Source organism: Microcebus murinus, chromosome 32, assembly GCF_040939455.1.
Source record: "Microcebus murinus isolate Inina chromosome 32, M.murinus_Inina_mat1.0, whole genome shotgun sequence".
In the NCBI taxonomy this organism is placed as follows: domain Eukaryota; kingdom Metazoa; phylum Chordata; class Mammalia; order Primates; family Cheirogaleidae; genus Microcebus; species Microcebus murinus.
In genome coordinates, this window is record NC_134135.1 from 783,108 (window position 1) to 855,196 (window position 72,089).

The 72,089-nt window shown below is 41.1% G+C and overlaps 3 protein-coding genes across 7 annotated transcripts in view; 2 read left to right on the forward strand and 1 right to left on the reverse strand.

The window, feature by feature from the left end:
• LOC105868192 (sulfotransferase 2A1-like) overlaps window positions 1–4,274 on the forward strand; it is a 17,926-nt gene extending 13,652 nt beyond the window's left edge. The window contains exons 6-8 of the mRNA XM_075999017.1: window positions 450–544; window positions 2,287–2,467; window positions 3,937–4,274. Coding sequence (XP_075855132.1) covers window positions 450–544; window positions 2,287–2,467; window positions 3,937–4,049 — 389 coding nt within the window. The 3' untranslated portion in view covers window positions 4,050–4,274. The remainder of the gene's footprint in view (window positions 1–449; window positions 545–2,286; window positions 2,468–3,936) is intronic.
• A 23,757-nt stretch (window positions 4,275–28,031) lies between these two features.
• LOC105873827 (sulfotransferase 2A1-like) lies at window positions 28,032–51,673 on the forward strand. 5 transcript variants are annotated; one of them, XM_075998951.1, is made up of 9 exons: window positions 28,032–28,419; window positions 30,059–30,206; window positions 30,324–30,440; window positions 36,024–36,226; window positions 40,671–40,879; window positions 41,349–41,475; window positions 47,853–47,947; window positions 49,681–49,861; window positions 51,336–51,673. In XM_075998951.1, exons 2-9 carry the CDS (start codon window positions 30,160–30,162, stop codon window positions 51,446–51,448), a joined length of 1,092 nt encoding a protein of 363 aa, XP_075855066.1. In that variant the 5' UTR covers window positions 28,032–28,419; window positions 30,059–30,159; the 3' UTR covers window positions 51,449–51,673. The 5 variants fall into 5 exon arrangements, 3 of the variants coding, with proteins under 3 accessions (XP_075855066.1, XP_075855067.1, XP_020139182.2); XM_075998952.1 differs by lacking the exon at window positions 30,059–30,206; XM_020283593.2 differs by lacking the exons at window positions 30,059–30,206; window positions 30,324–30,440.
• LOC142865739 (ATP-dependent RNA helicase DDX50-like) lies at window positions 37,449–39,983 on the reverse strand. The gene is given in 3 exon segments (XM_075998954.1): window positions 37,449–38,833; window positions 38,835–39,720; window positions 39,833–39,983. Coding segments are annotated over 3 exon segments (2,202 nt in total). The 5' UTR covers window positions 39,919–39,983; the 3' UTR covers window positions 37,449–37,603.
• Window positions 51,674–72,089: the final 20,416 nt, after the last annotated feature.

A 72,089-nucleotide genomic window follows, 5' to 3' on the forward strand; every position in this document is an offset into this window, starting at 1 on the left:
TAGTGGCACATGCCTATAGTCCCATCTACTTGGGAGGCTGAGATGAGAGGTTAGCTTGAGTCCAGGAGTTCAAAGCTACAGTTAGCTATGATCACCACTGCACTCCAGCCTGGGTGACAGAGTGAGACCCTGTCTCTTAAAAAAAATATAAGTATCAGAGTCCTGTTGTCACTAAAAAAATAAAAATAAATAAAAATAAATAAAATAAAAAAATATAAGTGGTAACAATGAATATAGTTGTTTCTCAGTACATAGAATAATGCATCTCAGATTTGCTGATTTATTTAATCATTTTACAGTAAACTTCTAGACAAAGAGGTTTGGCCTTATTCCTTTTACATATTCCACAAAATAAACATGAACTTTCACTTAGGAATGGCAATAAATATTCAAGGAATATGAATTTGAGAGGAATAATTAGCTTTTGTCTTTTGTGCCTATTACTGCAGTTGTTTACGGATCTTGGTTCGATCATGTTCTTGGATGGATAAAGAGGAGAGAAATGGGGTCCTTCCTACTGATTTTCTATGAGGAGCTGCAAAAGGTAATTCTCTTTTCCTTTCCCTCCTAGTGTTAGCCATACTGTCCTCTCTTTCCTAGATCCCTTTCTATTCCTCTGGGTAGAGACATTCCTGAGAGGCAGTGCAGTGTGGTGGGCAAGACCTTGACCCTCTGAGCCAGGCTTCCTGCCACTGACTGGGCAACCTCAGCAAGTTCTTACCCACTCCGCGCCTCAGCGTCCCATCCCTAAACCTGGATAACAGCGGTACCTTTCTGAACCGTGAGAATACAATGAACAGTATTGAGAATAGTGTCTGGCATTGTGTGTGTGTGTTAGCTATGACATCATTACAGACCTATGTTCCTTTCAAACATGTCTCTGTTTTCAGGATAAGACACTCTAAAGGCGTTTGGTCAGAATGGCAGCCTGGCATATCTTATGCTCATCTCTTTGGTTTATGCACATTCTCCAAGAAGCACATATATGCTATTACATGGAAATTGTGATTTACATACAAAGATATTCCCACCTGATAACTCCTACATCTCATCAACATGCCCCAAGCACCTATGTTTGTCTCCAACTTGGGAGCCATATGGCAATTGGATGGGCTGTGGGACTAGCAGCCTAGGCACGAGTCATGTCACTTCAACTCTCAGACATTGTTCCGTGTTAAAGCCCTCTAGTCAGAGTTCCCATGAGAGGAGGCCTTGAAGAGGGAAATCGCGAACAGGAATCTAACCACTGTAGACTTTGTGTTACAGGCAACCATTCTGGTGCCAATAACAATAGCCAATTTTCATCAAAGCCTTTCTCTATTCCAAATGTACTTCTGTTAACTCATTTAATCCAGGGACCACTGAAGTTTCTAGTTCCCTTTTATAATGGAGAGTTATTTCTGGAAAGTGGCTACCCATGTAGGAACCCCATTTTTCAGGCCCCTTTGCTTCCAGATGGGGAAAGCGGCTTGGTTTTGCCAACAAAAAGCTGGTGTTGCTTCAGGGTGGAATTGATACAGGAAAGGGCGCCTCTTTTGCCTGCCTGCCTTCCTTCCTTCCTTCCTTCCTTCCTTCCTAGATTCAAGATATTTTATTGATTTTACTCTAATTCTTATTTATTTATTTATTTATTTATTTATTTATTTATTTATTTATTTATTTTATTTCAGCATATTACGGGGATACAAATGTTTAGGTTATATATATTGCCTTTGCCCCACAGTAGACAGAGCTTCAGGTGTGTCCATTCCACACATGGTGCACACTGCACCCAGTAGGTGTGAATATACCCATCCCCTCCTCCCCTTTCCCATCTGCCCGACGCCCGATGAATGTTGCTACTATATGTTCACTTAAGTGTTGGTCAGTTAAGAAGGGGTGCTTCTTTTATGTGATATTTTTCTTCATCCACCAATGGAAGAAAGAGATGTGTGAACATGTGAGGAGGGATAGAGCCAACAAAGAGAGTGGAGGTTAGGACCATGAAGAGTCATATTAAAATGCATGTGACTAGCAGAATCCACCTAGACTTTTTATGAACAAGGAACAAACTTAGTGCCAAATGTTAGAATGTCAAGGAAATTTATTATGTAGTCTTAACCAACTTACATGGTAGGTACCTTTACAATCTCCAATTTATAGATCTGAAAACTGAGGCATATAAGACATCAGAAATTGCATAGGAACCCACAGATATTAAGAGTTTGACTTTGATTAGAATTCAAGCACCTGTTTCATAGCCTGTGCTTATAAACACTATCTGCTGACAATCTTTCCTTCCTATAGGACTTCAGGGGCAGTGTGGAGAAGATTTGTCAATTTCTTGGTAAAAAATTGAAGCCACATGAAATCGATTCAGTCTTGCAAAACAGTTCCTTCTCAGCCATGAAAGAGAACAAGATGTCCAACTATTCCACACCAGACAACCACATAACTCGTGTCATCACTTCACCAATGTTGAGAAAGGGTGAGAGCCAGTGTTTTGGGGGAGCAAAGGTGTATCCCACAGATGAGATGGGCTGTTTCTCAGCAGTCACATGAAGTGCACGACATGGAAACACATGTGTTTGAATCCCAACTACCCCTTTTTGAAGGGACTGGTCATTTTCAGAATAAAGAGTAAAATGGGCCTGGCAGGACTGTAGTAAGAAAGGGTCAGAAGATACATCGCTCATCTTCTCCTCTTGCTTCTATAGAGATAAGAGAAAGCCCAGAGCACCAGGACCCTCAGCAGATGTTTGCTTGTCAGATTCTCCAGGCGGCCTTTACTGATTTAACTGTTCACTTAGAAGTAATCATAGATTCCCAGGAAGCTTCCAAAGTAGTGCCGAGAGTTCCCGTGTGCCTTTCCCCCTCTCTACATCCTCACAAACGTAGGACAGTATCAAATCCAGGATATTGACATCACAGAAATCCACAGGCCTTATTAAGATCTAACCAGATTTACATGCACTTGATTGTGTGTCTGTTTGTATATTTCTACAAAATTTTATCACATACATGAAGTCATACAAGATCACCACCTTAAAAATCCCTGGCAATCACAGATATGTTCTCTGGCTCTATACATGTGTCACTATGAGAGTGTTACGTAAGTAGAGTTATATAGTATGTGATCTCTTGGCATTAAGTTTTTTCACAGCACAATACCTTTGACCTCCATCCAAGCTGTTCCCTGTGTATCCTTTTTATTCCTGAGTGGTCCATATGGCCATGAGTTATGCCACGTGGTGAACACAGTGGATATTAGCTATCATAATTTCCATGAGTTATCTCTTTTCATTAATCCCACAAAACCTTCTAACGTGGGAACTCTTATTACTGTGACCATTTTACCCACAGTTTCTTATAAACTTGGACAAGGTCACACAGACAGGAAAAGGCAGAGCCACGGTGAGAACAAAGACGTCCCTGATTCCTTCTCTGCTGAGCTTAATACTGTTGGCTGTGGCTTCTCCACAACACGGGGACTTGTGTGGGGCCATAGGAAAGGACAGGGTCTTTAAGGCACAAGCCCAGTAGACACCGCCTTCAGTATCCAGGACAAACTATTTCTGCTTTAAAATGTCCTCTGCAGTAGAGTTCACCATCCACAAAGGCAGGAGGTCCACTCTGAAATTAAATAGGTTTTGTTATAAAAAATATTTCTTCTGTTTATGAAAATATCTTGTTCTTACTATATATTCAACCTCCTAGTCTTGATTTTTATATCCAGGCAATTGTTTTATGAGATACAACCCCTTTGCCATTTGTGCCCAGTGGGCTTTGATAGAGCAGAAAAAGCACAAAATCTGTAGGATGCCCTGTTTTACTCTTCCCAGAAAAGATTGACTAGACTGATGTGGCCATTGAGGGACATGGAGTGACAGTCTTGGTTGCATGTCTCGTACTTTTCCTCAATGTCCTAATGCTTTTCCTTTGATCTCTGCTTGGCAGGAATTTCTGGGGACTGGAAAAACCACTTCACTGTGGCCCAGAGTGAAGCCTTTGACAAGTTATTTCAGGAGAAGATGTCAGGCTTGGATGCAGCACTCTTCCCCTGGTCCTGAGACTAAAACGTCTGATGGTTTTCAAGTGTTATCTATGCCTGTTATTTTTTCTCTCTGCATTTCTGCCTGATGGGTCACATCGAAAACAGAGAGCAAAATGTCACCTGCTTTCAGTGGTCTCATCTCACCTAACGTAGAGTCCAAGATAGCTCTGTCTATACCTATTCACTAAACCTAAATGGCAAGCAATGTATATCTGATCAATAAATGAAAATATTACTTGGACTGCCTGTTTCTTTCAAGCAACTACAACAGTAATAATATAATCTATTAGGATTTAAGGCAATCAATACAAGAGAGCCCTGTGCCCACCCATGTTTGAAATATACCAAGTTAGAAAGAGCAGTTAGAAATGTAACAATTAAATTATCGCCATGATGACTTATAAAACTGATATTGGAAAACAATGATGAAGTCTTTTTTGGCATCTGGCACAGTGGTTCATAACTGTAATCCTACCTCTTCAGGAGGCTGAGGCGGAAGGATCACCTGAGGTCAGGAATTCCAGACCAACCTGAGCAAGAGTGAGACACCGTCTTTATGAAAAGTCAGAAAAATTACTCAGGTATGGTGCCACGCCTGTAGTCCCAGCTACTCTGGAGGCTAAGGTGGGAGGATCGCTTGAGCCCAGGAGTTTAAGGTTGCAGTGAGCTATGATGACACCAATGCATTCTATGCTGAGCAACACAGTGAGACCCTGTCTCCAAAGAAAAAAAAGAAAAAGAAAAAATCCCACAAAAGTCTTTTTTGACCTGTCCACAAAACAGTGTTTGATCTGTCCCACAGAACAGCATTATTATATAAATGAGATATAACAGGAATAGATACTTGTCTAGCTGTGTAAAATAGATTCCAATCCCAAGTCATTCTTGACATAAACAAAAGGATGATAAAAATTATTCCTTGGAAAGCTATGTGTATAAAGCTTTTAACAATATTAATTCTTCTAATCCATGAACATAGGATATGTTTTCATTTATTTGTGTCTTCTTCAATTTCTTTCATCATTGTCTTATCTATTCCTAACAATTTTATTCTTTTGTTTGTTTGTTTTTGGATGGAATTTTAAGTTTTATCTTCCACATCACCTTCCTCTGAATGTATTTTGTGATATTCTTTCCTAGAAGATTTTCATTCTTTTTGATTGTAAGTGGGGATGTTTCCTTCATTTCTTTTTCAGAAACTGTGTTAGTATACAGAAATGCAAATTATTTTTGCATGTTTGTTAAAATGTTACACTACCCAAAGTGATCTACAGATTCAATGCATTCTCTATCAAAATTCCAATGTGAACATTTTTTGACAGAAATAGAAAAACAATCATGGAACTCCCGTGAAATCACAGAAGACCCCACATAACCAAAGCAATCTTTTTTTTTTATTATTTCAGCATATTATGGGAGTACAAATTTTAAGGTTTCAAAAAATGCCCTTCCCCCCTCCCCCCACAAGTCTGAGTTTCCAGCATGACCATCCCTCAGATGGTACACATGACACTCATTATGTATGTATATGCCCTCCCCCCTCCACCCTCCCACCTGCCCCACACCCTATTACTATAGTTCCTATGTGTCCACTTAGGTGCTGCTCAGTTAATACCAGTTTCATGGTGAGTCTATGTGGTGCTTGTTTTTCCATTCTTGGGATACTTCACTTAGTAGTATGGGTTCCAGCTCTAACCAGGAAAATATAAGATGTGCTATATCACCATTGATTCTTAGAGCCGAATAGTACTCTGTGGTATACATATACCACATTTTATTAATCCATTCTTGGATTGATGGGCACTTGGGCTATTTCCACAGCCTTGGGATTATGAATTGTGCTGCTATAAACATTCGGGTGCAGGTATCTTTTTTGTAGAGTGTCATTGGATCTTTTGGGTAGATGCCCAGTAATGGGATTGCTGGATCAAATGGTAGATCCACTTGTATCGCTTTAAGGTATCTCCATATTTCTTTCCACAGAGGTTAAACTAGTTTGCAACCCCATCAGCAGAGTAGGAGTGTTCTTCTCTCTCTGCATCCACGCCAGCATTTGTTGTTTGGAGACTTTTTGATAAAGGCCATTCTCACTGGAGTTAAGGGATACCTCATTGTGGTTTTGGTTTGCATTTCCCTGATGATTAGAGATGTTGAGCATTTTTCATGTTTGTTGGCCATTCTTCTGTCTTCTTCAGAAAAGTTTCTGTTCAAGTACTTTGCCCACTTTTTAATAGGGTTAATTGATTTTTTTCTTGCTGATTTTTGTGAGTTCTAAGTATATTTTAGTTATCAGCCCCTTATAAGATGCATAGGATGCAAAAATTTTCTCTCATTCTGTAGGTTGTCTGTTTACTTTCATGACTACTTCTTTGGCTGTGCAGAAGCTTCTTAGTTTGATCATGTCCCATTTATTTATTTTTGTTGCTGCTTTGATTGCCTTTGGGGACTTCTTCATAAACTCTTTGCCTAGGCCGATGTCTAGGAGAGTGTTTCCAATATTTTGGAGCTTATTAGAAATTTCTTTTTTCTGCTTTTCATTAGCTTAGCCAATGGTGTGTCAATTTTGTTTATTTTTTCAAAGAACCAATTTTTGTTTTATTAATCTCCTGAATAGCTTCCCTGTTTTCAATTTCGTTTAGTTCTGATTTGATCTTGTTGATTTCACTTCTTCTGCTGGGTTTGGGGTTGGTCTGTTCTTCTTTTTCCAGCTCTTTGAGTCGTTTCCTTAGATTGTCTATTTCTGATCTTTTTGACTTTTGGTTATAGGCATTTATGGAAATAAAATTTCCTCTCAGGACTGCTTTAGCTGTGTCCCAGAGGATTTGATAACTTGTCCCTCTATTGTCATTTTCTTCATAGAATTTTTTATTTCCATCTTGATCTCTTCATTTATGGAGTAATCATTTAGTAGGAGGTTTTTTAATTTCCACGTTTCTGTGTAGAAGTGTGAGTTTCTCTTAGGGTTGATTTCTATTTTTATTCCACTGTGATCTGAAAAGATACATGGTATGATTTCTATTTTTTTTTTTAATTTCTTGAGGTTTACTTTGTGTCCTAGGATATGGTCAATCTTAGAGAATGTCCCGCAAGCTGATCAGAAGAACGTATATTCAGTGGATTTGGGGTAGAATGTCCTGTAAATGTCAGTCAAATCCAATTGTTCTAGAGTTTTGTTTAAGTCCATTATTTCTTTTTAAATTTTCTGTTTGGAGGATCTGTCATGTGCCGTCAGTGGGGTGTTGAAATCTCCAGTGATTATGCAGTTGCTATTAATCCATTTGCTTAGCTCCAGTAAGGTTTGCTTTATGAATCTGGGTGCACCTAAGTTGGGTGCATATATATTTAAAATTGTTATCTCTTCTTGTTGAACTGTGTCCTTCACCATTATATAATGACTATTTTTGTCTTTCACTACTTTTGTTGGTTTAAAAACTATATAAAACTAAATTCTCTGAGATTAGAACTGCCACACCAGCCTTCTTTTGGCTTCCATTTGCTTGGAATACTGATCTCCACCCTTTTACTTTTAGTCTACATGCATCCTTGCAGGATAGATGTGTTTCCTGAAGACAGCATATACTTGGCCTATATTTTCTTATCCATTCAGCCAGCCTGTGTCTCTTGAGTGGAGAGTTTAAGCCATTCACATTTATTGAGAGAACTGATAGGTAAGGTAGATTACTGTTCATTCTGTTGGGTTGAATGTTGTTGCTTTGATTTCTCTCTTGAGCCATAGTAATATCTGGCCTTTAATCTGTGTGTTTTGATTGTTTTTATATTCATGAGTTTTTATTATGGTGTTCCGTGTGTAACACTGTTTTGAGTACTTCTTGTAGGGCTGGTCTTGTCTTGGTGAATTTTCTGAGACTTTGCTTATCTGAGAATGTCTTAATTTCTCCTTCATATATGAAGCCTAGTTTTGCAGGGTACAAGATTCTAGGCTGGGCGTTGTTTTGTTTTAAAAGAGTGAGAGTGGGCCCCCATTCCCTCCTTGCTTGTATTGTTTCAGTTGAGAAATCTGGAGTTATTCAGATCGGTTTTTCTTTGTATTTAACTTCCTTCCTGCACCTAACAGCCTGTAGGAGGGTCTCTTTTGTTGATATTTTGGTCATCCTGATGGCTGCATGGCATGGTGTTTTCCTGTTTGCATTGTATCTCCCAGGAGTCTTTTTGGCCTCTTATATTTCTAATTCTAGGTTACTGGTTAGACCTGAGAAGTTTTCCTCAATTATTTCTTCAAAAAGCGTATCTAATCTTTGACAAAGCAGACAAAAACATACGCTGGGGAAAAGAATCCCTTTTCAATAAATGGTGTTGGGAAAACTGGATAGCCACTTGTAGAAGGCTAAAGCAGGACCCACACCTTTCACCTCTCACAAAAATCAACTCACGCTGGATAACAGACTTAAACCTAAGGTATGAAACTATTAGAATTCTAGAGGAAAATGTTGGAAACACTCTCCTAGACATCGGCCTAGGCAAAGAGTTTATGAAGAAGTCCCCAAAGGCAATCAAAGCAGAAACAAAAATAAATAAATGGGACATGATCAAACTAAAAAGCTTCCGCACAGCCAAAGAAGTAGTCATGAAAGTAAACAGACAACCTACAGAATGGGAGAAAATTTTTGCATCCTACGTATCCGATAAAGGGCTGATAACTAGAATATACTTAGAACTCACAAAAATCAGTAAGAAAAAATCAAATAACCCTACTAATAAATGGGCAAAGGACTTGAACAGAAAGTTTTCTAAAGAAGACAGAAGAATGGCCAACAAACATATGAAAAAATGCTCATCATCTCTAATTATCAGGGAAATGCAAATCAAAACCACAATGAGATATCCCTTAACTCCAGTGAGAATGGCCTTTATCAAAAAGTCTCCAAACAACAAATGCTGGCGTGGATCCAGAGAGAGAGGAACACTCCTACACTACTGGTGGGACTGCAAACTAGTTCAACCTCTGTGAAAAGCAATATGGAGATACCTTAAAGTGATACAAGTGAATCTACCATTTGATCCAGCAATCCCATTGCTGGGCATCTACCCAAAAGATCCAATGACACTCTACAAAAAAGACACCTGCACTCGAATGTTTATAGCAGCACAATTCATAATTGCAAGGCTGTGGAAACAGCCCGAGTGCCTATCAATCCAAGAATGGATTAATAAAATGTGGTGTATGTATACCATGGAGTACTATTCAGCTCTAAGAGACAATGGTGATATAGCACATCTTATATTTTCCTGGTTAGAGCTGGAACCCATACTACTAAGTGAAGTATCCCAAGAATGGAAAAACAAGCACCACATATACTCACCAGCAAACTGGTATTAACTGAGTAGCACCTAAGTGGACACATAGGTACTACAGTAATAGGGTATTGGGCAGGGGGGAGGGGAGAGGGGGGCGGGTATATACATACATAATGAGTGTCATGTGCACCATCTGAGGGATGGTCATGCTGGAAACTCAGACTTGTGGGGGACGTGGGGAAAGAGCATTTATTGAAACCTTAAAATCTGTACCCCCATAATATGCTGAAATAAAAATAAATAAATAAATAAAATGTAAAAAAATGAAAAAGCGTATCTAAACCTTGGGTTTTTTCTTCCTCCTTATCTGGAATCCAGTGGACCCGCCGGTTATTTTTCTTCGTATAATCCCACAATTCTGGTAAGCTTTGCTCACTCATGTCTCTTATTTTTCTGCTCTAACTCTGTGATTAACTTATATGATTTGAATGAGTTGTCTTCCAGCTCTGAGATTCTTTCTTGTGTTTGGTGTACCCTATTTTTGAGGCTTTCCACTGTGTTTTGAATTTCCCTGAATAAATTCTTCATATTGAGGATGTCTGATTGATTTTTCTTCAAGGTGTCGATCTCCTTAGTGAATCTTTGTTCCCATTCTTGTATCCTCTTTGTAGTTTCTTTGTGTTGGTTATCCATTTTTACTTGCATATCATTGAGCTTTTTTACAATCCAATTTTGGGATTCTTCTTCTGTCATTTTAGTGTTTGGGGTTTGTTCAGACTCTATTTCTTGAGAGCTGGTGTATCTCCTAGGGGGAGTATTTTCGGCTTGATTTTTTTGAATTGCATTGGGCCCTCCCCATCTGGGTCAATTGCTAGAGCTCAGTCGTCTACTTTTTGTAGTTTCTTAATCAACCACGTGGGGGAGGTCTTCCACCACACTTGGAAGATTCCCCTGACAAGGGTAGCTTTTGGAGAAAGTGGGTTTTCTTGTCTTGCCCTGCCTCCAGGGGTGGAGCCTACCACTTTGGGCAAGAGAGATGCAGGCTGAGGGGAAGAGGTATCTCCCCAGTCTGCCCTGCACCCAGGCTGAGGAGAGGCGGTAACTCCCCAGTCTGTTCTGCAAGCCCTGCACCCCAGTGGCTGTAACTCCCCTCGGCTGCTAGACTTCTCAGTAGATCCTTGATGGAGCCAGACCTGACGAGCCCATCGCAGATTGTGTAGGGGTGGGATTTGCCAGGAGAGACTCTAGGCTGGGTGGGGGGCAAGGGACTTGCCCGATGACGGCTGGGCTGTGTACCCCCTCAATGGTGATCGCTAGCCCACTCATAGGGCACTAGTACTGGGGGCGACTGATTAGGGTGCAGCCGGTGCCCGGTTGGGGGCCTGGGTCAATAGGACGCCCCTTAGGTTCCTCCACACCGCCTGCCCAACTGCCTGTTCAGTTGGAGCCCATGCTTTTACTGACCCGCCCTGTGCGGTTTTATTCACTCGGGGAAGTTCCAACTTAGAGCCCCCGCTTAGTCTCCCTGGTTATCAGAGGTGAGACCTCTAACCGCCTCCCCAGTCCGCGCATATCAGTTTCCTCCCGTCTTGGAGCTGTCCTAGCACGGGGCTGGGGGTTGGGGGGGGGGACCACGCTGCCCTTCACCGTCCACCACACCCTCCAGCACCCTCTTCTGCTGCAATTTCGCACCAGTTTCAGACAGGTCTCTGGCTGGGTAGGTGTGGAGGTCAGTGGGGAAGCAAGGAGTTCTCCTGTGGGTCTGACCCCACTTCACTACAAGGCCCGGCCGGCCGGCACCCTCCCACGTGCCCTATTGTTTGCTTTGCAGTCTCCAGAGAACACGATCTTATTTCCCGATCATCTTGTTTATCCTTTAATGAGAGTCCCACGCTGCACCTCTGCGAGTTCTCAACACTGTTCTTGTAGTGGGGAGATCTGCTCTCGTGTAGGAGACCAAGATCTGTGTCTCCTTCTCTGGGAGCAGGAGTCCAGAGAGTTACCTCTACTCCGCCATTTTCTCTCCTCCAAGCAAAGCAATCTTGAGAAAGAAGAACAAATCTGGAGGCATCACAAACATAACATCAAACAATATTACAAAGATATAATAATCAAAACAGTCTGGCAGGCCGACAGGCACATAGATCAATGAAACAGAATAAAGAGCCCAGAAATGAACCCATGCTTATATGGTCAACTCATCTTTGAAAAGGGCATCAGGAATACAAAGTGAGGAAAGGATACTCTCTTCAACACGTGGTGTTGGGAAAGCTCAGTGTGCACCTGTGAAGAATGAAATTGGACCTCTGTCTAACACCATATAAAAAATTAACCTGAAGTGGATTTAAGACTTAAATGTAAGAACTGAAACCATAAAACTGTTTAAAGAAAGCACAGAAAATATTCCTCGATATTTGTCTTAGAAATGTGTTTCGGATAGGACACCAAAAGCACAGGCAGCAATAGCAAATATAAACAAATGGGGTTACATCAAATTAAAGCACTTCTGAACAGCAAAAGAAGCAAGCAACAAAATCAAAAGACCACCTACACAATGGGAGAAAATGTTTGCAAACCATGTATTTTATGAGGAATTAATATTCCTAATATGTAAAGAACCCAAACAAAACCAAATAACTTGATTTAAAATGGGCAATGAACTTGAAGAGATACTTTCCCAAAAAAGATATATGATTGGCCAATGAGTATATAAAAATGCTTAAAATCACTAATCATCCAGAAAAGGTAAAACAAAACCACAATGATATTTCACCTCACACCTGTTAGTATGACTATGATCAAAAAGACAAAAGAAAACAGGTCGTGTTGTCAAGGACTTGGAAAAAAGAGAATCCTTGTACACTGTTGGTGGGAATGCAAACTGGTACAGTCATGAAAAACAGAATCTAGGTTTCTCCAAAAACTTAAAAATACAGCCATCATAACATGAAGCAATCTTACTTCTAGGTATAAATCCAAATGAAATAAAATCATTATCTTAAAGAGATATCTGTACTCCCATATTTCTTGCAGTACTATTCACAGTAGCCAAGTTATGGAATCAACCTAAGTGTCCACGAACAGGTGTGGATAAGGAAAACAACACACACACACACACAACACACACACACCGGTAACTATGAGTGGTGATGGATGTGTATTAATTTGTGATAACCATTATGCAATATATACATATATCAAATATTCATGTTGTACATTGTAGTACATACAATTTTTTATTTCTCAAATATTTTGAAATGAAAAAGAGAAAAACCAAGTATAAGACATCAGGTGCAGCTATATTAATATCAGATCATGATGACTGATAATAAAAGAAAAAGATCCATGCCTGTGTCGTTCTACGGACCTAAACGGGCCACGTGGCAGAGCCGGTACAGATGTGGTTTCCATCAAGCACTGTTATTTGGAGGAGTTGCCATTCCACCAGTGTCTCTCTCCAGCCTTCCTCACCTCCGCTGGACTCTAAATTGCTACCATGGCCCAATGTTCTCCCTCCAGTGTCCACGCCGGAAGGACATCCTTTTAGACAGAGAAAGGAGTCTCTTTGTCTGTTGTCCATTTCCTCACAACACAACTGACATGATCTTGTCATTTTCCTTAGACTGAGGGGGAAAGATAATTGGTAATACGTGGTGGCTGATTAGTTGATTTGGGCAGTGCAGTGTTCTGTGTGGGCTCAGCAAGCAGGTGCAGAGAAAGCGCTGAGAGATCCGGCTTTGATGTCTGTGTCCTGGGCCCCTCAGTCCACCTCTGGACATCACTGCTGAGACGTGGACTTGGGAGCCAGCAAAGAGTCAGATCTTGAAGGCTGCAAATAATTCTACTGATGAGGAAAGGTCAAACTGTTTTCAGAACCTGTATTCTGGACTACACTGGGCCTGTCCTCTGCGTGGACCCAAACTGCATTAGTGGGGAATTTCCAGGATATAGACATTGGAAATCCTTCCTGTTTTCTACATTAGCAATGGATCTCATAACTTCACATTCACCAAAATTTCTGCTTCTGAAGCACTGTGTCCATAACCACGTAATGGTGAGGAACCCTCCTTCAGTATAAATATGCTGATGAATGCACACACTGCTTTGCCTTCAGAAAATCAGAATGGGTAATTCTTTGTCCTCAAAAAATGAACGTATGAGAAAAATAACATGTCCTGTGGTTAATGAGATTTCTCTTGTGTTCACAAATTATAAAATGTTAGAAAAAGGAAAAACATACTCTCCTACAGACCATAAATCAGAATTCTAGTAATCTAAAACTAAAGGACATAAACAGAAACTTTTCAAAAGAAGATAGATTGATGGCCAAGAAACATATGAAAAAAAAATGCTCAATATCTCTACTCATCAGGGAAATGCAAATCAAAACCACAATGAGATATCACTTATCTCCAGTGAGAATGGCCTTTATCAAAAAGTCTCAAAACAATGAACGTCGGTGTTGATGCAGAGAGATAGAAACACTCATGCACTGCTGGTGGGACCTCTGTGGATAGCAATATGGAGATACCTCAAAGAGCTACAAGTGGATCTACCATTTGATCCAGAAATCCCATTACTGGGCATCTACCCAGAGGAACAAAAGACATCTATAAAAATACATCTGCACTCAAATGTTTATAGCAGCACAATTCACAATTGCAAAGATGTGGAAACAACCCAAGTGCCCATCAATACATGAGTGGATTAATAAAATGTGGTGTATGTATACCATGGAGTTCTACTCAGCCACAAAAAAAATATGGTGATCTATCACCTCTTTTTTTAATTTTTTTTTATTTCAGGAAATTATGGGGGTACAAACATTTTGGTTCATTAGGAAATGCAAATCAAAACCACAATTAGATGTCACCTAACTCCAGTAATATTGGCCTTTGTCAAAAAATCCCAAAGCAACAAATCTTGGCGAGGATCTAGCACTTCTTGTATTATCCTAGATAGAGCTGGAGCCCATTCTATTAAGTGAAGTATCCCAAGAATGGAAAAACAAGCACCACATGTACTCACCATCAAATTGGTATTAATTGATCAACACTAAAGTGCACATACAGTAATAACATTCGTTGGGTGTTGGGCAGGTGGGAGGGCAGAAGAGGGGATGGGTGTATTTACACCTAATGAGTGTGTTATGCATCCTCTGGGGGATGGACACGCTTGAAGCTCTGACTTGGGTGGGGCAAAGGCAATATATGTAACATAAACATTTGTACCTCCACAATATGCTGAAATAAAAATATTAAAAAATAGAAAAAAAGAAAAAAATTTAAATATTGGAATGGACATCGTCCTTGAGACATTGATTAATCTTGGTTTCCTAGATCTTCCTGAACCCTTGCCTTTTCTTCCAGTATGTCTTTGTGTCTTTATTTTGATCCTAAAATTTATCTCATACATTCCAGATTTTGTAAATGAAATAAATATTTTATTTGTATCCAACTGATGGGGTGTCTGAATAAGTTTGAGGAGCATAGGGCTCAGGTAAAACATAAAATAAACTTGTAACCATTAAAAATGCATAAACACATGGATAATTTCCAGAAATGCAAAGACAATGTGCTGTGATCACTACAATGAGAGTAATTTCCCTACTGTTTCGCTAGACCTGTGACTCTCTAGGTCAGCACCTTTGCTTTAGGATCTATAGACATCGCAATTTTGCCTACAACAAAACTTGCAATGGTCAGGCCTTTCTTGCTCCTTAATTTTTTCCTCTAGCCTTCCACAGTTCTGTGCTCATCTCATATTCCTACCACACATCAGCTTTTAGCAGCACTACTTTGTGACAGTCACAGATTCTCTTTCCCCAGGACCTTTCCAGTTGGGACAGATACAATGAACTTGATGTAAGCTTTCCTGTAGAGTTTTCATTACAGTTTAAAGCCAGGAGAAACTCTCAGGGCAACAATGGTAAGAATCAGATGTTAACTAAGAAGACTCTTAAGGCTTTTGGCTCCAGCAAAATTGTGAATAAATCCAGAAAGAACCTGGCTGGTTCAGTCACATGAAAGTGTTCAGCCCTAAGACTCCTCGCTGGGTGTTTCAGAATGGCATGTTGGCTACAGGAGAAGGTGTTGCAGGGAGTGAGTGAGTGTCAGAGCTGATGCTGATGCTGGCATGGCCTTGGGTGGCTGGAAGTCAGGACAGAAACGCGCTCCAATGACCAGAGCTCAGGGAACACCACAAGTAGGTCGGGGCGGGAGGTGCAGAATCTGGCACTGGTCAACAGGGAGGTTCCGCCAGGGCACCCACCAAAGGCAGGATACTCTGGTTATTATAATAGTTGTTATTGATACACAATAGCTGTACATATTCTCATGGTACAGTCATAAAATCAAGTCAGGGTAATTGGTATGCCCATCACCTTAAATATTTATGTTTTTCTTTAAGAAAATTCTAATTATTCTCTCATAGCCATTTTGAATGTACAATTGATTAATGTTAAATGTAGTCACCCTACTGAGGTACTGGACACCAGGTCTTATCGCTCTGATATATTAATAAGTGTCTATTTGTGTCCATTACTCAACCTCCCTTATCCCCTCACAACCCTGTCCTTCCTGGCCTCTGGTAACCAGCAATCTGCTCTCTGTCTTCATGAGGTCCACGCTTTTAGCTACCACATATGAGTGAGAACATATTCACCTTTATGTGCCTGGCTTATTTAACTTAGCATAATAACCTCCAGTTCTATTCATGTGGCTATAAATGATATAGTTTCATTTTTATGGCTGAATAATATTCCATTGTGTATATACACCATATTTTCTTTATCCAGTAATCCACTGATGGACACTTAGGTTGATTCCATGTTTTAGCTATCATGCATCATGCTGCAATAAAATTGGGGGTTCAAATATCTTTTTGATATATTGATTTCTTCTCCTTTGGTTATATACCCAGTAGTGGAATTCCAAGATCATACGGTAGCTCCATTTTTAGCTTCTTGAGGAACTTTCATACTGTTTTCCATTGTGGCTGTCCTAATTTACATTCCCACCAACAGTGTATCAGTGTTCCCCTTTCTCCCACATCCTTCCCAGCACCTGCTATTTCCTGTCTTTTGGATACAAGGCAGTCCAACTGGGGTAATATGATATCCCATTGTGGTTTATTTATTTATTTGCTTTAAAATTAATTTTATTTTATGTTTAGGTTTCCAAGATATCCCAAAAGGGAGGTTCTGCTTCCAATTTGTAGTGGCTCTTGAAGGACTCCAAGCTCAGGGGTGGACAGCCTCCCCTGTCCATGGTATCTTTCCCTCTCCCTTCCTGTCTTCAGCCCAGGAAAGCCACTGGGCTCCCACCAGCACCTGCTCTACACTGGCCTCTAGCGTTACATAAATCAATGAATATATAAAAAATGGTCCTCACCTCCATCTGCCGCTCATTGTGGTTTCAATTTGCATTTCCCTGATGATTAGTGGTGCTGAGCAGTTTTTCAAATACGTGTTGTCAATAAGTGTGGCTTCTTTTGAAAAATATTTATTCAGTTCTTTTAACCATTTTAAAATCAGATTATTATTATTAGTAGTAGTAGCAGTATTTTTTGCTGTTGAGCTGGTTGAATTCCTTATATATTCTGGTTATTAATCTCTTGTCAAATTGACAGTTTGCAAATGTTTTCTCCCATTATGTGGGTTGCTTCTTCACTTTGTTTCCGTTGAAATGCAGAAAATTTTTAACTTGATGTAATTGCATTTGTCTGTTTTTCTTTTTGTTATGTTAGCTTTTGAGATCTCACACCAAACATCTTTGCCCAGACCAATGTCCTGGAGTTTCCCAAGAGTATTCTTCCAGTAGTTATGAAACTACTAGAAACAATGAAGTTTTAGGCCTTATATTTAGGTCTTTAACCCATTTTCATTTTATTTTTGCATATGGTAAAAAACAGTGATCTCATTTCATTCTTCTGCATTTATTAATAGTTATTCAGTTTCCCCAGCACTAGCTAATAAGGATCCTGTTCTTTCTCCATTATATGTTCTTGGTGTCTTTGTCCAAAATGATTTGGATTAAATGGGTGGATTTATTTCTGGATTCTCTATTCTGTTCTATTGGTATATGTGTATATTTTTATGCCAGTGGCATGCTATTTTGGTAACTATAGCTTTGTATTATATTTTGAAGTCAAGTAGTTTGATGTCTCCAGCTTTGTTCTTTTCACTTGAGATCACTTTGACTATTCTGGGTCTTTTCTTGTTGTACATAAATTTTAGGATTTTTTTCATTTTTGTGATTAATGTCGTTGATATTTTGATAGGTATTGCATTGAATCTGCAAATTGTTTTGAGTAGCATTTTCCTTTTAATAATAAAAGTAAAAGAGTAATAAAAGTAATACATACTTCTTTCTAGTATTAAGCATGGGATATCATTTTTTATTTTTGACACAGAGTATGAATCCATCATCCCAGGTAGAGTGCGGTGGCCCACCATAGCTCACTGCAACCTCAAACTTCTGGGCTCAGGGATCCTTCTGTGGCAGCATCCAAAGTAACTGGGACTATAGGTGTGCACCACGAGACCCCACTAATTTTTTTCTGTTTTTGGTAGGGACGGGCGTCTTACTCTTGTTCAGGCTGATCTTGAACTCCTGACCTCAAGTGATTTTCCAGCCTTGGCCTCCCAGAGTGCTAGGATTACAGGCTTGAGCAACCATGCTTTTTTTTAATCCTCTTTAATTTGTTTCATCAGTGTTTTATAGTGTTCCTCATACAGATCTTTCACATCTTGGTTAAATTGATTCTTAGGCATTTTATATTCTTTGCAGCTGTTATAAAGGGAATTGATTTCTTGACTTTTTATCTTGTTTGCTGTGGACATATATAAATGCTACTAATTTTTGAATGTTGATTTTGTATCCTGCAACTTTACTGAATCCATTTATTAGTTCTAACACCTTTTTGGTGGAGTCTTATGTTTTTCTAAATATAAGATCATGTTGTCTGCATTCAAGGTTAATTTGGCTTCTTCCTTCCCAGTTTGGATGTCTTTTATTCCTTTCTCTTACCTAATTGCTTGATCATGGACTTCCAGTATCATGCTGAAACACTGGGGACGTTGGCAAGACCCTCTTCTTTTCTACTCCTGTGGAAGGCATGAAGCTTATCGGACCCCCAAGTTTCATTTGGGAAATATTTCAGGAATTGAAAACCAATGTCTGCCTCTTGTGTTGGTTGTGAAACCTCTCTCCTTTTTAACTTCATGGGAAAATTCTTAAGCCATTAAATTGACATGAACTCTAATCGTGGGTAAGGGAGATTTTAGAGATCTTCCTTGAGGCAAAATTGAACCTTTAGGCTTTTTCACATCTGACTGCATTGGGTGGTTCCCCAAACCATGTAACCCTGACATGAGCAGCTCACAGTAAACAAATACTAGGAACCATAAGGAAACACAAACACATTAAGAAATGTAAAACAGAGATCTCTATGAACAAGTATCAATGGAATTAAAGCAAGAAGTAGTATTGTGCATAATAGAATATTCTACAAGGAGACATGTGATGATTTTCTTATAAATTATTATGGTAGTAAGAAAAGAGTATACATATATATGTAAGTATATGAGCATATGCCTTATATATTTATGTATGTAAGTATTTGAAAGACATTATGTGGATACAAATTAAGAAGAAATATGATTCCAGTCCCAGAAACAAAGAATACATTTGGTAAACTCCAATTGACAAAGTGTTTTATGTTTTTGACACTGACACAAATGATACTTAATACTACTTCTAGGTGTTATGTTAAAGCAATACCTTTCACTTTATGCACTTGAAATTTATCTTGAAAAGTGGACAATTTTTGATAATAGTTTTAATAACCTATTATGGCAAGTCATTTGGAAAATTTGCCTATGATGTTCCATTAGTGTGTATGTCTATTTTTATGCCAGTGCCATGCTGTTTTGTCCAGATGCCATCAAAGCCTGGAGAGGGTGTCTGGCACTTTTATCCTCATGACTGAGAAGTGGGCTCTGTGCTGGCTGTGCAGGTGACCCTGACTACCACTCTGAGCTTCTGGCCCTGGGGGACGTCCTGCCTCACGACTGGCTCCTGAAACAACATGCCTTGCCCTCCCTCAGAGCAGTGTTTGTGTTAATATTTTAGCCAAACATATTCCGTAATTTATGGATAAATAAAATGAAGGCTCCCAGACAGCTTGAGGTGCTGGCTGAAGTTCTCAGTTTCCAAGAGGGGTTTTTCCTATGTCAACTGTGGTCAGAGTTCTGACTGTGAAATTGCTGGCTGTATATCCAGAACAGAAATAATCAATTTCCTGCAGATAACAAGAGCAGACATCAACTCCAAAATGTTTCCACAGTGGAAGCCATAAGAATAGGTTAAATCAGGCAGAATGAAAAATCTCAAAGCTTGAATGTAACACCTCACAATCAACCAGGTTATTCACAGAGATACAGCACAGAAATAAATGGAATGTGCAAACCCTACAGAAATATGGGATTGTATAAGGAGCCCTAACATAAGAATCATAAACATCCATGAGGGTGAAGATGAAAATTCACAAGGGTTGGCAAACCTACTTGAGGGAATAATGGAGGAAAATTTCCCTGTTCTTGCTAGAAATCTAGATATCTAGGTATGAGAAGTTCAAAGAACTCCTGGGAGATTCAGTGTAAAGAGGCAAACATCACAACACAATAGTCATCAGACTAGCCAAAATACACATGAAAGAGGCACTCCTCGGAGTTGTAAGGCATAAGTTCCATCCAGGTTAATACAAGAGGTATTTCTTCACCATTTTTTATGGCTGAGTAGTATTCCGTGGCGTACATATACCACATTTTATTAATCCACTCACGTTTTGATGGGCATTTGGGTTGTTTCCACATCTATGCAATTGTGAATTGTGCTGCTATAAACATTTGAGTGCAGGTGCCTTGTTTATAGAATGTCTTTTTTTCCTCTGCCTAAATATCCAGTAGTGGGATTGTTGGATCAAATAGTACTTCTACTTTTACTAGTTCTTTGAGATATCTCCATACTGCTTTCCGTAAAGGTTGTCCTAGTTTGCAGTCCCACCAACAGTGTATAAGTATTATATCTCTCCACATATATGCCAACATTTGTTGCTTTGAGACTTTTTGATAAAAGCCATTCTCACTGGAGTTAAGTGGTATCAGTGTGGTTTTGATTTGCATTTCCCGGATGATTAGAGATCTTGGGCTGTACACTTTGAAGAAGCAAGCAGATGTTGGTCTGGGTGATCATTCTTGAGGAGTCATTCATGTGAAATGTGGGTGCATCCACTGCCTAAAATGCAACCAATTGCTGCAGAAGGACCTACATGGTACGCTCTACTGTGTCCCTTTTGTTCTGTGGTCTCTCAGTACAACATCAGGCACAATTGGCAGCTGGTAGCTGGTCTCCAAGATCAAGGACCTGGGCCCCAGCAAAGAATCAACATAAAATTATGAAGAAATATCATCTATTGATGAAAGTAACTATGAATAAAAAATACTCCAGGACCAAGGTCTGTAATATATTTCCAAACAACCCAATTAAGAGGATGCAAGGTGGTTATGGTGTCTCCATTTTAGTTTTCTTCGTATGTCCCCAAACCCCACAGTAGATTGGGATTAGGAACAAAATAAAAATAAACATATTTTGAATAAATAAAACTGAGCAATTCATGTGTAGAAAGCATGTACTCCAAAAAGATACTGAAAGTACTTTGTCCTAGAAATGAAAACACCATGGGAGAGAGATTTACTGTAAGGAATCCTGAGCTTCAAACCATAGTCATGGCAGTTGTAGGCATAAGCCACACAAAGGCATCCCCAACAGCAGTGATACATGAGGTAAAATAGAGTTCTGCATGTAGAAGACAACAAGGTGACCACCAGCATCAGGACAGTGTAGGGGTGGCAGGGGGCACCGGTGGCACTGGCTGGTGGTGTGAATGTGGTGGAGTCTCAGGCGGTGTCCCTGTAGGAGATGCACCATGGAGCCACTGGTCTAGACCATGAGGCCAATAAACATGGCATCAGGAATTGACTGCAGAAAGACGATGCCTGAATGTTGATCGGAGAACTGGCAGAGCCGGCTGAATTGCGTGTTGGCACCACTGAGTGTGTCCTGTGGAGCCGTGGCTTGCATGGGCACATGGAGGTTCTTTGAGACACCAAACACCCAGCAAGCACAACAAGAAGCAGTGACTGTCTTGGGGGCTTTTCCTCTGAACAGCAACCTCTCCCTTGTCCTGGGGAGAGAGTGAAGAACCCATAGGTGCTCTGGACACAGGTGGAACACAAGGTGGTGCTGTGAGCCACCGGGAGGGTAGGACGGACAAGTTTACAGAGAAGATGGGGCAAGGGTTTCCCTGGGAGAAAAACCACCGCCATGTGAGGGATCCCTGTAGTGAGAAGGGCCAAGGAGTGGGCCACAGCCATGTGGGTGAGAATCACGTGTGTGGGCCTCAGCCGGTGGCCCAGCCTCCGTGGGGAGACATTGTGGAAGAACAGAATGACATTGGCCAGAGTCCCAGCCACAGTCTGGAAGAGAATGATGGCTTTCAGATCATTTCTCCAGTGGTTCTTGGGGCATTGTTCTGAAAAGACACAAAGAGAGCTTCAGGGCCTGGGAGCAACTGTGCCAACGCTGGTACCGAGATTTCTCCCCATTATCCGACCTGGTATAGGACGTCTGGGCCTTATTATCTTCCCAGTGGGAGACACTTCATCTTCCACAAGAGAAGACACAGCTGGAGACACAGCTCCCATACCAACATGCACCTCGCAATTATACTTGTGTATTGTTTCTACTTACTTTTATATTCTGACTTTCCACCAGAATGTAAGATCCATTCCTTCAGGGGCCATCTCTGTCTTCTTACACACGGAGGCAACATAGTAAGTACTAAAGACATTGCTACTTAATAAATGATTATATGAAATGAAACAACAACAAAATGCCCCACATGACCCCTAGAATTCATGAGCTTCCTGATTGTTATAATAATGCATTAAGGAAATAAAATGAAAATCATATAAGAATTATAAAATTAACAACTTAATTTAACAATGGGAATCAGTTGTCAACTTTTGAGACCTCTTAATATTATTTCTCAGAGTGATAAGATACAAGGCACCTGATAAGTCAACAGGCCTCTGAATTTGTAGGTGATCTTAGAATGTCCTCAGTTCTTCTGTTCAGTAGAGAACAGATGCTTATTGTCCACAGTGTGCTAGTACTTAATAGGTCCAAGAAATTAATTATAATACTGAGAAGTCAGATCATGGAAGCTATTCACAGGTTGCCTTCAGTCAACCTTAGGCCACACAAAAATATAATGATAATTAGATCCACTGCACAATGGTTTTTAAATTTATTTTTTTTAATCAGACATGTTGGCTGCTCATTTACTTGGTTTAGGGTCTACAAATAAGGTTCTCAGGCCAGAAACCTGAGATCAAAACCACCCATAGCACATGTGGGTGTCACACTCAAGCAGGATTTCATCTGAGCCCTTGTGAGTGATCTAGAAGATTCTGTGAGCTACAGCACAAAGGTCGACATATTCTCACTAGAGGAGTAAAGTCTTCCAAACACATTAATTTTAATGATTATCGCAGGATCCAGAGACATTGCCAAGTACAGAAGTGAGATGTGAACTCCAGACAAAAGCCCAGCATTACCAGTATTCCTTGCTTCTCAGGAAATTCGGTCCCTTCTGAAACTCCATAGATTTTTCTGCCTCAAAGATTGATTTGCCTGGCCCAGGATAAACTGGAAGATTGACAATATCTGGATTCATCACAGGTAGAGACTCAGGAAGCCTGATCATCACTGATTGAATTTGAAAGAGATAAGATTGCGTCCAGCAGCTTAAAAGCTGAGGTTTTCTCGAATGTGGTGATGTGGGATCCATTCCTAATGTCACATGAGGAATCATTTCCACTGTCCATACCTCAGAAATCCCCACTCTGCGTGAGTGGGGGCTCACCCAGGTGTGGTCACAGGCTCAGTGTAAGATGAGAAGAGCTCTCCATCACTCACACCCACAGCCCAATGCCCAGTTCTGTCCATTAACGGAATCTGTGCAAACTCCCAGATCCCATCCTTTGCTCGGCTCCATGTCTAACTTTTAGCAGTGGTGGACACAGATGAGCTGGAGGGAGCTGAGAACACACATGCACTGATGGATCTCTGAGCTGCTCTTCCCAATCCTGCTTGTAACACCCTCAGTGGGCTCTCCTCACGTCACCACAAATGGTGGGGACATGGTTGGCTGTGCCGACACCTAAGGTCACATCACTGCCCAGCAAAAATCAGCAGCTCAGCACACAGACTATGGGCCCCTCCTCACGCTAACGGGCAGCCCCAAATCTCATTCTCTACAGCTTAATTCTGTTGTTTTACAAATGTAAATTTTTATATGTATTTGTAATTATGTTAAAAGCAGTGGACTTTTTGTAATCTTACAAAGAATTTAAAAATAAATATGTCGAAATTTGTGTTCTAATATTTTGTATAATAAACATCGACAGATAAAAACTGACATAAAGGCAGTTTAAAATTCCTATTAATCTCCTCTTCTCTAAATCAAAATTTTCTGGTGAGAAACATCCATATCCTCCCAGAGTAGGACAAATTTTAAGCATAGCATGTACAAATATAGTGGTAACGAAAACCAAATCTAATTAATGCTAATTGTTTTCTTTTTTTCAGTTATATATTTGATTACAGATTGTTGTTTGTTCTTTTGACTGTAAGATCCATGAAAAGAGACAGTGACTGTTGTTTGCTTTTACTTTTATTACATACATAAAGACAGCAAAATCTATTACACATTTTGAATAAAGTAAAATTATTATATTTACTTCTGGGTAATATTGAAATGGTAGACTTTTTTCTTTTCAATTTTTCCTAATTTTGTCTTGCTTCCAAGCAAAATGAAGAGGTGATGCTTGGAGTCCCGAGATGGGATGGATTTCCTCTGTGGATGTCAAGACAGTGGAAGGACCACTATTCCCAGATAAGCATGGATTCCCTTGGGCACGTGTAGAGATATCTTTGGCTCTCAGCATCAACCTAGACTCAGAACCGACATGGGAACCTGGAGGGGGATGGTATTGTGTGCTGCCGACATCTCCAGCTACCCCGAATATTCAGGATCAGAGAACAGAGCTGCTCGTCCCAGCCGGACTGTGCGGACATGGCGGATGGGAGCCTCTGAAATGAGCCCTCTGAACTCGTCCCTTCACTCACTTCCTCGTGACTGGAGTTGCTGGAAGATGCTGGGACTGTCTGAACGCTGTAGGGTGGTTTTCAAGGACAAAAAAAAAGTGTGGAGCAGGTTTTACCATCTCAAATACCAGTGTGTATGGAGCAAAAATTAAACTAAACAAATGTGATTCAGCTTTTACACAATTGATACTGTGGACTGGAATACCTCCCAGAGCACACGACTCCGATCCGCACCGCATCCAACACGGGCACCGTTGAATATGTGACACGTTGTTGTCATGACAACACATATGTTATATATGTTAGCCCTGCCTGTGCAATAAGGTAGACATCTTTTGGATACTTCTTGAAGGAAAATTATTATGTTTATTCCCCAATGGTATTGAAATAGTGGACTTTGTTGATTCTATGACACATGACAGTAAAAATACAATACATTATTATTGCAATATTACATAACAATACAACATGTAACAACTACATCATTCGATGATGTACTGTATTATTATTTTAGTGTGTCATATACATCAATACACATAACGTAGGGAAAGAATGAGCAAGGATTGGGACATTCCAATGAGCCTGGATTCTGGAAGCTGGCAGGTCCGGCATCACTACTTGAGCATATTATACATGGAGCTCAGCTGCGATAATTCTCCTGAGTGCTATACCTTTTCTGAGCAGAATCAAATGCCTGTGTGTTGAGCTGTGATATGAAATCAAGCACCATTCCACATAATCTGGGTCAGTTCTCAGGTCCAGAGTCGGAAGCTGGACCTGTGCCTTCCACCCTGTGCCTGGGAGCCCCACGCGCTGGGATCAGTTAATTTCCTCTGCTGGTTCCCCCGTGCTCTGGGGAATAGAATCACCTGGGGGGCTTTGAATACTGCAGATTCCTGGGCCCACAGAGAGAGTGGTGGAGATTCTCATAGTGTGGTCCGGGAGCCTGCGGCACCAGCACCACCTGGATCCCGTCAGAGCCAAGATCCTCAGGCCGGCCCAGTGCACTGGAATAAAAGGGCCTCAGGGAATTTAATGCACACACTAGTCTGAGAAGCCCTGGTCTAGTCCTCAGCTGCCCAATGGACACCTAACATGAGACACGTATTAATTTACCAGATTTTGTAATCCCATAACAAAAAGTAATAAGAAAGATTAACAGGCCACTTCGGTAACATATCTTAATGTACCACAAATATTCTCACTTTCAGGTGCCTCTACCCACAGTCCAGCTGGACAATAACCCCTTGTGTCTGCTGTGCTGGAATGCACAACTCCAGGACATGACTTAAATATTTTCTTTCCTTAAAAATCTGCAGTTGGTTCTAATCTGATATCAGGACTGAGAAACTGTTGCTTGAGGTACAGAAATCTGAGGTGCCAGAAGTCCTCTAATGCGGTAATTCCTGGAGAGCCCTCTGCACAGCTGCCTGCTCTGAGGCCATCTGTGACAGGGGCGTCCTGTGCCTGTTCCTCCAGGTGGGGCTCAGCACCCTGGGGTCGTAGGTAGAATAGATTTCATCTGGGGCTCCCGACCCTTGACCTGGGAAACCAGCTTCTGCAGATGCCAACTGTGCCTGATGTCCTTCTTCTGATGGACCCAGACCAGAGGGGACACCGCAAACCCTCCCCGAGGGCCATGGAGGCAGAAGACATAGTCACGTTTTGGATGCCTGGACTTTCCGAGATAAGCCAGACAGATACCACATCTCATGCTTCTTTAGATGTTCAGCCATATTCACTGTTGGGGAAAATGTGGATGATGATGGGGTTACCCGGAGAGAATGCGTGTTGGGCCCGATTCCCTTTCATCTCTACACGCACAGAGATGTGGAGTCCCTGGCACGTCCTCCCTAGTACTACACAGTAAGGACACAACACGTGTACAGACGTGGTGCTCATTGTCCAAGTACTCCTGGTCCTGACCTTCTGATACTGCTTTGCTAGGTAGAATGAAGAACCCATAAAGTGTTTTCTCTCTACTTATTTTCAGTCAATCATGAACAGGAGTTACATTTTCTTGAGTAGCAGGAGATGTCCTCATTTGAGGGAAAGACAAAGTCCAGTGGTTTGATTTTTGCCCCTAGTAGTTACCCTAAAACATCTTTCAGCCTGGAATTACGTTTATTTTCATTTTCGGGGTTAGCTTTTATTCCCTAAAGGAGAGGAAAATAACAAATTAGGTACATTTTGTAGTTTAATCACAGATATTAGTAGGTGGGTTAGTAGAAATAAACAGTGGGTGCAGGGATGTGATCAGATAACTCTTCACCCAGGCAGACGCACGCACCATTTATCTGTGTTTCCTTCCGTAGATGTGGAGTCAGAACTACTTTCTGTTGCGAAGGGCCCAAGGGTGAAGCTCATGCTCCCTGTGAGCTGATCGGAGTCTCCAACAGGATGCACATCCACAGGGACAGCTATCACCTGCCTGCCATACGCACCTCTTCCGGCCCCTGGAATAAAGTCATTCAGGACAGGGGGTGTGCAGAGCTCCCAGTGTACAAAGTCACCTGCCACACCAGCGGTGGGGTAGAAGGTGGGCAGAGAAAGGAGGCATGGAACTGGAGGTGTGCCAACGATATGGATTTTGATTTCTTCTTTGTCTAATTTTTTGAATTATGGAAATACTGATGGCAAAAATCACTTAAGAATCTCCATGCATAACGTGGCCTCCGTTTTAACCATAGCCCCCTTTGGTCTTTTTGAATCTCTTTTGAATGTACTTGATAGATACACATCAAGGAATCAAGCTGCAGGTTAAACACTCTGTGTGATTCTCCAGGCCTGACAAAGGCTGTGCCCGGCCAGCCTCCTCGGGAAGCTGCCCTCCCTGCACCAGGTGTGGCTGTCTCTGAGCAGCTGCAGTCTAGGACCGGGGTCCTCTGGCTACTGGTGTGCTGTCACTACCTTTGTGTTCCTACCCAGGTGCTTTCTTTCCTGGGTCTCCAACCAAGGCCTTGGGTGGAGCCCCTCTTCAGGGGCCTCTGCCCAGGCCTCCTTTCAGGAGGGAGAGACACTTTTCCCAACTGCGATTCAGCACCCAGTCTATTTCCACTCCTAGCTCTTCCTGCTCACACTCCCCCTGCCCCCCGTGTTTACCCAGAGTCTACAAAACTGCCAGAACTGTTCTTTGGGCGTCTCTAAACAGTGAGGAAACACCTGTGTCTGGGCGGATCCTCGTGACCCTCAACAGGTGTGTGTTTGGGGGAAAGTGGGTGGAGGAATTGGTGCCTTCTTGGGTCAGACTCTTGCTTATGCTGCGGTAAGGGTCCCCCCGCCCCTATGAAACAGAAAAGAAAGAAAACAATAAATTCTATGGGAAATCTACACCAGGAACTAAGGTTATAAAACTGCTAACTTGGTTTATGGCTTCTGTAATTTATTTACTTACGAAGCACAGGGCTGCACGGGAAAGGTAATGCAAGGCCGACATGCATGCCTGCCCACTGCCTGCTCAGCACCTGCCCCGCTAGGAGTAGAGACAACAACATTGCAACTGTGCCCCTCACCCTTCCTAAAAATGTATAAAGGACGGTTTCACTCTTTGTTCAGGGCTCAGAATTTGAACCCTGTCCTCTGAGCCTCACTGGTGAATAAAGGCTCGTCTTCTCCCCGCCCGGTCTCTGGGTCAGTCCTTAGGAGAAGGGGACCCTGCGCCTCCTGCCACATCCTGGCCGCCCTTGCCAGGAGGGCGTTTGATTGACGGGACCCAAGGCGCCTTAGGCTGCACCGCGGGGTCCTCAGTTTCCCTGCTGACAAGTGCCATTGAGAGCGCTCCCGAGGCCGCTGTCGCCTGAGTGGGAGTCTCACCTGGACGACAGGAGCCCCCGCCCGGAGCCCAGCCTGGGCGCAGACCAGGGGAGGAGCCAGGCTCTGGCAGACGTCTGAACCGCGGTAGGAGCCCGGGCCTCACCCCGTCCCGCTGACGGAAGCCCTGACAGCCCGCGGACTCCAGTGTCCCCTACAGCAGACACCGGCCGCGCTGGCCGGGCGGGACGTGCGGGTGCGGGGTGTGGACGAAGGGCGACGAGACGGACCGGGCGGTACCCAAGCTCCACAGGCCGGGGCGGGAGTTGACTCTGACCCGCGGGTCCAGGGCCACCGCACAGGGCTCAGGGCCCAGGACGTGACAGCCGGGTCGCGGCCTGCAGGTGCTGACAGGGCCTGGGACATCCCTTAGGGAGGACAGGACCAGGCACAGGGTGTCCGTCTCTCCGCGTGGAGAGGCCTCGGTGGACCCGGACCTCAGGAACCGAGGGCGGACGTCAGGGAACTCCCACAGCCTTGGAGATCGCGGTTAAGAACGTTAGGAAAGCGTTTATGGAGACTATGGGGTCAAGAGGAGGGCCCCAAGCTGAGGGCACCGCGTGAATCCCATGGCCTGCTGGTGGGCGCAGTGGCCACTAGAGGGCGCGCTAGACAAGGCTCTCACTCGGGCAGTGAGGACGGTACAGACAGGGGCCCAGGTCACCCGACCTTCCCCTCTATGGATACTTGGCTGCAACTAGAACTGAACCCCACCCCCTTGGCTTAGGGGTCCCGTTTCCCGTGTAATAGTAGCAAAGAAGCGAGAAAGAGGCAAGATGACTAGGGACTCTCGAGGGCCAATGAAAGGGGCCTCAGGTGCACCCGTGCTGGCAGGAGACCCGGAGCGCCTCGGCCCGGATTCGCCTCCAGCGTTTGCTCCGGGCACCAACGTCAGCCCCCCAAGCAGCCGACGTCTCCCGCCTCTCCTCGGGTCACCTCACTGGAGACACGTTTGGACCCCGAACCTCACACTCAAGATCCCTGAGGGGTCTGGGGGACAGTCTTGTTTAAGTCCAGAGCTCTGCCCTTCTGTCTGGGCAATGCCGGAGACCACTGATGCTGACCCTCCTCCAGGGGGAACCCCTCGTCCACCAGTACTCTCGGCCTACACCAGGATTATATCCACGAGATCAATAGCAATTGAGGGAGGTCCGAGGTCCTGGACAGGTGGGAGATGACAGTCAGATTCAACTGGGCCACCCCACCTTGTTCTGTCAACCCTTCACAACTGCTGACCTGTTGAATCGGAAACATCACGCCCGTCCCATGCTGAGAGCCCCCAGGGGATGATAGATTTGGTGCAGTCAACCTTCCAGACCCCTAACGGGAGGAGGGCAGTCAGCTCCTTTATAACACAGGGAACCGCAGCGTGTCTTACAGGCTGCCGCTGAGCGGGTAGAAGAAAATGCCCTGCGGAGACCGTAAACCCTGAGCCTTGTGCTCAGAGAGACTCCCAGCATATTCTGAAGTTTATTCTGAGCCACTCCCAAAAAGCTTTGAGCAAGTGGACTCAGTGTGGCTGGGTTAGTTTAGTTTTATACATTTCAGGGAGATAGGGGTTACAGGTAAAGTCATCAGTCAATCCGTGGAAGGCATAATTGGCTTTCCTGGAAAAGGTGGGTCATCTCGAAGCCGGGTTGGGAGGGTGGGCGAGCTTACATGTTATAGGTAGGTTTAAAGTTTCCTTGCCTTGTAATTGATTAAAGACATGAAGCTTTGTCTAAAGGTCTGGAATGTTTCAACATAAGGAGCTGTTCTCAGAGATAAGCCACCAGACATAGAGTTTTGTGTAAATTGAGCACCTGCAGGTTTGTCTCAGGCCTGTTAATGGGTTACAAAGGATGTCTCCAAGAAGGGAGGGAGGCCATGATGAGGTATGTATGACTTCCTTCCTCCTGACAGAAAATTTAGTTTTGGGGTATTCCTTTGGCCACAAGGGGGTCCATTCAGTCATCCCGTGCGGGGCGCTGAGCTTTAAAATTTTACTTTAGTTCACAGCCAACACGACACCAAACAGGCCCAGTGGTGTCTCCCGGAATTCAGACAGTAGGCGCTGCGCCCTTAGAGGACCTTCAGAAAGACTTCTCTGAGCTGCCTCAGTGCAACAGGTATCGATACTCGCTGGTACTGGTGTGCACCTCCTCAGGGTGGGGTGAGGTTTCCCTTGCAGGACTGAGAAGGCTCGAGAGCTAGTGAAGGTCCTATTAAGAAAAATAACCCCTCCATCTGGACTCCACTTACAGACTGGCTCAGACAACGGGCCAGGATCACAGCAGCCATAGTCGGAATGACCTCCAAGGGGTTAGGGACCTCTTGGAAGCTACGTGCCACTTACAGGCCCCAGAGTTTGGAGAGGTAGAGAAAATAAACAGAACCATATGGCAGGAATAGAAAATCTATGCCAAGAAGCAAACCTTGCTGGGTCAAGTTCTCCCTATGGTCCTGTTTAGAATCAGGTGCACCCCACTAAGAGAACAGGACACTCGCCCTATGAAGGGCTGTGTGCTAGGCCTCCTCCCATGCTTAGGTCCCTGCCCAGACGACTGACAGTACAGGGAGAACTAGAAATTCATACGGTAATGGAGGGACTAGGAAAGATATCTAATGTCTTAAATAAATAATTTCAAGTAGAGTCTCCATTAGCTTGTCAACTCCCAAGCACCCCTTCTCGCCAGGGGATCAGGTATGGGTAAAGGATTGAAATTCTACCTCACTAAAGGCAAAGTAAAAGGGGCCGTTCACTGTTATACTCCCCACCCCAGCAGCCCTCCAAGCACTAACCACTCTTGCCAACAAATGAGCTAAAAATTCTGGTGCAGAGGATCCCATGGGAGATGGGATGAAAAGATGGTTTGGAAAATACAAAGGACTTATAACCTCTATATTAACTTCACTTATTATAGTTATAAAAGTACTTATCTTAGTAAGATGCTGTATTATGCTTTGCACCTGAAGATTAACTCAAAGACTAATACAAACGGCCCTTACTAAACACAGTTTGTTTGGGCCTCCTCCCCCCTAACTGGACAAATGCTACTAGCTGACATAGAAAAAAAAATGAGAAATTTAAAGTGAGAATCTTTAAAATAAGAGTCTCAAAGAGGGGAATGTGTTAGGGGTCCCTGCCCCTGTGAAACAGAAAAGAAAAAAAAAACGGAAGAAATTATGTGGGAACTCTATGCCAGAAACTAAGATTGTAAAACTGCTAACTTGCTTTATGACTTATGTAACTTTCTTTCTTACGAAGAACAGGCCTGCACCAGAAAGACAATTCAAGGCCGACGTGCATGCCTGGCCCCTGCCTGCCTGCTCAGCACCTGCCCCCCTAGGAATAGAGATAACTACATTGTAACTGTGCCCCTCACCCTTCCTAAAAATGTATAGAGAACTGTTACACTCTTTGTTACTGGCTCCGAATTTGGACCCTGTCCTCTGAGCCTGACTGGTGAATAAACGCTCGTTTTGTCCCTCACTGGGACTCTGGGCCAGTCCTTTGGAGAAGGGGGACCCTCCTACAACAATACCATCAGCACAATTCACAATTGCAAAGAGGTGGAAACAACCCAAGTGCCCAGCAATGCATGAGTGGATTAATAAAATGTGGTATATGTGTACCATGGTGTTTTACTCAGCGAAAAAGAACAAAGGTGATCTAGCACCTCTTGTGTTATCCTGGATAGAGCTGGAACCCATTCTGCTAAGGGAAGTAGCCCAAGAATGGAAAAACAAGCACCACATGTACTGACAATCAAATTGGTATTAATTGATCAACACCTATGTGCACATATAGTAGTAACAGTCCTCAGGTGTCAGGCAGGCGGGAGGCGGGAGAAGAGGATGGGTATGTACACACCTAATGGGTGTGGTGCGCACCATCTGGGGGATGGACACGCTCAAAGCTCTGACTCAGGTGGGGCAAGGGCAATATACGTAACCTAAACATTTGTACCCCTATACTGTGCTGAAATAAAAAAATAAATAATAAAACAAAAAACAATACCATCACCGTACGTGACTACAGGCTTAACACCTTCATTTTTGGCTGACTGTTGTTGTACTTGGCTGCTCGTGCCACCCGGCAGCTCCGCCTGCTCTCTCCCTGCTCAGCAAAGCTCCTGACACACATTGATGACGCTATTTAAAAATACAACTTTGAATTGAATTGATTTTTACCCAACATATGATAGCAAGTCAAAAAAACTGCATTTCTGAAATTTCTTTTTTGAACGTCTGCATAGTTCCAGAGCATTGCTTGTGGTCCATGTTTACTCATGCTGGTGATCTGTGAGAAGAAATTTATTTTCTATAAAAGCTAAATCTAGACATTCTGCATCATTAATATTAACTTATGCATACATTTGTGAAGCATTCTGATTAACTTAAATCAACTCAATGGGCACGTAAGAAATTTCCATTTTTATGTAACTGTGATTGATTCATTAGTATTTAAATTTTACAGTATTATTAATATTCATTCTTTATTAATTCATGATATAAAATCTTATTTGCTTTGTTTACAGTATTTAGAATATATTGCTCTCCAGGGAGGAATAAACAATATATTTGCTAAGTAATCATGTGCCATGGTCTGAAGTATGGGCAGATAGAATTTGACCTTATTATCCCATCTTTGAGACAGATTCTAACCCCTGGTTCTATCAATCAAGGAATCTAAAGAAAAACAATCTCTTATGATTATCTTGTTGTAGTGGGCTCCATAAGCAAGAAAATGTTTTCTTAATAGTGTTTTTAGTTCCCTTATGTTTCGAATGAGTTTTCAGTGTTCACACTGTGGCGAGAGCTGGCTGCTCTAAGTGGCCTTGATCTGGCAGCGCTACCGTAAGAGTGAGTTTTATCTCAGCACTGGCAGCTTAGCAACTGCACTTTCAAAGGATGCAGAAAATAGATAGAGAGACCTCAGTAAGATTTGATGACCAAAACTTTGTAACCTTGTTACATTAGTGCATTCTTTGGTTTCTTTGCCCAAAATGGGGAAACCTCCTTGCAGCCAGGCCATAATAACAGTCTTACAACACTTGTTAGTCCAAAGAAGATAAGTGATACCCAACAATAGATTGTGCCCAAGGACCAACTGAGCCTGCACACAACGCTGAAAATATGACCAATATTAATCCCTAGTGCATTATAATACTAAAATAGTAACTGGTCCTATAAGCAAGAAAATGTTTTCTCAGTAATGTTAACTTATCTGTATCTTTAATGTGAATTATTGCAGACAGCACACAGTTTAATCCTGCATTTTAAACCATGTGGCAATCCCTGTCTTTTAATTATTCTGTTTAGACCTCTCACATTTAAATTAATAACAGATATAGTTGAATCACAATATATCTTTCTGTTTTTCATTTGCTACTTTTTTCTCTCTTTTTTTGACCTGATTTAAATGGATGTTCCATTTTTTTCTTTATTTCTCTTTTTTTGTCCTCTTTTATAATAAATGAGCATTTTATCTAACTGTATTATATCTCATCTAGAAATTTATTATTTATACCTCTTTAAAATATTTAGTGGTCACTTTTAATTCATTAATGACTACACTTCCAAATAATATTATGCTGTTTTTCATGTACATGAGTCATTTCAATAACATATCCCCGATCCTTTTTTCTGTCTCATTCTTTTTGCTATTATTCTCATAATCTTGACTTTTATATATGCTATAAACTTACAATATTTTGCTTATTTTGCTTTAGGCAGTTAATGATCTTTTAGAATGATCAAAAATAAGTAAAAGCAATGAATATATTCCATTTCCAATGTTCTTTGTTCCTTTGTAAAATCCAGGTTTCATCCTATCATATTCTTCCTGCTTGAAAAACTTGCTATAGAATATCTTATGGTATATCTGATAGCCATAAATTTTTTAAGTTTTTGTTTAATCAATGAATGTTAACCAATGACTGAGTCCAGTAGTGTTGCCCTTCCTCACACAGATCACAGTGTTTTATCTTCTGTGGAATTAGAGGAGAATTTGATTCTTCTGTGGCAAAACAGAGTTTCTGATTTGAGTAGCAAATCCAAAGAAAAATGAAAGAAAATAAATGTCCCGCCAGTCCAGACCTATGTTTCTCTCCTGAGCACAGGTACAGTTGCTAGTTCCTGCACAGGTGCAAAGCTGGGACAACTGTCCCTGGGAAGATAACGTTCCCTTAAAAGATGCTGCGAGCAGCCACTGTCCCCTGGTCCAACCCCTTTAGCTTGGCCAAGCCCATTGTGGAGAAACCTGAGGCTGATGCGGTACACTCTGAATGAGGAGCAGTGCTGAGTCCTCCACCTGTGACTGTACACCTAGATCTTCCAAGATTAGATCCCCATCCAACCATGTCTGCACACCTGAGTCTTCCAAGAGTAGCTCCCCACCCAACTTTTCCTGAATATCTGGATCTCCCAGATCAGATCTCCATCCAAATGGGTCTATACACCTGAGCCTTCCAAGAGTACACCTTGATCAAGCTATTCATGTTCCCTTGGTTGCACCATAAGGAACACTTTTTAGGACTCTTTTAAACATTTTATGTGAGTGTCTGGTGGGATTCTTGAAGGAGGAGCCTGAAATAGGGTGAAGATTTCACTAATTTCTGCAGTCCCCAGATTTTTCACTGTCCTAGCAGCCTGTGATATGTCTTCACTGGTTTGGAAGCTATTCTAGATGAAGTCTTCTAAGAGTTATCTTATTGTGTTGACCCAGGTGAGTGGATATTCACATTCCCTTTCCTTGCAGACAGTGTCTGTACTTGGCTTTTAGGTTGTTTTCACTGCAACTCCAGTTCTCTGACAGTTCCAAAAAAGATCAGAATTCCAAGTTATGCCACCCTTTTTCTTGTAAATAAAGCAGCAAAGCTCATTCTAGTTCTGTACATTCCCAGAGAGAAGGCAGAAGTCCCAGGACACTTTTTAGGTGAGACAAGCATTAGCCACTTCAAAGTGACTCTACTCCTATTGTACCAGAGTGTCCTCCCATGGGGGATTTGCTAAAACAAGACTGTAAGGATACTGAAGCCTGAGAGACAGGAAATCAGTGAGGCTCTGCCAGAGCCACTGGCCTGAAGAAGGACCCTAGGGAGCCCCTCTGCCCGTGAACACTCATTTTCTTGCAATGGAAAACACTCAGTGACTTCTTTCCACAAGCTGCTATTTCCTGTCTTTGGTCTCATTCTCTACCCTCCTGCTTACTAGTCTGGATGTCACATTCTCCCGATTTTTCAAGGGTTATTCAGGTCTAATTCCAAGTTTTCTTTTTAATTTCAGAATATCATGGGGGTACCCATGTTCTGGTTACATGGACTGCTTTTCTACTGCTTGAGTTAAAGTTATAAGCATGCCCATCACCCAGATAGTGGACATTGTACCCATCAGGTGTGATTTTACCCATTCTTTCTCCCCGTCCTACCTGCAAGATTTCTTTTGTGTTTTACTTCCATCTGTGCATGTGAGTGCTGATCGGTTAGTTCCAATGTGACAGGGAAGAAACGTGGTGTTCAATTTTCTGATCTTTTGATGTTTCACTTATCTAATAAGTCCGAATTTTGACTCTCTGTCAAGGTACACTGTCTTCAATCCAGACTATTGAATAAGACCTGCTGTCCTAGACCTTCAGAGAACTGTGGTTTGTTCTGCATTAGTAACTACATTAGTGAGGGAGTTTGGCTTTTATCTCTGCCTGATTTAAGGGGCTGTTGCGTCCAGTATCAGACTGTGGATTTGTCAGCCCTGGATGCTTCACTGCAAAACTGTTTCAAGATGACCAGTAAATTCCTGTTTGAGGGGATATGGATGGATTCACATCTTACACCTCTAGAGAATGTGTGCTTTGCCCGGGATGAATTTCTGGTGAAAGACGATGATGTCATCATAGTGGGTTACCCTAGATCAGGTAAGAAGAATGTGTGTGTGTGTGAAGGGTGTGTGCCTGTATGTGCATGCCTTTGTGTGTCTGTGTGTGTGTGTGTGTGTGTGTGTGTGTTCGAAATATATAATTTGTTTTTGATTTTACAGGCTCACATCTGTAAGGAACTTGCTTTGAGTCTCAGATGAGACGTTGGAATTTGAACTTTTGAGGTTTCTGGAGGGAGTTAGGACTTCTGGGAACTATTGGGAAGGGGTAGTTGTATTTTTCATGAGAAGGAAATGAGATTTGGGGACCAGGAGTGGAATGCTATGGTTGGTTTGGATGTCTGTCCCCTCCAAGTCTCATGTTGAAATTTGAACCCAGATATTGGACATAGGACCTGGTGGGAGGTGTTTGGATCATGGGGGCAGATCCCTGGTGAATGCTTTGATGCCACCCTCAGGGTAACAAGTGTATTCTTGCTCTTTTATTGCCGTGAGATCTGATTGTTTAAAAGAGACCAACACAGGAATGGTGGGCACCCTGCACCATTCTTGTCACATAAGAAAACGCAGTCATGCCTTCCCAATAGTCCCCTTTCTTTATGAAAAGGATTTGTTCTGCAACATTTGGATTCAGTCAAAAGGCCATACTCCAGGATCCCAGGCCCCAAGGACAGGGTCCCCACCCAAAAGACCTCACTCCACCATTGGGTGGAGAATGGACCCCGGCTGTGGGAATGTCTTCTGGAAGTGCCTGGGGCTGATGCCTCTCCTCGGTGCTGATCTGCAGTCGAAGGCGGACTGATAGAGAAGACCCAGCCTCTCCCCTCAAGTTGGAGCAGCTCTGTAGTGCCACGAATCCCCCAGAGGACCCAGGGCACCAGACAGAGATGACTTTCTTCCAATGCCCTTTCCTGATTTCCTCACTCGTCATATTAATAGGTTCCTGCTATGAGCATTCTCTCAATTAATCACTTCTACAAGATTTCCTGTCTCACACTCTGCTTTTAGGAAACCTGATTAAAGCAGCCCCCCTTTGCCTATCTCCTAATTCCTCATGCCATGTCTCATCCAGAATTTCACAAGAAATGGCCTGTGTGTGGCAAATTGGCTAACATTGGGGCCCGAGGCATTTGTCTTGTAGCCGTGTGTACATAGCCAGAAACCTGATTTTACATACAATTTAAGTTTTTTTTTTTTAAAGAGACAATAAAAGGAGGTTTTTTTTATTCAAAGGTATAACTGGATAAGTAGATTTGTTTACAACCATTCTTCTGAAATACTTTTTAAAAAAATACGACCAACTTCTTTGCAAATAGCATACACATACCTCAACTATGATGACCTAATTTTTGGTGGATAATGTACATGATTAGGCAGAAATAGGTAAGCCCACGCTGGTAGATTAACTATCCAATACTCAATCAAAATTCCGTTTGTGGCCTCCGCTTCTTGATCGATTTCTATTCCCACTTCGTCTTCTACCATCTTGTCGACTTCCTGAGCGACTCCCCTGTCGACTCTGTCTACCTGACCGGCCACCAGATAAACCACCTGACCAGCCCGACCGGCCCGACCGTCCACTTGACCAACCACTCCTCTGTCTGGAATTAGATGTGTTTCCATCATAATATTCAGGCAGTTTGGACGGCACTGAGAGCATCCAGTCTGAATCATGCCACTCTGCCTGTAACCTTTCTGACTCAGCTGTGGGAACATCAAAGCAAACACCCATATTTCCTTTTAGGAGGCACATTCTGGTAATCTGGGACACAGCATTACTACTCAGCTTTCTGTTAAGTTCTTTCCAAGCACAGCTGACATCCTGTATTTCCTCTAGGCTTTCCAGAGTCATGGTCACAAACCCCTTATCAGAGGTGATTAAAGATCGTGGTTCAAAGTTCGATGCACCAGAAATGTGGGCTAATGCTGCAGCCAACGCATCCACTGCCCCTTTCTCTTCTATCAGTCTCTGAGCTGATGGTCGGAAAAAATCAACAGCAGCATAAGAAACAGAAGCCAGAGACCTGATGGCATCCATGCTTTTAGATTTAACTAAATCCATTGTAGAAGGAACACCTACACGTTTAAAAGTAATTCCTGCTTTTTGTTCCACATATCTTAGTTGACCTCTTTCTCTTGGTTGATAAAAACATATACAAATCCCTGTCCGGCCAGCTCTACCTGTGCGTCCAGAGCGGTGGATATAGGACTCAACATCCTGAGGAGGAGAACTTTGGATCACCAGGTCAACCTCAGGAATGTCCAAACCACGGGCAGCCACATTGGTTGCCACCAAAACTTTAAAACTACCTTCTCTGAAGCCTTTCAGTGTAATTTCTCTTTGTGATTGTGCAATGTCTCCATGTAAACACTGGGCATTCTGTTTTATGTGTGGATTCATAGCCATTTCAGTTACATTCTCCTTGGTCTCGCAGAAAATAATAGCCCTCCCTTCAGACCCACTGTAGACTTGAAGGACATCTCCAATAACTGCTGGCCTCTGAGACCAATGACACTGGATTGCCAAAAGTTCCACAGTAGTTGCAGCCTTTTGAGTCATTTTTCCAACAAGGTCAACCTGTTCATATCTGGATTTCATGTATTTTTTTGCAACTTTGTATACCCACTGTGGGCAAGTTGCAGAAAAAAAGTAAAGTCTGAGGATTGTCTTCAGAATCAGTTTTGTAGGATTCGTGAATAATATCTTCAACTTGTTCGGCAAAACCTCAATCTAACATCTGATCCACTTCATCAAGCACAACGTGGCGCAGTTTAGAAAGATCCAATCGGCCACTCTGCAGATGGTCTTTGATACGACCAGGGGTCCCAACCAAGATGTCAATACCATTTCGAATATGATTAATTTGGCTTTGATATGATGTTCCACCATAAAAACAAGCCACGCTGAGTTTCCTAGTAATATCTTTGAAGTCTTTGGCTACTTGGTTTGCCAATTCCCTTGTTGGGGACAAAACAAGTACCTTTGGTGAACGGCTTTTTTTACTTGTTTCTTGATTTCTTTGGAGTCTTTCAATCAAGGGGATGGCAAAAGAGAATGTCTTTCCTGTTCCTGTCCGTGCTTGAGCTATTAAATCTTTTCCTTCATATACAGGACCAAAGGTCTTAACTTGAATGGGAAAGAGATATGTTACCCCTCGACCTTTCAGAAGCTTTATAGTTTCTTCAGAAATAGGAAAATTGGAGAAGGCTCCCTCTTTCTGTTCACGTGTTAAAGTCTCCTCCAGTTTATTATCACCTGATTTATGGCTAGAACTATCTAAGGATGATACTCGCTTTGACTTTTTTTCATATTCATCAATATCTCCATTTGGTAGATCTTTTCTTCTTGACTTATGAGATTTAGAGAATTCATCTGAAAGTCTATTAAATCCTTCCTCAGTGTCTCCATTTAGCTTCTCTTTCATTTTAGCTTTTTTGGGCTTGGGAGCATCCAGGTTATCCATAACACCATTTTCTCTTGCTTCTGATTTCTCATCTGAGTCATAATGGTGCCTTGACTTCCTTCTATCACTCCAGTATTGTGTAATGTGTTTTCAGCTTATCTTGTTTAAATCTTCATAACAACCCTATAAGGGAAGTACAGGTCCATAATCCCTTATCCGAAATTCCGATATCCATAAAGCTCTTTTGCCTCTCCTTCCTCTGGCTCTCGGACTCCTCCAAGGGTGCTTCCAGCTCCATAATGTCCCCCCAGAGGAGTTTCCCAGGCATTACTGGCCGCCGTCGCCTCCCTCCAGGCACAGTGGCCACAACCACCTACGCGCAGCGACAGCCTGAAAGGAAGCGGGGGCAGGGCGGCCACCCGGTCAGGGCCGTGTGTCCCATCCGGGACACGCACCGCACGGCCACAATTTAAGTTTATTTATGGTAAAATTGGGAGAGACGGTTGTTGAGCCTAGAGCCAAATCAAGAAAGCAATCACATTTACAATGACTACACAAAACTCTATAGGAATATATTTTACCAAGCTGGTGAAGGATCTCTACAAGATGAACTATTAATACAAAAATACTGATGAAAGACATTGTAGATGATAAGAACAGATGGACAGACATCATGGATTGGAAGAATATTATTAAAATGACTATACTGCCCAAAGCGCTCTACAGATTCAATGTGATGGCTATCAAATTGCCAACATCATGTTCTTGGGACTCCCAGTGAAAACATTCTGAGAGGCTAAGGAGTCAGGTGGGCTCATAAAACCGAAGCACACTGGGCATCCGGCCTGGGGATATAAATTGGTGATTATTCTGCTTTCAGGCATCATTTTCATGGGAATATCTCCTGGGGAAGAGGGTACAAAGTGACAAGGGAATGGGAACAGAGACTGTAGAATTGATAGTCAAGATTATAGGGCCCACAAGTGATTGAAGAACTCTGGGCCCTCAATGTGTAAAACATCTTCATAATGTTAATGCATCATATTAATATTGTGATTCTCTCTTTTACTTTACTACTAGGAACACACTGGATGATTGAAATTCTCTGTCTGATCTACTACAATGGGGACCCTAGCTTGGTCCAAAGTGTCCCAAATTATGTCAGGTCCCCATGGATAGAGGATAATCATTTTCAGGAAAACATAAAGAAACAAGATGGATCACGCCTCATGACGTCACATCTCCCCGTACAATTATTCCCCAAGTCCTACTTTACCTCCAATGCCAAGGTGCGTGGATGTGGGTCCTTTTGAAGGGATCTCAGGGGAATGTTCTCTCCTTTGATGAGATGGTGCATCTAAGGAAGTAATCCAAGTCCATGGCTCATACGCCAGTGTCCCTTGCCCCCACATCCATGGCAGTCATAATTAACTGATCATAGCATTCGCTCTGTGAACTCAGAGGACAATTCTAGATTTTTCTTAATGTAGTGGGACAGGACAGCTATTACCAACTAATTATTAAACTTGGACAAGGTTAAGATAAATTTAGCATTCTTTAACGGGAGAGTGGAAAGGGAAGGCAGCTTGTATTAAAAGAGTAATGGTTTGAGAGTGAATATTTCTGTTGAATAATACCAGCTGTGTTTGAACAGATAAGCAGTTTGGGTTTGGGATGTGAGGAAATGTGGATCACTCAGAAGAGCAGACAGAGATAAATATTCATACTGCACTTTCATAAACTTCTTGTATCTTTTAGATCATTTATATCATAAGGAATCCAAGAGATGTTGTTACCTCTTGGTATCATTTATTAAAAGGAGAATTGAGACAGAAGCAGCCAAAACATTTTGATGAATTCTTGGATGACTTTGTGCAAGGCGAACGTAAGTAAACTCTAGACCTCTCATTATAAATTTTGGGGGATCATAGTAATCTGGGTAGTTTCAGAGATATGATCTATTTTGCATTCATTGTTTCAAAGAGTAAATCTGTGGTCCATAAATGTTTAAAATTTACCCGATGTCATGACAAATACTTAGTGGGAGACCAAAGATAGTATGATTTTATTTAATTCCTTTTTGATTCAGAAAATCAGTCCAAATATGGAAACACTTCATATAGGTGCCTGAATGAATATATGTACTTTATTTCTATATTTTTGATCCATTCTGCTATCTCATCATCTTATATTCCTCATGTGAATTCTTTCTTATTGATGATGTATAGATGCTCCTTGACTTATGATGGGGCTATGTCCTAAGAAACTCATTGTAACCAATATCATAAGTCAACGATGCGTGTAGTACACCTAACCTTCCTACCAAACACCGTAGCTTAGCCTACCCTGCCTTAGAGATGTTCGGAACACTAACATGGATATCGTTAGCCTGGGAAATTATCAAAATTGAAAATTCAAAGTATGGTTTTTACTAAGTGTGTATTGATTTTATACCATTGTAAAGGTGAAACATTGTAAGTTGAACCATTTCCAGTTGGGGATCATCTGTAACAGATTCATTACATAGTTTTTAAATTCTGAATTAACTGAATTCCCCCCTAATTCTTGGCAACATATTTTTCTGTTGAGAAGTTGTTAGAGGACATTTAGTATATTGCAGCGCTCTGATTTTCGTTTTATTTTAGATAATTGTATAGTTTCTGTGATGATCTGTTTTTTTACTATTTTGGCTGAGGAGAGGCTTTTCACATTGAGCTGTCATCAGATTTCCATAAGTGACTGGAAGATGTGTTTTGCAGGATGTATTCTCGTGGCCTGGGATTCTGTGAAAGTTGCCACCCTTTCATTATCAATAGCCAAAAGAAATGAGTAGTTCAAAATTCAACATGACTCTTTTCTTCCCCACACTACTCCATACACAGAGTGCTTATTACAAATGTGGTTAGTTTGTATGTTCATTTGTACAACTATGATTCTTATTTTTTTAATAAAACACATTTTATAGGGGCTTTCACCACCATGAAATATGTTTTTTATATTCCTGGAAAGGTGTTTGGCTTTGTTTTTCAGGGTGTGGATTTTACCTTGGATAAATGTCATTGGCAAGTGTTTAAAAAATTTATCTTTTACTTTTTGAAATATTTTCAGATCTATAAAATATGTAAATGTACAAAGAGCTCCCATGTTAAATGCTAACATATTTCATAAGAGTGGTACAATGATAAGTGTCAGGAAATCACCATTTAAATATTGATACCTAATGTAAAGGCTATTCACAATTCACCAATCACCATTAATGTTAAATTTCCAAATTTCCAATCCTGGATCCAATCTTAGATCATATGTTGCATTTTTTAATTTTTAAAAATTTGTATAAATTTATGAGGTACAAGCATAACTGTGTTACACAGACAGATTGTTGCATAGTGGTGCACTCAGGGCTTTTAGTGCATCCACCACTGGAATAATGACATTGCACCCTTTAAGTAATTTCTCATCATCCATCCTTTCTCTGCACTCCACCCTCTGAGTTTCTATTGTTTATCATTCAACACTCTATGTTCATGTTTACACATTATTTCACTCCCAGTTATAAGTGAGGACATGAAGTATTTGTCTTTCTGTTTCTGGGTTGTTTCACTGATGATAACTATCCATGTTGCTGCAAAATACATGATTTATTCTTTTTTATGGCTGAATAGTATTCTATTGTGTTTATATACCACATTTTCTTTATCCAATCATGCTTTGATAGTCAGTTACATTGATTCTATATGTTTGCAGTTGTGAATAGTGCTGTAATAAACGTATGAGTGTAGATATCTTTTTGATATGATTGCCTTTCCTTTGGGTAAATATCCAGTGGTGGGATTACTGTATTAAATGGTAGCTCTATTATTAGTTCTTTGAGAAATCTCCATAGTGTTTTCCATAAAGATGGTGCTAATTTACATTCCCACCAACAGTGTATAAGCATTATTCACTCTCCTCATCCTCCTGACCTGTTATTATTTTTTTTTTGTCTTTTTGATAATAGCCATTCTGACTGGTATAAGATGCTATCTCATTTTGGTTTAATTTGCATTTTTCTGATGATTAGTGATGTTGAGCATTTTTTCATATGCTTGTTGGCTATTTGTATGTCTTCTTTTGAAAAATGTCTGTTTATGTTCTTTGCCCACTTTTTAACACGATTGTCTTTGTTGTTGTCGAGTTGTTTGAGTTCCTTGTAAATTGTGTGTATTGGTCCCCCATTGGATATATACTTTGCAAATATTTCTCCCATGCTGCAGGTTGCCTGTTCACTCTATTGATTAGTTCTTTGGCTGTGCAGAAGCTATTTTGTTTACTTAAGTCCCATTTGTCTATTTTTATATTTGTTGCTTTTGCTTTTCAACTCTTTGTCATACATTCTTTGCCTAGACCAATGCCAGGAAGAGTTCCACTAGGTTTTCTTCTAGGATCTTTATAATTATGGATGTTACATTTAAGTTAATAATCCATCTTGAAGTATTAATAATTTTTGTATATGGTGAGAGATAGGGGTCCAATTTCATTCTTCTTCACATAGCAATCAATTTTCCCAGCATCATTTATTGAAAAGTTATCCTTTCCTCATTGTAAGTTCTTGTTGATTTTGTCAAATATCAGTTTGCTATAGATATGTCACTGTATTTCTGGGTTTTCTATTCTATTTTATTTATCTATTTGTCTATTTTTATACCATTATTCTTTTGTGGTTACTGTAGCCTTGTATGTAATTTGAATTCAGGTAATATGATGCCTCCACTATTTTCTTTTTGCTTAGGATTGCTTTGGGTATTTGGTCTCTTTTCTGGTTGCATATGAATTTTAGGATTGCCTTCTCTAATTCCGTGAAAAATGATGTTGGCATTTTGACAGATTGCATTGAATCTGTAGATTCATTGCTTTGGACAGTATGGTCATTTTAACAATATTAATTCTTTTGATCCACGAGTATGGGATGTTTACCCATTTGTGCCATCGATAATCTCTTTCAACAGTGTTTTGTAGTTTTTCTTAGAGAGATCCTTCAACTTCTTAGTTAAATATATCTCTAGGTATTTTTTGTAAATATTGTAAATGTGATTGTCCTCTTGATTTGGTTTTCAGTTTGATTAGTTTGGGGTATATAAAAATGCTACTAATTTTTGTATATTGATTTTATATTTTGAAACTTTACTGAATTTATTCATCAGAGATGTGAGGATGGTTCGACACATACAAATTAATGGATGTGATACATCACATAAGCATAACTAAGGACAAAAACCCTATGATCATCCCAACAGATGCAGAAAAAGCATTTGATAAAATTCCAAATCCCTTCACGATAAAAGCCCTCAATAAACCAGATATAGAACGAACACACCTCAAAATAATAAAAGCCATATAAGACAAACCCACAGCAAACATCATAGTGAAAGGGAAAAGTTGAAAATATTCCTTCTAAGAACTGAAAGAAGACAAAGATGGCCACTGCCAGCACTCCTGCTCAACACAATAGTGGAGGCCCTAGCCAGGGAAATCAGGCAAGAGAAAGAAATAAAAGACATCCACATTGGAGCAGAGGAATCTCTGTTATCTGATTGTATAAACTTATAACTAGAAAACCCTAAAAGCTTCATTTTAAAACCTCCTAAATTTCAGACATTGCATTTAGTTATCTAGTTTTCTCTAATCTGAAACACTTTCTTTTTATCACCTTGACACTTTTGAAAACTGTCCAGTAAGTCTGTACAATGTTCTTCAATTTGGCTTTCCCTGATATTCATTCCACCCCATAATGAATTGCAAGATATATTCCTTTGGCAAGTGTACTTCAGATATGATGCTGTGTGTTTGAGGAATCAATTCAGGAGGCACATGGTATCTACTTTACTCATTAGAAGTCATCTTACCTCTGTTCATTTGGTTAATGTGGTGTCTGTGAGGTTTCTCCCATGTCAATATTAATATTTTCCTTTTATAATTAATATATGTCTTATGGGGCAGTATTTTAAGAATATTCCACTTTTATAATTCATTCATGACTCATTTCTCTGCCAATTATGACCATGGTGTTCGCCTAATGCTTCTACTTCCATCATTTCTACCACATTTCTTAATCGGAATTCTATTGTAAGAATACTTATAATTCTATAGATTATAATATGATCTAGATAGATTATATAGATTATATATGTAAGATTTTGCATTTTTTCTTATCTATTCATATCAGCATGTATTCATAGATTCCTATTTTACGTTATGGATTTATAGTCCATTCTTACCATTATTTATTTTGTTTATAAATTAGTCTCAGATTTGTTGATTCCACCAGCAATGTGTGAGAGTTTCTATCTTGTCTACCATACTGCTAACAGAATGTGTGGTTTTAGTTATTAATTTTTGTCAATCAAATAGGCCAATAATGGTATCTCAGGTTAGTTTTTATTGGCATTTCTTTAATTATGAGTAAGGCTGAACACCTTTTCATTTCTTTAAGAGCCATTTTATATATTTCTTTTGTGATGTCTGTTTTTGTAATTTCCCCATTTTTCTATTTAGATTTAATCTTTTTCCCATTAATGTTTAAGAGCTTAAAAAATTAGCACTATTAGTCCATTGTAATATCTATTCCAAATATTTCTTACAGCTTGTGAGTTGTCTTTTCAACACCTTTTTTTTTTGGTCATGCAATGTTTTAAAATATATATTAATGTTCTAATCTCTCATCATATCAGGAATTTTTTTAAAGAGATAGAGTCTCACCATCACCAGACTGGAGTGCAGTGGTACGACCCCAGCTTACTGCAGCATCATACTCCTAGGTGTAAGAGACCTTCTCACCTCTGCCTCTAAAATATCTAGGACTATAAGCATTCACCACCATACTCAGCTAATTAAAAAAAATTATAGAGACAGGAACTTGCTATGTTGCCCATGATGGTCTCAATCTCCTGGCCTCAATTGATCTTCCCTCATTGGCCTCCCAAAGTGTTGGCATTACAGGTGTGAGCCACTGTGATTAGTCACATCAGGATTTTGAATCATAGTTAAGAACCTTTTGTTCTACAGGGAAACTAAATATGAATTTATTAATATTATCTTTTCATACGTGTTACATTTTTTACATTTAAATTGCTGATTCATTATTCTTGTGATTGATGTGAGGAATAGATCTAGTTTAATCTTTTTCCCCAAAGTGATACTGAGATGTCCTATTACCATTTATTAATAAGTGCATCATTGTTTGTTAAAAAGCTCCATAATGCACCAGTTGTTGGCACAGAAACCAATATCATCTGGAAAGATGGATGTCAAAGTCCCTCTTTAGAAATTCCTTCAAAACTGATTGAATGTGTAGAATTTAAGAACACCTAAACACATATAGTTCACTTCTATTACACTTAAAAAATCTGGGCTAGGCCGGGCGCTGTGGCTCACGCCTGTAATCCTAGCTCTTGGGAGGCCGAGGCGGGCGGATTGCTCAAGGTCAGGAGTTCAAAACCAGCCTGAGCAAGAGCGAGACCCCGTCTCTACTATAAATAGAAAGAAATTAATTGGCCAACTGATATATATAGAAAAAATTAGCCGGGCATGGTGGCGCATGCCTGTAATCCCAGCTACTCGGGAGGCTGAGGCAGAAGGATCACTCGAGCCCAGGAGTTTGAGGTTGCTGTGAGCTAGGCTGACGCCACGGCACTCACTCTAGCCTGGACAACAAAGCGAGACTCTGTCTCAAAAAAAAAAAAAAAAAAAAAAAAATCTGGGCTAGATACAGTGGATCACGCCATAATCCTAGCACTTTGGGAGGCCAAGGCAAAAGTATCTCTTGAGGCTAGGAGTTCAAGACAAGCCGGGGTGACATAGCAAGGCCTTGTCTCTACAAAATAAAATTTTAAATTAGCTGGGTGTAGTGGCACATGCCTATAGTCCCATCTACTTGGGAGGCTGAGATGAGAGGTTAGCTTGAGTCCAGGAGTTCAAAGCTACAGTTAGCTATGGTCACCACTGCACTCCAGCCTGGGTGACAGAGTGAGACCCTGTGTCTTAAAAAAAATCTAAGTGGTAACAATGAATATAGTTGTTTCTCAGTACATAGAATAATGCATCTCAGATTTGCTGATTTATTTAATCATTTTACGGTAAACTTCTAGAGAAAGAGGTTTGGCCTTATTCGCTTTACATATTCCACAAAATAAACATGAACTTTCACTTAGGAATGGCAATAAATATTCAAGGAATATGAATTTGAGAGGAATAATTAGCTTTTGTCTTTTGTGCCTATTACTGCAGTTGTTTACGGATCTTGGTTCGATCATGTTCTTGGATGGATAAAGAGGAGAGAAATGGGGTCCTTCCTACTGATTTTCTATGAGGAGCTGCAAAAGGTAATTCTCCTTTCCTTTCCTCCTAGAGTTAGCCATACTGTCCTCTCTTTCCTAGATCCCTTTCTATTCCTCTGGGTAGAGACATTCCTGAGAGGCAGTACAGTGTGGTGGGGAAGACCTTGACCCTCTGAGCCAGGCTTCCTGCCACTGACTGGGCAACCTCAGCAAGTTCTTACCCACTCCGCGCCTCAGCATCCCCAGCCCTAAACCTGGATAACAGCAGTACCTTTCTGAACCGTGAGAATACAATGGACAGTATCTAGAATAGTGTCTGCCATCGTGTGTGTGTGTGTGTGTGTGTGTGTGTGTGTGTGTGTGTTAGCTATGTCATCATTACAGACCTATGTTCCTTTCAAACATGTCTCTGTTTTTAGGATAAGACACTCTTAAGGCATTTGGTCAGAATGGCAGCCTGGCACATCTTATGCTCATCTCTTTGGTTTATGCACATTCTCCAAGAAGCACAGATATGCTATTACATGGAAATTATGATTTATATACAAAGATTCCCACCTGATAACTCCTACATCTCATCAACATGCCCCATGAAAGCACCTATGTTTGTCTCCGACTTGGGAGCCATATGGCAATTGGATGGGCTATGGGACTAGCAACCTAGGCACGAGTCATGTCACTTCAACTCTCAGACATTGTTCCGTGTTAAAGCCCTCTAGTCAGAGTTCCCATGAGAGGAGGCCTAGAAGAGGGAAATCGCGAACAGGAATCTAACCACTGTAGACTTTGTGTTATAGGCAACCATTCTGGTGCCAATAACAATAGCCAATTTTCATCAAAGCCTTTCTCTATTCCAAATGTACTTCTGTTAACTCATTTAATCCAGGGACCACTGAAGTTTCTAGTTCCCTTTTATAATGGAGAGTTATTTCTGGAAAGTGGCTACCCATGTAGGAACCCCGTTTTTCAGGCCCCTTTGCTTCCAGATGGGGAAAGCGGCTTGGTTTTGCCAACAAAAAGCTGGTGTTGCTTCAGGGTGGAATTGACACAGGAAAGGGTGCCTCTTTTGCCTGCCTGCCTGCCTGCCTTCCTTCCTTCCTTCCTAGATTCAAGATATTTTATTGATTTTACTCTAATTCTTATTTATTTATTTTATTTCAGCATATTACGGGGATACAAATGTTTAGGTTATATATATTGCCTTTGCCCCACTGTAGACAGAGCTTCAGGTGTGTCCATTCCACACATGGTGCACACTGCACCCAGTAGGTGTGAATATACCCATCCCCTCCTCCCCTTTCCCATCTGCCCGATGCCCGATGAATGTTGCTACTATATGTTCACTTAAGTGTTGGTCAGTTAAGAAGGGGTGCTTCTTTTATGTGATATTTTTCTTCATCCACCAATGGAAGAAAGAGATGCGTGAACATGTGAGGAGGGATAGAAGCCAACAAAGAGAGTGGAGGTTAGGACCATGAAGAGTCATATTAAAATTCATGTGAGTAGCAGAATCCACCTAGACTTTTTATGAACAAGGAACAAACTTAGTGCCAAATGTTAGAATGTCAAGGAAATTTATTATGTAGTCTTAACCAACTTACATGGTAGGTACCTTTACAATCTCCAATTTATAGATCTGAAAACTGAGGCATATAAGACATCAGAAATTGCATAGGAGCCCACAGATATTAAGAGTTTGACTTTGATTAGAATTCAAGCACCTGTTTCATAGCCTGTGCTTATAAACACTATCTGCTGACAATCTTTCCTTCCTATAGGACTTCAGGGGCAGTGTGGAGAAGATTTGTCAATTTCTTGGTAAAAAATTGAAGCCACATGAAATCGATTTAGTCTTGCAAAACAGTTCCTTCTCAGCCATGAAAGAGAACAAGATGTCCAACTATTCCACACCAGACAACCACATAACTCGTTTCTTCACTGCGCCGATGTTGAGAAAGGGTGAGAGCCAGTGTTTTGGGGGAGCAAAGGTGTATCCCACAGATGAGATGGGCTGTTTCTCAGCAGTCACATGAAGTGCACGACATGGAAACACATGTGTTTGAATCCCAACTACCCCATATTCCCTTTTTGAAGGGACTGGTCATTTTCAGAATAAAGAGTAAAATGGGCCTGGCAGGACTGTAGTAAGAAAGGGTCAGAAGATACATCGCTCATCTTCTCCTCCTGCTTCTATAGAGATAAGAGAAAGCCCAGAGCACCAGGACCCTCAGCAGATGTTTGCTTATCAGATTCTCCAGGTGGCCTTTACTGGTTTAACTGTTCACTTAGAAGTAATCAGTTTCCACGAAGCTTCCAAAGTAGTGTCGAGAGTTCCCATGTGCCTTTCCCCCTCTCTGCATCCTCACAAACGTAGCACAGTATCAAATCCAGGATATTGGCATCACAGAAATCCACAGGCCTTATTAAGATCTAACCAGATTTACATACATTTGATTGTATGTCTGTTTGTAGATTTCTACAAAATTTTATCACATACATGAAGTCATACATGATCACCACCTTAAAAATCCCTGGCAATCACAGATCTGTTCTCTGGCTCTATACATGTGTCACTATGACAGTGTTACTTAAGTGGAGTTATATAGTATGTGATCTCTTGGCATTGAGTTTTTTCACAGCACAATACCCTTGAGCTCCATTCGATCTGTTCCCTGTGTATCCTTTTTATTCCTGAGTCATCCATATGGCCATGAGTTCTGCCACGTGGTGAACACAGTGGATATTAGCTATCATAATTTCCACGAGTTATCTCTTTTCATTAATCCCACAAAACCTTCTGAGGTGAGAACTCTTATTACTGTGACCATTTTACCCACAGTTTCTTATAAACTTGGACAAGGTCACACAGACAGGAAAAGGCAGAGCCACGGTGAGAACAAAGACGTCCCTGATTCCTTCTCTGCTGAGCTTAATGCTGTTGGCTGTGGCTTCTCCACAACACGGGGACTTGTGTGGGGCCATAGGAAAGGACAGGGTCTTTAAGGCACAAGCCCAGTAGACACCACCTTCAGTATCCAGGACAAACTATTTCTGCTTTAAAATGTCCTCTGCAGTAGAGTTCACCATCCACAAAGGCAGGAGGTCCACTCTGAAATTAAATAGGTTTTGTTATAAAAAATATTTCTTCTGTTTATGAAAATATCTTGTTCTTACTATATATTCAACCTCCTAGTCTTGATTTTTATATCCAGGCAATTGTTTTATGAGATACAACCCCTTTGCCATTTGTGCTCAGTGGGCTTTGATAGAGCAGAAAAAGCACAAAATCTGTAGGATGCCCTGTTTTACTCTTCCCAGAAAAGATTGACTAGACTGATGTGGCCATTGAGGGACATGGAGTGACAGTCTTGGTTGCATGTCTCGTACTTTTCCTCAATGTCCTAATGCTTTTCCTTTGATCTCTGCTTGGCAGGAATTTCTGGGGACTGGAAAAACCACTTCACTGTGGCCCAGAGTGAAGCCTTTGACAAGTTATTTCAGGAGAAGATGTCAGGCTTGGATGCAGCACTCTTCCCCTGGTCCTGAGACTAAAACGTCTGATGGTTTCCAAGTGTTATCTATGTCTGTTACTTTTTCTCTCTGCACTTCTGCCTGATGGGTCACATCGAAAACAGAGAGCAAAATGTCACCTGCTTTCAGTGGTCTCATCTCACCTAACGTAGAGTCCAAGATAGCCCTGTCTGTACCTATTCACTAAACCTAAATGGCAAGCAATGTATATCTGATCAATAAATGAAAATATTACTTGGACTGCCTGTTTCTTTCAAGCAACTACAACAGTAATAATATAATCTATTAGGATTTAAGGCAATCAATACAAGAGAGCCCTGTGCCCACCCATGTTTAAAATATACCAAGTTAGAAAGAGAAGTTAGAAATGTAACAATTAAATTATCACCATGATGACTTATAAAGCTGATATTGGAAAACAATGATGAAGTCTCTTTTGGCATCTGGCACAGTGGTTCATAACTGTAATCCTACCTCTTCAGGAGGCTGAGGCGGAAGGATCACCTGAGGTCAGGAATTCCAGACCAACCTGAGCAAGAGTGAGACACCGTCTTTATGAAAAGTCAGAAAAATTACTCAGGTATGGTGCCACGCCTGTAGTCCCAGCTACTCTGGAGGCTAAGGTGGGAGGATCGCTTGAGCCCAGGAGTTTAAGGTTGCAGTGAGCTATGATGACACCAATGCATTCTATGCTGAGCAACACAGTGAGACCCTGTCTCCAAAGAAAAAAGAAAGAAAAAATCCCACAAAAGTCTTTTTTGACCTGTCCACAAAACAGTGTTTGATCTGTCCCACAGAACAGCATTATTATATAAATGAGATATAACAGGAATAGATATTTGTCTAGCTGTGTGAAATAGATTCCAATCCCAAGTCATTCTTGACATAAACAAAAGGATGATAAAAATTATTCCTTGGAAAGCTATGTGTATAAAGCTTTTAACAATATTAATTCTTCTAATCCATGAACATAGGATATGTTTTCATTTATTTGTGTCTTCTTCAATTTCTTTCATCATTGTCTTATCTATTCCTAAGAATTTTATTCTTTTGTTTGTTTGTTTTTGGATGGAATTTTAAGTTTTATCTTCCACATCACCTTCCTCTGAATGTATTTTGTGATATTCTTCCCTAGAAGATTTTCATTCTTTTTGATTGTAAGTGGGGATGTTTCCTTCATTTCTTTTTCAGAAACTGTGTTAGTATACAGAAATGCAAATTATTTTTGCATGTTTGTTAAAATGTTACACTACCCAAAGTGATCTACAGATTCAATGCACTCTCTATCAAAATTCCAATGTGAACATTTTTTCACAGAAATAGAAAAACAATCATGGAACTCCCGTGAAATCACAGAAGACCCCACATAACCAAAGCAATCTTTTTTTTTATCATTTCAGCATTTTATGGGGGTACAAATTTTAAGGTTTCAAAAAATGCCCTTCCCCCCTCCCCCCACAAGTCTGAGTTTCCAGCATAACCATCCCCCAGATGGTGCACATCTCAATTATTATGTATGTATATGCCCTCCCCCCTCCACCCTCCCACCTGCCCCACACCCTATTACTATAGTTCCTATGTGTCCACTTAGGTGCTGCTCAGTTAATACCAGTTTGCTGGTGAGTATATGTGGTGCTTGTTTTTCCATTCTTGGGATACTTCACTTAGTAGTATGGGTTCCAGCTCTAACCAGGAAAATATAAGATGTGCTATATCACCATTGATTCTTAGAGCCGAATAGTACTCTGTGGTATACATATACCACATTTTATTAATCCATTCTTGGATTGATGGGCACTTGGGCTATTTCCACAGCCTTGGGATTATGAATTGTGCTGCTATAAACATTCGGGTGCAGGTATCTTTTTTGTAGAGTGTCATTGGATCTTTTGGGTAGATGCCCAGCAATGGGATTGCTGGATCAAATGGTAGATCCACTTGTATCACTTTAAGGTATCTCCATATTGCTTTTCACAGAGGTTGAACTAGTTTGCAGTCCCACCAGCAGTGTAGGAGTGTTCCTCTCTCTCTGCATCCACGCCAGCATTTGTTATTTGGAGACTTTTTGATAAAGGCCATTCTCACTGGAGTTAAGTGATATCTCATTGTAGTTTTGATTTGCAATTCCCTGATAATTAGAGATGATGAGCATTTTTTCATATGTTTGTTGGCCATTCTTCTGTCTTCTTTAGAAAACTTTCTGTTCAAGTCCTTTGCCCATTTTTTAATAGGGTTAATTGATTTTTTTCTTGCTGATTTTTGTGAGTTCTAAGTATATTTTAGTTATCAGCCCCTTATCAGATGCATAGGATGCAAAAATTTTCTCTCATTCTGTAGGTTGTCTGTTTACTTTCATGACTATTTCTTTGGCTGTGCAGAAACTTCTTAGTTTGATCATGTCCCATTTATTTATATTTGTTGCTGCTTTGATTGCCTTTGGGGACTTCTTCATAAACTCTTTGCCTAGGCCAATGTCTAGGAGAGTGTTTCCAATATTTTGGAGCTTATTAGAAATTTCTTTTTTCTGCTTTTCGTTAGCTTAGCCAATGGTGTGTCAATTTTGTTTATTTTTTCAAAGAACCAACTTTTTGTTTTATTAATCTCCTGAATAGCTTCCCTGTTTTCAATTTCGTTTAGTTCTGATTTGATCTTGTTGATTTCACTTCTTCTGCTGGGTTTGGGGTTGGTCTGTTCTTCTTTTTCCAGCTCTTTGAGTCATTTCCTTAGATTGTCTATTTCTGATCTTTTTGACTTTTGGTTATAGGCATTTATGGAAATAAAATTTCCTCTCAGGACTGCTTTAGCTGTGTCCCAGAGGATTTGATAACTTGTCCCTCTATTGTCATTTTCTTCATAGAATTTTTTATTTCCATCTTGATCTCTTCATTTATGGAGTAATCATTTAGTAGGAGGTTGTTTAATTTCCACGTTTTGTGTAGAAGTGTGAGGTTCTCTTAGGGTTGATTTCTATTTTTATTCCACTGTGATCTGAAAAGATACATGGTATGATTTCTATTTTTTTTTTAATTTCTTGAGGTTTACTTTGTGTCCTATGATATGGTCAATCTTAGAGAATGTCCCAAAAGCTGATCAGAAGAACGTATATTCAGTGGATTTTGGGTAGAATGTCCTGTAAATGTCAGTCAGATCCAATTGTTCTAGAGTTTTGTTTAAGTCCATTATTTCTTTTTTAATTTTCTGTTTGGAGGATCTGTCATGTGCCGTCAGTGGGGTGTTGAAATCTCCGGTGATTATGGAGTTGCTATTAATCCATTTGCTTAGCTCCAGTAAGGTTTGCTTTATGAATCTGGGTGCACCTAAGTTGGGTGCATATATATTTAAAATTGTTATCTCTTCTTGTTGAACTGTGCCCTTCACCATTATATAATGACCCTCTTTGTCTTTCACTACTTTTGTTGGTTTAAAAACTAAATAAAACTAAATTCTCTGAGATTAGAACTGCCACGCCAGCCTTCTTTTGGCTTCCATTTGCTTGGAATACTGATCTCCACCCTTTTACTTTTAGTCTACATGCATCCTTGCAGGTTAGATGTGTTTCCTGAAGACAGAATATACTTGGCCTATATTTTCTTATCCATTCAGCCAGCCTGTGTCTCTTGAGTGGAGAATTTAAGCCATTCACATTTATTGAGAGAACTGATAGGTAAGGTAGATTACTGTTCATTCTGTTGGGTTGAATGTTGTTGCTTTGATTTCTCTCTTGAGCCATAGTAATATCTGGCCTTTAATCTGTGTGTTTTGGTTGTTTTTATATTCATGAGTTTTTATTATGGTGTTCCGTGTGTAACACTGTTTTGAGTACTTCTTGTAGGGCTGGTCTTGTCTTGGTGAATTTTCTGAGACTTTGCTTATTAATTTCTCCTTCATATATGAAGCCTAGTTTTGCAGGGTACAAGATTCTAGGCTGGGCGTTGTTTTGTTTTAAAAGAGTGAGAGTGGGCCCCCATTCCCTCCTTGCTTGTATTGTTTCAGTTGAGAAATCTGGAGTTATTCAGATCGGTTTTTCTTTGTATTTAACTTCCTTCCTGCACCTAACAGCCTGTAGGAGGGTCTCTTTTGTTGATATTTTGGTCATCCTGATGGCTGCATGGCATGGTGTTTTCCTGTTTGCATTGTATCTCCCAGGAGTCTTTTTGGCCTCTTATATTTCTAATTCTAGGTTACTGGTTACACCTGAGAAGTTTTCCTCAATTATTTCTTAAAAAAGCGTATCTAATCTTTGACAAAGCAGACAAAAACATACGCTGGGGAAAAGAATCCCTTTTCAATAAATGGTGTTGGGAAAACTGGATAGCCACTTGTAGAAGGCTAAAGCAGGACCCACACCTTTCACCTCTCACAAAAATCAACTCACGCTGGAATTACAGACTTAAACCTAAGGTATGAAACTATTAGAATTCTAGAGGAAAATGCTGGAAACACTCTCCTAGACATCGGCCTAGGCAAAGAGTTTATGAAGAAGTCCCCAAAGGCAATCACAGCAGCAACAAAAATAAATAAATGGGACATGATCAAACTAAAAAGCTTCTGCACAGCCAAAGAAACAGTCATGAAAGTAAACAGACAACCTACAGAATGGGAGAAAATTTTTGCATCCTACGTATCCGATAAAGGGCTGATAACTAGAATATACTTAGAACTCATAAAAATCAGTAAGAAAAAATCAAATAACCCTATTAAAAAATGGGCAAAGGACTTGAACAGAAAGTTTTCTAAAGAAGACAGAAGAATGGCCAACAAACATATGAAAAAATGCTCATCATCTCTAATTATCAGGGATTTGCAAATCAAAACTACAATGAGATATCACTTAACTCCAGTGAGAATGGCCTTTATCAAAAAGTCTCCAAATAACAAATGCTGGCGTGGATGCAGAGAGAGAGGAACACTCCTACACTGCTGGTGGGACTGCAAACTAGTTCAACCTCTGTGGAAAGCAATATGGAGATACCTTAAAGTGATACAAGTGAATGTACCATTTGATCCAGCAATCCCATTGCTGGGCATCTACACAAAAGATCCAATGACACTCTACAAAATAGACACCTGCACTCGACTGTTTATAGCAGCACAATTCATAATTGCAAGGCTGTGGAAACAGCCCAAGTGCCCATCAATCCAAGAATGGATTAATAAAATGTGGTATATGTATACCATGGAGTATTGTTCAGCTCTAAGAAACAATGGTGATATAGCACATCTTATATTTTCCTGGTTAGAGCTGGAACCCATACTACTAAGTGAAGTATTCCAAGAATGGAAAAACAAGCACCACATATACTCACCAGCAAACTGGTATTAACTGAGTAGCACCTAAGTGGACACATAGGTACTACAGTAATAGGGTATTGGGCAGGGGGGAGGGGAGAGGGGGGCGGGTATATACATACATAATAAGTGTCATGTGCACCATCTGAGGGATGGTCATGCTGGAAACTCAGACTTGTGGGGGAGGTGGGGAAAGAGCATTTATTGAAACCTTAAAATCTGTACCCCCATAATATGCTGAAATAAAAATAAATAAATAAATAAATGAATAAATAAATAAATAAATAAAATGTAAAAAAAAAAATGCAAAAAGCGTATCTAACCCTTGGGTTTTTTCTTCCTCCTTATCTGGAATCCAGTGGACCCGCAGGTTATTTTTCTTCGTATAATCCCACAATTCTGGTAAGCTTTGCTCATGTCTCTTATTTTTCTGCTCTAACTCTGTGATTAACTTATATGATTTGAATGAGTTGTCTTCCAGCTCTGAGATTCTTTCTTGTGTTTGGTGTACCCTATTTTTGAGGCTTTCCACTGTGTTTTGAATTTTCCTGAATAAATTCTTCATATTGAGGATGTCTGATTGATTTTTCTTCAAGGTGTCGATCTCCTTAGTGAATCTTTGTTCCCATTCTTGTATCCTCTTTGTAGTTTCTTTGTGTTGGTTATCCATTTTTTCTTGCATATCATTGAGCTTTTTTACAATCCAATTTTGGGATTCTTCTTCTGTCATTTTAGTGTTTGGGGTTTGTTCAGACTCTATTTCTTGAGAGCTGGTGTATCTCCTAGGGGGAGTATTTTCGGCTTGATTTTTTTGAATTGCGTTGGGCCCTCCCCATCTGGGTCAATTGCTAGAGCTCAGTCGTCTACTTTTTGTAGTTTCTTAATCAACCACGTGGGAGAGGTCTTCCACCACACTTGGAAGATTCCCCTGACAAGGGTAGCTTTCGGAGAAAGTGGGTTTTCTTGTCTTGCCCTGCCTCCAGGGGTGGAGCCTACCACTTTGGGCAAGAGAGATGTGGGCTGAGGGGAAGAGGTATCTCCCCAGTCTGCCCTGCACCCAGGCTGAGGAGAGGCGGTAACTCCCCAGTCTGTTCTGCAAGCCCTGCACCCCAGTGGCTGTAACTCCCCTCGGCTGCTAGACTTCTCAGTAGATCCTTGATGGAGCCAGACCTGACGAGCCCATCGCAGATTGTGTAGGGGTGGGATTTGCCAGGAGAGACTCTAGGCTGGGTGGGGGGCAAGGGACTTGCCCGATGACGGCTGGGCTGTGTACCCCCTCAATGGTGATCGCTAGCCCACTCATAGGGCACTAGTACTGGGGGCGACTGATTAGGGTGCAGCCGGTGCCCGGTTGGGGGCCTGGGTCAATAGGACGCCCCTTAGGTTCCTCCACACCGCCTGCCCAACTGCCTGTTCAGTTGGAGCCCATGCTTTTACTGACCCGCCCTGTGCGGTTTTATTCACTCGGGGAAGTTCCAACTTAGAGCCCCCACTTAGTCTCCCTGGTTATCAGAGGTGAGACCTCTAACCGCCTCCCCAGTCCGCACATATCAGTTTCCTCCCGTCTTGGAGCTGTCCTAGCACGGGGCTGGGGGGGGACCACACCACCCTTCACCGTCCACCACACCCTCCAGCACCCTCTTCTGCTGCAATTTCGCACCAGTTTCAGACAGGTCTCTGGCTGGGTAGGTGTGGAGGTCAATGGGGAAGCAAGGAGTTCTCCTGTGGGTCTGACCCCACTTCACTACAAGGCCCGGCCGGCCGGCACCCTCCCACGTGCCCTATTGTTTGCTTTGCAGTCTCCAGAGAACACGATCTTATTTCCCGATCATCTTGTTTATCCTTTAATGAGAGTCCCACGCTGCACCTCTGCGCGTTCTCAACGCTGTTCTTGTAGTGGGGAGATCTGCTCTCGTGTAGGAGACCAAGATCTGTGTCTCCTTCTCTGGGAGCAGGAGTCCAGAGAGTTACCTCTATTCCGCCATTTTTTCTCCTCCAAGCAAAGCAATCTTGAGAAAGAAGAACAAATCTGGAGGCATCACAAACATAACATCAAACAATATTACAAAGATATAATAATCAAAACAGTCTGGCAGGCCGACAGGCACATAGACCAATGAAACAGAATAAAGAGCCCAGAAATGAACCCATGCTTATATGGTCAACTCATCTTTGAAAAGGGCATCAGGAATACAAAGTGAGGAAAGGATACTCTCTTCAACACGTGGTGTTGGGAAAGCTCAGTGTGCACCTGTGAAGAATGAAATTGGACCTCTGTCTAACACCATATAAAAAATTAACCTGAAGTGGATTTAAGACTTAAATGTAAGAACTGAAACCATAAAACTGTTTAAAGAAAGCACAGAAAATATTCCTCGATATTTGTCTTAGAAATGTGTTTCGGATAAGACACCAAAAGCACAGGCAGCAATAGCAAATATAAACAAATGGGGTTACATCAAATTAAAGCACTTCTGAACAGCAAAAGAAGCAAGCAACAAAATCAAAAGACCACCTACACAATGGGAGAAAATGTTTGCAAACCATGTATTTTATGAGGAATTAATATTCCTAATATGTAAAGAACCCAAACAAAACCAAATAACTTGATTTAAAATGGGCAATGAACTTGAAGAGACACTTTCCCAAAAAAGATATATGATTGGCCAATGAGTATATAAAAATGCTTAAAATCACTAATCATCCAGAAAAGGTAAAACAAAACCACAATGATATTTCACCTCACACCTGTTAGTATGACTATGATCAAAAAGACAAGAGAAAAAAGGTCGTGTTGTCAAGGACTTGGAAAAAAGAGAATCCTTGTACACTGTTGGTGGGAATGCAAACTGGTACAGTCATGAAAAACAGAATCTAGGTTTCTCCAAAAAATTAAAAATACAGCCATCATAACATGAAGCAATCTTACTTCTAGGTATAAATCCAAATAAAATAAAATCATTATCTTAAAGAGATATCTGTACTCCCATATTTCTTGCAGTACTATTCACAGTAGCCAAGTTATGGACTCAACCTAAGTGTCCACAAACAGGTGTGGATAAGGAAAACAACACACACACACACACAACACACACATACCGGTAACTATGAGTGGTGATGGATGTGTATTAATTTGTGATAACCATTATGCAATATATACATATATCAAATATTCATGTTGTACATTGTAGTATATACAATTTTTTATTTCTCAATTAAATATTTTGAAATGAAAAAGAGAAAAGCCAAGTATAAGACATCAGGTGCAGCTATATTAATATCAGATCATGATGACTGATAATAAAAGAGAAAGACCCATGCCTGTGTCGTTCTCCGGACCTAAACGGGCCACCTGGCAGAGCCGGTACAGATGTGGTTTCCATCAAGCACTGTTATTTGGAGGAGTTGCCATTCCACCAGTGTCTCTCTCCAGCCTTCCTCACCTCCGCTGGACTCTAAATTGCTACCATGGCCCAATGTTCTCCCTCCAGTGTCCACGCCGGAAGGACATCCTTCTAGACAGAGAAAGGAGTCTCTTTGTCTGTTGTCCATTTTCTCACAACACAACTGACATGATCTTGTCATTTTCCTTAGACTGGGGGGGAAAGATAATTGGTAATACGTGGTGGCTGATTAGTTGATTTGGGCAGTGCAGTGTTCTGTGTGGGCTCAGCAAGCAGGTGCAGAGAAAGCGCTGAGAGATCCGGCTTTGATGTCTGTGTCCGGGGCCCCTCAGTCCACCTCTGGACATCACTGCTGAGACGTGGACTTGGGAACCAGCAAACAGTCACATCTTGAAGGCTGCAAATAATTCTACTGATGAGAAAAGGTCAAACTGTTTTCAGAACCTGTATTCTGGGCTATGACTGGGCCTGTCCTCTGCGTGGACCCAAACTGCACTTAGTGGGGAATTTCCAGGATATAGACATTGGAAATCCTTCCTGTTTTCTACATTAGCAATGGATCTCATAACTTCACAATTCACCAAAATTTCTGCTTCTGAAGCACTGTGTCCATAACCACGTAATGGTGAGGAACCCTCCTTCAGTATAAATATGCTGATGAATGCACACACTGCTTTGCATTCAGAAAATCAGAATGGGTAATTCTTTGTCCTCAAAAAATGAACGTATGAGAAAAATAACATGTCCTGTGGTTAATGAGATTTCTCTTGTGTTCACAAATTATAAAATGTTAGAAAAAGGAAAAACATACTCTCCTACAGACCATAAATCAGAATTCTAGTAATCTAAAACTAAAGGACATAAACAGAAACTTTTCAAAAGAAGATAGATTGATGGCCAAGAAACATATGAAAAAAAATGCTCAATATCTCTACTCATCAGGGAAATGCAAATCAAAACCACAATGAGATATCACTTATCTCCAGTGAGAATGGCCTTTATCAAAAAGTCTCAAAACAATGAACGTCGGTGTTGATGCAGAGAGACGGAAACACTCATGCACTGCTGGTGGGACCTCTGTGGATAGCAATATGGAGATACCTCAAAGAACTACAAGTGGATCTACCATTTGATCCAGAAATCTCATTACTGGGCATCTACCCAGAGGAACAAAAGACATCTATAAAAATACATCTGCACTCAAATGTTTATAGCAGCACAATTCACAATTGCAAAGATGTGGAAACAACCCAAGTGCCCATCAATACATGAATGGATTAATAAAATGTGGTGTATGTATACCATGGAGTTCTACTCAGCCACAAAAAAATATGGTGATCTATCACCTCTTTTTTAAATTTTTTTTATTTCAGGAAATTATGGGGGTACAAACATTTTGGTTCATTAGGAAATGCAAATCAAAACCACAATTAGATGTCACCTAACTCCAGTAATATTGGCCTTTGTCAAAAAATCCCAAAGCAACAAATCTTGGCGAGGATCTAGCACTTCTTGTATTATCCTAGATAGAGCTGGAGCCCATTCTATTAAGTGAAGTATCCCAAGAATGGAAAAACAAGCACCACATGTACTCACCATCAAATTGGTATTAATTGATCAACACTAAAGTGCACATACAGTAATAACATTCGTTGGGTGTTGGGCAGGTGGGAGGGCAGAGGAGGGGATGGGTGTATTTACACCTAATGAGTGTGTTATGCATCCTCTGGGGGATGGACACGCTTGAAGCTCTGACTTGGGTGGGGCAAAGGCAATATATGTAACATAAACATTTGTACCTCCACAATATGCTCAAATAAAAATATTAAAAAATAGAAAAAAAAAATTTAAATATTGGAATGGACATCGTCCTTGAGACATTGATTAATCTTGGTTTCCTAGATCTTCCTGAACCCTTGCCTTTTCTTCCAGTATGTCTTTGTGTCTTTATTTTGATCCTAAAATTTATCTCATACATTCCAGATTTTGTAAATGAAATAAATATTTTTATTTGTATCCAACTGATGGGGTGTCTGAATAAGTTTGAGGAGCATAGGGCTCAGGTAAAACATAAAATAAACTTGTAACCATTAAAAATGCATAAACACATGGATAATTCCCAGAAATGCAAAGCCAATGTGCTGTGATCACTACAATGAGAGTAATTTCCCTACTGTTTCGCTGGACCTGTGACTATCTAGGTCAGCACCTTTGCTTTAGGATCTATAGACATCGCAATTTTGCCTACAACAAAACTTGACATGGTCAGGCCTTTCTTGCTCCTTAATTTTTTCCTCTAGCCTTCCACAGTTCTGTGCCCATCTCATATTCCTACCACACATCAGCTTTTAGCAGCACTACTTTGTGACAGTCACAGATTCTCTTTCCCCAGGACCTTTCCAGTTGGGACAGATACAATGAAGTTAATGTAAGCTTTCCTGTAGAGTTTTCATTACAGTTTAAAGCCAGGAGAAACTCTCAGGGCAACAATGGTAAGAATCAGATGTTAACTAAGAAGACTCTTAAGGCTTTTGGCTCCAGCAAAATTGTGGATAAATCCAGAAAGAACCTGGCTGGTTCAGTCACATGAAAGTGTTCAGCCCTAAGACTCCTCGCTGGGTGTTTCAGAATGGCATGTTGGCTACAGGAGAAGGCGTCTGAGCACACAGGGAGCGAGTGAGCGTCAGAGCTGATGCTGGCATGGCCCTGGGTGGCTGGAAGTCAGGACAGAAACGCGCTCCAATGACCAGAGCTCAGGGAACACCACAAGTAGGTCGGGGCGGGAGGTGCAGAATCTGGCACTGGTCAACAGGGAGGTTCCGCCAGGGCACCCACCAAAGGCAGGATACTCTGGTTATTATAATAGTTGTTATTGATACACAATAGCTGTACATATTCTCATGGTACAGTCATAAAATCAAGTCAGGGTAATTGGTATGCCCATCACCTTAAATATTTATGTTTTTCTTTAAGAAAATTCTAATTATTCTCTCATAGCCATTTTGAATATACAATTGATTAATGTTAAATGTAGTCACCCTACTGAGGTACTGGACACCAGGTCTTATCGCTCTGATATATTAGTAAGTGTCTATTTGTGTCCATTACTCAACCTCCCTTATCCCCTCTCAACCCTGTCCTTCCTGGCCTCTGGTAACCAGCAATCTGCTCTCTGTCTTCATGAGGTCCACGCTTTTAGCTACCACATATGAGTGAGAACATATTCACCTTTATGTGCCTGGCTTATTTCACTTAGCATAATAACCTCCAGTTCTATTCATGTGGCTATAAATGATATAGTTTCATTTTTATGGCTGAATAATATTCCATTGTGTATATACACCATATTTTCTTTATCCAGTAATCCACTGATGGACACTTAGGTTGATTCCATGTTTTAGCTATCATGCATCATGCTGCAATAAACTTGGGGGTGCAGATATCTCCTTGATATGTTGATTTCTTCTCCTTTGGTTATATACCCAGTAGTGGAATTCCTAGATCATACGGTAGCTCCATTTTTAGCTTCTCTAGTAACTTCCATACTGTTTTCCATTGTGGCTGTCCTAATTTACATTCCCACCAACAGTGTATCAGTGTTCCCCTTTCTCCCACATCCTTCCCAGCACCTGCTATTTCCTGTCTTTTGGATATAAGGCAGTCCAACTGGGGTAATATGATATCCCATTGTGGTTTATTTACTTATTTGCTTTAAAATCAATTTTATTTTATGTTTAACTTTCCAAGATATCCCAAAAGGGAGGTTCTGCTTCCACTTTGTGTGGCTCTTGGAGGACTCCAAGCGCAGGGGTGGACAGCCTCCCCTGTCCATGGTATCTTTCCCTCTCCCTTCCTGTCTTCAGCCCAGGAAAGCCACTGGGCTCCCACCAGCACCTGCTCTACACTGGCCTCTAGCGTTACATAAATCAATGAATATATAAAAAATGGTCCTCACCTCCATCTGCCGCTCATTGTGGTTTTGATTTGCATTTCCCTGATGATTAGTGGTGCTGAGCATTGTTTCAAATACCTCTTGGCCATAGGAGTGGCATCTTTTGAAAAATGTCCATTCACTTCTTTTCACCATTTTAAAATCAGATTATCATTATTATTATTATTATTATTATTATTATTATTATTATTATTTTCTCGCTGTTGAGTTGGTTGAATTCCTTATATGTTCTGGTTATTAATCTCTTGTCAGATGGATAGTTTGCAAATATTTTCTCCCATTCTGTGGGTTCCTTCTTCACTTTGTTTCCTTTGGAGTGCAGAAAATTTTTAGCTTGATGTAATCTCATTTGTCTGTTTTTCCTTTTTTTATTTATTTATTTATTTTTTATTTCGGCATATTATGGGGGTACAGATTTTAAGGTTTCAATAAATGCCCATTCCCTCCCCCACAAGTCTGAGTCTCCATCATGACCATGTTTTTCCTTTTGTTCCCTGAGTTTTTGAGGTCTTACACAAAACATCTTTGCCTAGGCCAATGTCCTGGAGTTTCCCAAGAGTATTATTCTGGTTGTCATGAACCTACTAGAAACTATGAAGTTTTAGGCCTTAGATTTAAGTCTTTAAGCCAGTTTAATTTGATTTTTGCATATGGTAAGAGATAGGGGTCTAATTTCATTCTTCTGCATTTATTAATAGTTATTCAGTTTCCCCAGCACCATTTAATAAGGATCCTGTCCTTTCTCCATTATATGTTCTTGGTGTCTTTGTCAAAAATGATTTGGATTAGATGGGTGGATTTATTTCTGGATTCTCTATTCTGTTCTATTGGTTTATGTGTATGTTTTCAAGCCAGTGGCATGCTGTTTTGGTAACTAAAGCTTTATATGATATTTTGAAGTCAAATAGTGTGATGTCTCCAGCTTTGTTCTTTTCACTTCAGATTGCTTTGGCTATTCTGGGTTTTTTGTGGTTCTACATAAATGTTAGGATATTTTCATTTTTGTGATTAATGTCATTGATATTTTGATAGGTATTGTATTGAATCTGCAAATTGTTTTGAGTAGCATTGTCCTTTTAATAATAAAAGTAAAAGTAAAAAAGTAATAAAAGAAATAAATGCTTCTTTCTAGTATTAAGCATGGGATATCTTTTTTTATTTTTGAGAGAGTATCAATCTGTCATCCCAGGTAGAGTGCGGTGGCAGCACCACAGCTCACTGGAACCTCAAACTTCTAGGCTCAGGGATCCTTCTGTCTCAGCCTCCCAAGTAACTGGGACGACAGGTATGCACCACCAGACCCCGCTAATTTTTTTCTGTTTTTGGTAGGGACAAGGTCTCACTCTTGTTCAGGCTGGTCTTGAACTCCTGACCTCAAGTGATTTTCCAGCCTTGGCCTCCCAGAGTGCTACGATTACAAGCATGAGATAACATGGTTTCTTTTTATCCTCTTCAATTTGTTTCATCAGTGTTTTATAGTGTTCCTCATATATATCTTTTACATCTTTGGTTAAATTGATTCTTAGGCATTTTATATTCTTTGCAGCTGTTATAAATGGAATTGATTTCTTGATTTTTTTTATCTTGTTTGCTGTTGACATATATAAATGCTACTGATTTTTGTATGTTGATTTTGTATCCTGATACTTTACTGAATTCATTTATTAGTTCTAACAGCTTTTTGGTGGAGTCCTTACGTTTTTCTAAATATAAGATCATGTTGTCTGCATTCAAGGTTAATTTGGCTTCTTCCTTCCCAGTTAGGATTCCTTTATTCCTTTTTCTTACCTAATTGCCTGGTCAAGGACTTCCAGTATTATGCTGAAACACTGGGGACCCTGGCAAGACCCGCTTCATTTCTAGTCCACTGGAAGGCGTGAAGCTTATGGGACCCCCAAGTTCCATTTCAGAAATATTTCAGAAATTGAAAACCAGTGTCTGCCTCCTGTGTTGGCTGTGAAACCTCTCTCCTTTTTAACTTCATGGGGGAATTCTTAAGCCTTGAAACTGACATGAACTCTAATCGTAGGTAAGGGAGATTTTAGAGATCTTCCTTGAGACAAAATTGAACCTTTAGACTTTTTCACATCTCACTGCATTGGGTGGTTCCCCAAACCATGTAACCCTGACATGAGCAGCTCACAGTAAACAAATACTAGGAAACATAAGGAAACACCAACACATTAACAAACATAAACCAGAGTTCTCTATGAACAATTACAAATGGAATTAAAACAAGAAGTAGTATTATGCATAATAGAATATTCTACAAAGAGACATGTGATGATTTTCTTTAAAATTGTTATAGTAATAGGCAAAGAGTATACATATATATGTAAGTATATGAGCATATGCCTTATATATTTACGTATGTAAGTATTTGAAAGACATTATGGGATACAAATCAAGAACAAATATGATTCCAGTCCCAGAAACAAAGAATACAGTTGGTAAACTCCAACTGACAAAGTGTTTTATGTTTTTGACACTGACACAAATGAAATTTAATACTACTTCTAGGTGTTATGTTAAAGCAATACCTTTCACTTTATGCACTAGAAATTTATCATGAAAAGTGGATAACCTGTGGTAATAGTTTTAATAACCTGTTATGGCAAGTCACTTGGAAAATTTGCCTATGATTGCCTATGATGTTCCATTGGTATGTATATCTATTTTTATGCCAGTGTCATGCTGTTTTGTCCAGGTGCCATCAAAGCCTGGAGAGGGTGTCTGGCACTGTTATCCCCATGACTGAGAAGTGGGCTCTGTGCTGGCTGCGCAGGTGACCCTGGCTGACCACTCTGAGCTTCTGGCCCTGGGGGACACCCTGCCTCACGACTGGCTCCTGCAACAACATGCCTTGCCCTCCCTCAGAGGCAGTGTTTGTGTTAATTTTTAGCCAAACATATTTCTCAATTTATGAAAAAAGAAAATGAAGGCTCCCAGCCAGCTTGAGGTGCTGGCTGAAGTTCTCAGTTTCCAAGAGGTGTTTTTCCTATGTCAACTGTGGTCAGAGTTCTGACTGTGAAATTGCTGGCTGTATTTCTGGAACAGAAATAATCATTTTTCTACAGATAACAAGAGCAGATATCAACTCCCAAATGTTTATTTCTTAGGAATGACTTCTGATGCAACACTGTTCTACTGGTGCCAAATCCTTCACGTCCGGTGCCTGCGTCACAGCGAGGCTACCCAGGGAAGTGACGACTTGCAGAATTAATCCTTTGGCACCTGGTTCACTCCTCATATCTGTGCTCTGGGTTTTCCCTGTCTCTAGGGAAGGTGTACCTTGAATTATTTCCTATTTCACATTTGTGTTTATGTGACTGTCAGGCCGGATCTTTCTTAACTCAAATACAATGGTGAACTAGACTCTTCGAACTCGTTTTCAATGATGCTCAGATGTTTTGTATATAAATATGCTCAAAGTTTTAAATGGCAAAGAAGCTCTTAAAAAGCCAGCAGGTGGACCACTCTGTCTGTGGCATGAGGAAACAACCTGTGATAAGAGCATCACTAGCTGACACGTAGCATTTGGTGACCACATCTGTTTCAGGAGGAGGTAAGCCCAGCACCAGGGATTCCAGAAGTGGGAAGTTACAGAATAAGGGGCGACCAACATGTCACATGTTATGAGGAAGATGCAACAGTCAGATTTCTGCAGTATGAAGGGTGGTTGTCCTATATGAGTGTAGGTCCAACCAAATATCAGATCATCTATGGAGTGATGGTGAAAAGTTGTCTTTTCAATTCTGGGCAACACACTGGCATTGATTCAGTTTTCTGAGTTCAGAAACACATATTGTTTACTGTGAATAAGAGATATCAATTCTCTATCATATAGAACATCACACAATCCATCTGATCAATCCTAATGTTTATGGGATTTATAAGCCACATCACAGAAAAAAAAGACATTTTTGAAACTGTTATGGAGTTTTATATGCATAGGAACAGAAATATAAACATAAAACACAAGTAGTTTGGTAGTCACAGTATTTAATATTCAAAATGCACATTACATTTTAATTAATCTAAATCTAATTCTAATTAATCTAATGTTTTTGTACATGATGCATAAAATGTTCCCTGCTTCTCGATTACTTGGTACAATGTGCATACCAAGTATAAAGCCATAGGTACGAGCACAAAGGAACTTCCAGCAGCTGTTGGTCTTTGGCTTCCTGGCCTAGGGGTCTTCACCTACACTGGCATTGGGACAGCAGGGCAGATGCTCAGGACGCCCTGGTCACCAGAGCTTGTGCTTGGGGAGAAGAACGGACGCAGCGGCTCAGAAGCAGAGATTCTGGTGAATGTGAAGATATGGGATCCATCTCTAATGTCCCAAAAAGTGATGTTTCCCAAATCCACATCCAGGAAAATCCCCACCCGGCGTAACCTGGGGCTCACCCAGAGGGCGGTCCGAGGCACAGTGTTGGCTGAGAAGTATGTTCTTGCCCTCAGGCTCAGTGTCCAGAATCCATGTGCTGAAGACATTAAGATCTTCCCACTGCGGGGCACAGATTCTCTGCAAACACCCACGTCCCACTCGTCGCTCGCCCCCACCTCCACCTCCCAGTAGTGGCGGCCAGAGGTGAACCGGGGGGAGCCCAGGACACAAAGAGCGTGGCTGAAACTCTCCGCACACTCCCTCCGGTCCTGTTTGATAGGCCCGTAACGGACACTCCTCAGGTCTTCGGAAATAAGGAGGTGGTTGTTGGCTGTGTCAACATCCAAGGTGACATCCACTGTGGAGAGAAAAATGCACAGGTCAGCACATCAGCAGCCTGCAGAACCGCGCTCTACCTTGAATGCAAAGACCCAAATATCTTACTCACATTTGTTTCTTAAAGCTGTTGTCCCTTACATCAAAAATTTCAAATTATCCTATATGTTTTACAGCAACAGAGGACTTTTAGTGGGAACTGCATTTATAGTAATGCCATTGTTTAATTCAAGATTTTTTCTTCTCTTAAAATTGTAAGATCCACATAGCAGGCTGGGCGTGGTGGCTCATGCCTGTAATCCTAGCACTCTAGGAGACCCAGGAGGGAGGATAGCTCAATGTCAGGAGTTCAAGACCAGCCTGAACAAGGGCAAGACTCCATCTCTACTAAAAATAGAAAGAAATTATCTGGACAATTAAAAACATATAGAAAAAAATAGCTGGGCATGGTGGCGTATGCCTGTAGTCCCAGCTACTCAGAAGGCTGAGTTAGGAGGATTGCTTGAGCTCAGGAGTTTGAGGTTGCTGTGAGCTGGGCTGATGCCACGGCACTCTAGCCAGAGCAACAGAGTGAGATTCTGTCTCAAAAAAAGAAAGAAAGAAAAAAAGAAAGAAAGAAGGAAGGAAGGAAGGAAGGAAGGAAGGAAGGAAGGAAGGAAGGAAGGAAGGAAGGAAGGAAGGAAGGAAGGAAGGAAGGAAGGAAGGAAGGAAGGAAGGAAAGAAAGAAAGGAAGAAAGAAAGAAACCAGATTCTCATGAAAGCCCAGTGCCTTAGCATCAGGATACGCATTTTAACAAGACACTCAGATAATCTGAGGGACATTCCAGCTCTAGACCAGCACTGCCCAAAGAAATATCACATGAATGAGCCACAGATGTCATTGTAAATTTTCCAGTAGCTTCATTCAAAAACATAAAAAGAAACGTGTGACATTAACTTTAGTGATATGTGTTCTTTATAAAACATCATATGTAGTCAGAACTAGTGACATTTCCAGTGCTCAAGAGCCATCAGTGGCCACCACACTGCCCAGCGCAGGGCTAGGGCGTGGTCTAAATACTACAAGTCCCAAAACATCTCCAGGTGCTTCTAATCTATATGCAGTGGCGAGAACCACTGTAGCTCAATGGTACATTGAGCATACAATGTACCTGTAGCATACAAATTTTAGGTGCCAGAACTGTTCTAAAATTTAGTGGAGGGGCTTTTGCCCAGTTGTTTTTTCCTAGGCCCCTTGTGGGAGGGTTTGGGTGGGGCAGACACTGTACCTTGGAACTTCAGCACCCTCGGGTTCATCTGTAGGGTGGATCTCAGGTGGGGCTCCAGTTCCCTGATGCTGGAAACCAGCCTGCCCAGCTGCCACTTGCTCTTGATCTCATTCTTCTGAGTGACTCTAGTGCAGAAGCGGCACTTTAAGCCCTCCCCTTGGGGCTCCGTCTCCAGTGAATTGATGCAGTTGGTGCAACAGACGAATCCACATTGCAAGACCACAGGTTTTTCGAAGTAGTCCAGACACACGGGACATCTGCATGCTTCGCGGAAGTGCTCAGCCATGGCTGCTGCTTGGGGGAGAAATGTGCATCTTCGTGAAGATTCCATGAGACGAATGAGCTGGGGCTCTTTCCTCTGTATACATGTGGAAATACTGTCTTCCTACTATGTCATCTCCGTGGTACTAGGCAATAAGGGTACATTGGAGTGGAGATGGTAAAAGGGTCTGTACCTGAGCTGTCCAGGATGACAGCCGCCAACTGCTCGTGGCTGTCACTCCCCTGCAATGGGACATATCTGAATTGCAGTGTGCCATGAGTATTAAAAACACACTGGATTGTCAAGATGTAATAAGAAAAAAGTCTCATTGATATTTAATATCGTTTACATGTTAAAATAATACTCTTTTGGTTATTCAGATCAATTCAGCGTGTTTCTTTTCACCTTCTTTGCTGTGGCTACTAGGAAAACTATCATTACATATGTGGGTCACGTTCTGTTTCTGATGGACAGTTCTGGTCTGGACTCAGAGGCCCTCCAACTCCCCCAGATGCTCTAACCTGACTGTGGGGAAAACCAGTAGGACCTGAGAGTTTGAGAAAGTCAGAGGAGACAGTCAGTGCAGCACCGTATTGGAAGCTCTGATTTGATTAAGAAAAAATGAAGACCCGTCAACAACCTGGGTGCTGACATTCAAGCCCTGCCTATTGCACCAGGGCAGGAGGCCCAGTGTCCCCAAGTGCACACGCCGTGTCTCCCGTGGCGCTGGCCTCAGGTGACGCTCGCTGAATTAATCAATTACCTCATACCCCCAAACGTGAGCTCTCAATTGCCCTTTGTAGGAATCCGACAAGTAAAAAACAAATTACATGAGATTGGACTCACCTTTCCTCTACCGGCCTCTGCTTTGACTTCCAGCTGCTTCTACGGCCACTCGGATCTGCAGTGAGACCTGCCGACAAGAGGCTTTTATTGGAAAGCGAGCCCTCCCACCTTAATCCCGCACGGTCACACCCCCAATCCAATCACAGTTTGATTTAATTATGGCAGAAATAAGAGTTTTACTAGTGACCTAGAGAGGTCATGACTACTGTTTTATTTTTTTTAACATGGAAACCTAAATTTATCATGAATTGCATTTTTGAAATGTCTACTTTGAGTTTTTATAAATCTCAAGATCCTGGCTCATCAACATGTTTTTCTTCCCTTCACTTCTAGACAAAATTACAATACTTTTAACTTCAAAAATAGTTCCATATATATGTATATATATGTCATGTTTCACCTGCAAACAACACAATGGTGGGTAAAACTTCTATTTTAATTTGGAAACCTCCTTTTTTTTTTTTTTTTTTTGAGACAGAGTCTCACTCTGTTGCCTGGGCTAGAGTGCCGTGGCGTCAGCCTAGCTCACAGCAACCTCGAACTCCTGGGCTCAAGCAATCCTCCTGCCTCAGCCTCCCAAGTAGCTGGGACTACAGGCATGGGCCACCATGCCTAGCTAATTTTTTCTATATATATTTTCAGCAGGCCCGTTAATTTCTTTCTATTTATAGTAGAGACAGGGTCTCGCTCTTGCTCACGCTGGTTTCCAAATCCTGACCTTGAGTGATCCTCCCGCCTTGGCCTCCCAGAGTGCTAGGATTACAGGCGTGAGCCACCAGGCCCGGCCCGGATACCTTCTTAAAATGAAAAACTTTCACATTTACTGATAGTCATCCTTCTCCAAGACCTGCTATAAACGCGCACTCGCTGGAGGGGAGGCGTTTAGGTGATGGAGGAAGAACGTGC

What these genes read in the sequence shown, in the direction of transcription:
- LOC105873827 (XM_075998951.1), top strand. Translation starts at nt 30,160, where the DNA reads ATGGGTTACAAAGGATGTCTCCAAGAAGGGAGGGAGGCCATGATGAG. An exon ending in TGACTTTGTGCAAGGCGAAC is followed by an intron (nt 41,476 to 47,852) that starts GTAAGTAAACTC and finishes CTATTACTGCAG; the next exon opens with TTGTTTACGGATCTTGGTTC. An exon ending in TCTATGAGGAGCTGCAAAAG is followed by an intron (nt 47,948 to 49,680) that starts GTAATTCTCCTT and finishes TCCTTCCTATAG; the next exon opens with GACTTCAGGGGCAGTGTGGA.